General features: G+C 45.1%; 1 protein-coding gene across 1 annotated transcript; it reads right to left on the bottom strand.

Annotated features, from left to right (window-relative positions):
* Positions 1 to 16605: 16605 nt before the first annotated feature.
* LRRC55 (leucine rich repeat containing 55) lies at positions 16606 to 27917 on the bottom strand. Its single transcript, XM_008537761.2, has 3 exons — positions 27385 to 27917; positions 24937 to 26478; positions 16606 to 20978 (listed from the first exon to the last, which is right to left on the bottom strand). Exons 2-3 carry the CDS (start codon positions 25655 to 25657, stop codon positions 20743 to 20745), a joined length of 957 nt encoding a protein of 318 aa, XP_008535983.1. The 5' UTR covers positions 25658 to 26478; positions 27385 to 27917; the 3' UTR covers positions 16606 to 20742.
* Between the last annotated feature and the right edge of the window lie 39390 nt (positions 27918 to 67307).

Here is a 67307-nt window from a genome sequence, read left to right as displayed (position 1 = left end):
TAAGGATTCTGAGTCAGCAGGTCTAGGGCAGGTCTCAGGAATCTGTGTTTTTATTAAGTATCGAGTAATTCTTATCATCAAACAAGTTTGGGAAAAATTGATGTAGATTAGAGACAGGAAGAATTGTCAGTCACCAGGCACCTGTTATGTTAGACCTTGTGCTGGGGCTTTGGCCACAGGACCCCAAGGCCACAAGAGTCCTGTAAGGCGGGTTTTATCTTTACCTATGTCACAGGTAAGGAAAATAGAAATACAGGAAAGGTGAGGTCCTTGTCCAAAGTCACTTACTTACCCGTTAAGTGCTGGCACTGGACTTTGGACCCAGTCTGAGTGTTTGAGAAGGTGGGCTCCAGAGTCATTTTGGGGTTCAAACCATGCCACTAAGTGTGTGACCTTGGACAAGTCACTAAAACTCTCAACGGCGATTTCCTTCTTTGTAAACTGGGAATCTTAACAGTAACAGTACCTACCTTCTGGGGGGTATGGCAGTGATTAAGTGAGATAATGTAGGTAACGGGCTTTGTGTGGGGCTGCAGGCCTCAGATTAGCATCCAACAGACCTAGCTCTGGCGATAAGGAAGAGAGTACCACTCTAGGCTCGTCTGTTCTTTTCATGACATCTTTACTCTGAGAGAATCTTTTGTGTTTCTCTTACTGTTTCTTTGTCTGTTGCTGTCTGTCTGTCTCTGTTCTATTCTATGTGAGGGAGTGTTGGTTCTGTTCCTTCCTGCTGTGGCTCTAGCTGCTGGCTATGGGGAGTCAGTAAGCCTTCTTGCTGTTGACCAGGTGGACCCAGGCTGCCTCCTTGCCCCAAGTCCCCAGTGCTGCAGGACTGCAAATACAACTTCAGCAGAATAGTATAAACCCTAATAGAAACTATAGCAATAATTTGTAATAAAGCAGCAGCTGCCATTTACTGAGAGCCTGAACTCCAGGCACTGTGCTAAGTCCTTTATATGTTAATGTGTTCAATTCTTTCTGCAAACCTACGAGGCAGGTATTATTGCTCTCTATTTTCCACACCTAGAAACAGAGGCTTAGAGTCATTAAAACCCTCATCTGTGGTCACGTAACTAGTAACTAACAGAACTGAGATTTGAACCCAGGTTCAGGTCCCAAGGCTGTTACTCTAGGTTGTCACCCAAACAGAAAAAAGAAAGAAAAAATATTCACATAACGGAAAAAGAGTTTTGGATGTTTCACTTTCTAAGGTACTTCCATGCACATGGAATCATTGGATTCTCACAGTATACCCTGGGTGGTGGCAGTTGTTATCTCAATTCCTGGATCAGGAGAGTGAGGCCCCCGGAAGATGGGATATGCCAGGTTGCCCAGTTAGTAGCAGTAGACGTGGAAGAAGCCTTGGTCTTTTGACTGCTGCATTTCTGCTCTTTCCAATGTAGCATCACTCACGAGAAATTACGCTTGTTATTTTTCCCAGATTTTGGTCATCGTCATGCTTCTGCCTAGCCCACGAATGGTGAGGAGCCTTTCTCTTCCAGGGGTGGAAGTGTTTGGATTTGGTTAAGCCCTGAGAAAACACAAGATGGGAGTTATCTCATGATGCCATCTTAGTTCTAGTTTTTTCCCAGGATGAGGGAAGATCCTGTGGCCTCTAGATTCCCTGTGGGGAAATGCTGGCTCCTGGGAAGGCCTTTTCCTGATTGTTCCCTGCAGTTCTCCACTTACACAGAAAGAAAAGTAGCTCATGAGCTAGGTAGGCAGCAAGGGGATGGAGCAAGACAGTGGGTGTTGGAGTCAGATAGATCTGGGTCTGAGTCCCTGTTCTGTTTCCTTCTTGCTGTGTGTCCTTGGGCACATCATTTAACTTCTCTGAGCCCCAGCTCACTCTCTTGTAAAACAGAATAATAATAATGTCTATCTTACATGATTATTGCCAAGGTTGAATTAGACTATGGTCATCAATGCCCAGCATTGCCTGGTGTACAAAAGCATTCCAATGGGTCCCATCACCATCTATGATCATGGTTATCAGCCAATCAAGTAGAGAAGCAGAGAGAGGGAAGGGGAGCCCTCATGCTCCACTTGGAGTTGCCCCAGGGACCCTTTCTCTCAGTGTTGATTGGGGACAAAGGAAAAGGGGGGTTGGTCCTGGAGAAAGGACAGAGGCCTTTTAATGAGCTCAGGAAAGCCCATCTCCTGACAATAACAGCCTGAGACTCTGCAATAACATCCTGCCAGAAGAGGCAGCGACAGGATATGTGCTGGGGGTGGGAGCGTGTGGCAGCCGCACTGGCCGCCAGCCTGCCTGCGGCTCCCTTAGTCCTAAAGAGGCTCAGGAAGTAGCAGCGGGGATCAGAGGGAGATGAAGACTTCCCTCACCACATGCATCCTGGCCTGGTATGGGGGCTGGAACATCAGCTGTCTGGACTCTCCTGTTGGACAGATTGTTAGTGCTTTCTCTGTGAGCTGCTCGCACCCCATCACTGTCCCTACCTCAGCTAGAGCTGCCCTCTGGGTCCATGCTTAGTGGCCTCTCATGGTTCTACTGAGTCAAGGAGCAGGACCAGTGAAGGGGAGTGGTCCCCACCTGCCAGTCAAAACACCAATATTTGTTGAAGACCTTCTGTGTGCTGAGGACAGAGCTTGTCTGTGGAAATACAATGATGATGGAGAGAGACACCATCTCAGCCCCTGGGGAGTTTACAGTTGGGTGAGGTAGAAAGATGATGAGCAAATACAACAAATGAGCTGAATGGAATTCCAGGAGTCCAGGGTACTTTGTGGTTGGGTCACGGGTGAGTTTGCACCAGGAAAGGCTTCATGGTGAAGAAAGATGGGCATAGAGCTGAAGGATGAGCAGGAGTTGGCCATGTGAAGAGGTGGGAACAGCTCTGAATGTGAGAGGAGCTGAGGAGGGCTTGAGGGGGAGCTGCAGCTCAGCGTTTCAGGGGTCTGTGGCTGGAGAGAAGGCCAGGGCCAGGGCCTTTGAGGGCGGGTCACAAAGTCAGCCTTTGAAGGATGAACTTCATCTGCAGTGTAGTGAGAAACCACAGAAGCCTTTTAAGTAGGGAAGTGATGCGATCAGATTTGTGGTTTGAATCTTAACATGTCCCCTCCCGTCAGTGAGCAAACCTTCACAGGGACCCACTCTGCTCTCAAGCCTGGAGGAGATCAAGGAAGCTGCTTGTCAGAGCTAGAGTCCAGTGGAGTGGAGGCGAGGGATCTGCGTGGGACACAGGGTCCCAGAGCTCAGACCCTGGCTCTGTCAGTCATTCACACAGTGACCTGGGAAAGTCACTTGCCCTCTGGACCCCATTGCCCAGGGGTAATTAAAAAAAAAGATGGAACCAGGTGAATCCTAAAGGCCTTTTTCAGAAAATATATTCTATAATGCAAATCTAAGATATGTTTCGCTGTCCTCAAGAAGCTTATGGTCTGGGGGTGCATGACTGAATGAGACAGTACGCTTGATAAATACTGGCTGATTATTCTTAGAAAGTTTCTGATCAGAGACACGGGATGGGGAGAAGACTATAAGTCTATGTCCTGGAAAATGGCTTTTATGCATGCCGAGAAGGGGAGAAGGGAGGGCTTGCCACAAAGTGCTCACCGCCTGCTGGAACTGAGGTTGGATTCTCCATTAATCTCAGTCCTGAGTGTGCTTAGCCTCTCCAGCTGGTGGGCAGGGGACATACAGGCTGCATCTACTCTCCTCACTGGAGAGTCCAGGGGTCCTGCTCTCAGGACACTGCCGTCCTGAGTCTTTGGAGGCCCTGGTCCTTAGAATCATAAATAGGGCCCATCCCTGTGAAGGCAGGGCGGCAACGGGGAAAGATGTGAACTTGAAGTAGGAGAGTTGGGTTATATTCCCAGCTCATCTGACTTGGGGGATGTGTCAGTCTTCCTCTCAGGGACTTAGTTTCCTCAGCTAGACAATGACAGAGTTTTTCCAAGTGATAGCTATGTTCTGGGCACTGGGTGCTGGTGATAAAAGATGAAAAAGACTAAGTCACTCTCCTCAGGCAGACTTCAGTCTGGTGGGGAGACATATGTGGAACTTTCAGTGTAGTGGACTTAGCATGGGGCTAAAGGAATGCCAGAGTGAGGTGTGGAGGCACAGCTATAGGGCCCTTAGTCCAGCTGGGGAGGTGCAGGAAGGCTTCCTGGAGGAGGAGGCTACATTCACATTTGAATGATCAGTGCGAATCAGTTGCTGGAAGGATGTTGTGGGGAGGGAGTACTTTAGACATTTCCAGAGAACAGGGAATCTAACATCTGGCTTTTGCAGCATAAACTCTGGCTCCCCACCCTCCCTCCTCCCCTGAGTCTGACTGATGCTCTAGAGCGGTTCCTCTGTCTGCCTGCTGGGTGGAAGGGCAGCCAGCACCAGAGGGCTTGGGGGTGGACTTCTGAGCATATTCCACTGAAATGAACTCTGAGCACAGCCCACAGTTGACTGTAAGTCACAAGCTTGCCTTGGGGAGAGTTTTCCAGCAGTCAGCAGGATGTCTCCTGGGGAGCCTCAAAGACTTAAATCAGAGACGACACAGCCTTGCTCTCTGCTGGGGCTTGCTGGAAGAGATGCCATACACCCTTCAGGGGCTTCCCAAGGGCAGAACAGTTGGCTCCGTCTGCCCATTTTGGGATTATTTATTGAGTGTAGCTACAGGGTGAGCAGGAGTGACAGAAAACAAATAATCGGATCAATGAACATACTTGGAAACTGATAGGAATTCTGTGCAGGAAAGGGTGTGGTCTTATGGGGGAGGCTGAGCAGGGACTCTGAGCTGGCTTGGCAAGTTCCTGGAAGGACTCCTGAGAGGGGATGTTTGAGGGGAGATCTAGAGGAAGAGAAGAAGTTCGCTAGCTGAAGAATGGGGTGGATGGAGAGGGAGCAGAGCAGTATTCTAGATGAAGAATAGCATGAACCAAGGCTCTGAGACTAGGCAGCCTTGTCCAGGAAGGCAGTAAAAGTCCAGGCGGCTGGTGTGCAGAGGGAAAGGGAGGGAGAGTGACACGCTGCTGAAGGGTTGGCTGGGTTAGCCCTGTGGGTCCTGCAGGCTGCCCTGAGGCTTTTGTTCTTTACGCGAAAAGCAATGGGGATCCATACCAGCAGGGGGCTAATAGGATCAGATTTCTGTTTTGTAAAGAAACATCACTCTAGATGCCTGGAGGAGAATGGGTGGGAAGAGGCCGTGGATGTTGCTGGACCGGGCAGGAGGCTACCGTAGTGGTAGTGGTCCGGGTGGGAAATCAGGGCAGCGCGAATTAGCAGTGGCAGTGGAGGTGCTGAGAGCGTGTCACTTTTGGAGGTGTGATAGAGTGCGTGCAGATGGTGAGGGAGCGCTGTGGTCACAGAGCTGTGGAAGACTGAGGTCATCTAGTCCAAAGCCTCAGCTGACCACACAGGGAAACTGAGGCTCGGAGATGTGGAAGGACTTTCCCATGCCAGCAGAGAAGAGCTAGCGCTCGAGCCAAACCCTACGTTCATCCTGTTCTCCCTCAGGACAGTCCTAGAATCAGAAAGAGCCTGAGCAGGCAGAAACATTACAACTCAACTAGTCTAATTCTTACATTTTATAGACAAGAAAACTGAGGACCTCAGGGGTGAAGACTTTAGGGACCAAAGGCCACCCAGGGAGTTAATTAATCGATCACTTGAATGATCTAGGCATCTGTAAACATGGCTCTGTTGACCCCCAGATAGTGGGACATGTGTTTGTTCAGAAGGGAGACGACTTGGCAGAAGTCCCTCCAAATGCTTTCCCAAGCTCCCTTGCGCCTGTTGGCTCCTCGCTCAGCTGGCTGCTGGGGTTAGGAATCCAGATGTCTGGGGCCACCGAAGCCAGCCGGATTTTCCCACGTCATGAGTTTCCAGTGTTTGGACTCAACAGATCAGCAACCACGCTGGAGTAGGGTGGGTGACAGGGAAGGAAAACCAAGCTGTTCTTTTGGCGAGTTTCTCAGCATCTGGGTTTAGGGACAGGGCTGATCTCCTTGGGTGCCCTGAATGTCCCCCCTCCAGTCAGGCAGAGCCCTGCAGCTAAAGCCAGAACTTGCCAGTCGCCACCTTGTGCCTAAATACAGGGATCTTGCTATTTAGAATTGAATGTTGTGACAGGGTCCGACAGATGTTATCAAATACTGTACTGCTTCCAGATGTAAGAGATCATTCGGGAGATGCATTAGTGTGGACACCAAAATGTTGGAATTTTTGTTTTTCTGAGAAAACCAGACTGAATATTTGAAATGGGGATTGCATTAGGAAATCCCAGAACGCATTTTTTGGCAGCTGTCAGAGTAGTTCTTTGTTAGTGTGACCTGGCTTTGGCCCTGAGGAATCCTTGGGTCCTAGAGGGACTCAGGGTCTCAGTTCTCTGCAGCTGCCCCCTTGAGCCCTCAGGAACCTTCAGGTGAGTGGGACAATGGCACGAGCTTTTGTGGAGGCTCAGGTGACTGGGAAGACTGTGGCATGTGGAAAGGTAGGAGTAGGGGCACAATGTTGTCCTGGCTTCACTGCCACCTGTGTGACATTGGCACTCACTTCTCTGAACCTCACTTTCCTGTTTTGCAGAGTGGGGATGAGGATACCTATTTCACAGTGTCATTGTGAGTATGAAATAACTGATGAAAAGCACTTCACGTATTGTCTAGCATCAAAAAAGCTCTCAGTAAATTTAAATTGTTACTTCTCACTTCAGGATCCTGAAATTAACCAAGATTGAGTCAGATTGATTCAGAAGAATAGAACCTTCCTCTTTGGCTATGGCTACTCCTAGATGTCTCCTGGGTTCACTGCCATGGCAACGGGTCGGTGGAGTGGTGAGGAAGCCGATCGGGGCAGCTAAGCAGCCACTAAGCTGCCTAGCCTGCTGGCGCCACATCCAGCGAGGGCGGCAGCCTGATTAATGGCTGCCCGATCCACTGACCTCATCTCAGGCCACCCTCGGGGAAGCTTCTTGCCCAGGGAGGGGTAGAGGCTTGCTCACTAGGATGTGCCAGGCCCTAGTCAGTGGGCGCAGTTACAGGTGCCATAGAGTCTTAGAACTGCTGAAGCAGAATATTAGAGCTGAAAGGGACCCCAGAGATGAATGATTCCAGGCTCCTTTCTTTATGACTGAATACAGAACACACGGGTAATGAATGCCGACCATGGCCCAACACAGTGTGAAGTTCTTTCCCCATCTGTTAATTTCCACAACAACCTTGTGCAGTAGGTATAATTATCTCCATCAGGAAGGTGGAAACCGGGCCCAGAGATGTGAAATCTTTTATTCACAGCTGGGATTTGCATCCGAGACTTTTCTGATTTCAGGTTCTGTGTTCTTGCTATGACCTCATGTTACTTATTGTCTGTCTGGCTCTTGGCAACTTGTCTGGCTTATCCCTCTGTTGTATTTCTAGGGCCTAGGACAACGCTTCACACACATCAGGGGTTCAATAAAAAATTGTTCAACAAGTGACTCTCCATGGATAATCTGGGTACAATTTTTGCAGGTTTGATCCTAAAAATGGGCCAGGTAGGTGTGTGTGCATGTGGGGCTTCTCTCAGACCCTAGGATGGGAAAGAGAGACCTGAGACCCTAAGAATGACAATCTTCCCATGGCATCCCAACCCCTCCACCATAGGCTGCTCTCCCACAAGCTCCCTTTGTTTTAGCCACACTGGATGCCACGCTGACCGTGCACGTTCCTTCCCCTCTGTGCCTTCTCTCTTACTCCCCGCTACCTGGAATACCCTCATTTCCATCTTGTCTTGAGGAGCCCATACCCATTTTCAAGTTTCAGATGGCCCCGTCTCCATGAAATTTTCCTTGATGCCTTTAAGGAATTTGATCTCTCTCTTTTCTAAATTTCTGTACTTCTTGTGGGTCTCTTTTTGGATGCCCTTGATTGTATTCTACACTGTCATCTGTCTCCCTGTGACTGCACCATCCCTCCCGTATTAGACCAGGAGCTCCTAGCGGGCCCTGCCCCTGTTTGGCCCTGACATCATCTGGGGCATCTGGCACATGGCACACACACCAGTTGTGATGACTGTGGAATTGAATGGAGTTAACGTGGTATATAGCTCCCCATCCTGGGTCCCCTGTCACCCCAGTATTCTGGTATTGGGCTGGATTAGTCAAGGAGTAGGACTAGAATTATGCAGGGCTGAGGCAGTGGGCCTCTGTCTGCCTCCTTTCCCCGAAGTGTCGGCTGAAAGTAGCCCTCTCTGGGGACGTCTCTGACCTCTGCTGACCGTCACCAGGGCTCTTTTCTTATTCTGTTGGATCAGGCTGAGAAAAACAGGAAGAATCATTAAGAGACAGAGCCTCCTGAGCCAGTAAAATTATTGCTGATTCTTTTTACAGACACCAAAAGCTTTGTTCTTGCATTGTGACAAAACAGTGGTCTTTTCCTGCTGGCCACGGGGAGAAGCCTCTACTAACCTCCTGGACCCATCCCAGGCACCACGCCCAGCCCCCTTCGCCTCTCTTCCTTTTTCCTCCATAGTTAGAATGTCTAGTGTTTTCCACACTTAAAAAATGTGGAGTTGGAGGACCCCTCACTTGTGTCTAGAATCTCCCTGAGAGATTGTCTGACTCCTTGCTACTCAAAGTGTGGTCCGTGGACCAGCAATGCTGGGAGCTTGTTAGAAATGCAATTCCCAGGCCCTTCCAAGCCTAGTGATACAGAATCTGCACCTTAGCAAGATCCCCAGGGAATTGCTATGCACCTTGAAGTTTGAGAAGTACTGCTCTAACCTATTTTATTTATTTTTATTTTATTTTTTTAATGAGAGGTGGCATCTGAACCCTGGAGAGGGAAATTGACTCATGAGTTAGCGGCAAGATTAATTTGGTTTAACAAACCTTTGTTGAAAAGCTGCTGTATGCCCAGTCCTGTATGAAGCACTGTGGATAAAATTTGAAATAGGGATCCCAATCTCTTTGGCCTTCAGTAATTCTTTTAAGTACCTAACTTTGCCTTGCCCACACCAAGCCCTCGGCAAGTGTTTGTTGAGTGAATAAGTCTCTTGAATCCCAGCCCAGAGCTCCTTCTACTTCACTAAAGCTGCCTTCTATAATTACCGGCCTCCTCGAGTAACTCGTAGCACTTTGAGACAGAAATAAGTAAGTTCCTTAAGGAGAAATTCAGAGTGGGCTGTATCCTTGGTTTTACCAACTCTGGACAACATAATCCCAAGACTCTAATAATGAGAAAAACTTCATGCATTCCAGAAATCCATATATCACAAGTGACAGCAGGGAAAGGTCTGTACCGAAAGAAGGAACAATTTTCAATTGACCGAAGATTTTTGATGAAGCAATACAGGATATATGACAGGTTTAAGTATCAGTGCCCAGCTCCACTTCCCCAAAGCTCTGGCGATAGGTCTCATCTCTGTGGCTGATCATTCTGTTCTGTCTAGCCTGGATGTCTTCTGGGTGTTCCATGTTGCTCTTGCCCCCTGAAATCCGATCTCTATCAGAATGTCTGGTTCTTCCTTTAGGGGCTTTATTATTGATTTAACATTTGCTTAATGTAATTGTTAGAAGAAACCTTTATTTCTAAGGAAGACTTTGCTTCTCCCTTATCTGTTCATCAAAATAGTGACTGTGCGGGGCAGCTGCTCTCCTCTCCATAAATCACAGGCTCAGGGTCTGCATCTGTGCTTCTTTTGGATGCTGCATTATTTCTGGAAGCCCAATATTCTTTGACTATCATGGAGTGGGATGGCGTTTTAAATTCTTTGCATGGAAGGAGTCACATACTGTTTTGCGTAAGACTTGTAAATGACTTTTCTGTTGGGGAAAAACATGCCGCCATGATGTTTCTCTGTAACAACGATACCATGCAGTAGTCGCTTGGGATGTCAATATGCTTCAGGACCAGTATGAGATGGGTTGTAATATCCTCCTCTTTATTAATTTTTGTGGTCCTTGCCAAACTCTTTTAGTAGTCACATCTTTAGCATGTTATGCACTGGCATTTCCTAAAGCCAAGGAAAGTGATACAAATTTCCAGCGGTATTATTCTTGGAAAAGTTAGAAACTAGAACTGGATATTTCACATGTTCCTTGCCTTGGCCAATTTAATTGTATCTAGAAAAATTATTCTTAATAATAAAAAAAATAGCAGTAGCTCATTTTTTAGTTGATTTTTCACTATGTGCCAGGCAATATTCTAAGCTCATTCATAGGGATTATATCATTGAGTCACTACTATGACACTGTGAGATGGGTAGTATTCCATTATACAGAGAAGGGAATGAGTCAGGGAAATATTGAGTGACTTATCTAGCTAGAAAGTGGCCACAGCTGGACTTGACCTTGGGCAGTATATACCCATTACACAGTTTGCTTCTGGGATGGAATGGTTACTCTGGGTTTCAGCCTTATGTTGCTGACATTTTTGTCCCCAATAAGTCATTTTCCTCATAGGCTGGTGCTTCAGTTGTGTATTGTTGCAACCAATAGCCCCAAACATAGAGGCTTAAAACAATAACTTAATTGCATCAAAAGAGAAACTGAGGCATATTAAAAATTTTAAGAGTTATTTGAGCAAAAATCAAAACTGGAAGTGGTTAGGAGCACTCCACCCACAGGAGCTGGGGGCAAGACTTTTATAGAGAAGGCGTAGAAACAAAGCAACAAAATTATTTGATTAGCTGTAGCTTAAGCAGTTGCCTTATTTGGGAAAACCTAGTTGGCTGCTTGTGATTGGTTCTTAGGTTCTGATTTCTTAACTTTGATGCATTGACAGGCTTTGGTTTGGGTTTGTTGATATAGGCTACTAAGGCATCAAAGCCACCTCAGTCTAATGACATTCTTATTTAATCAGTTTTAACAGTCATCACCACTGTAGCTTAGCTGGATACTTGTTTTGCTAGTCCTGCTTGGGCTCTCCCATGGGTCTGTGGTCAGAGGGTGGCGGGGGCTGGGATGTTCAAGAAGGATCCACTAACGCGTCTGGTGCCTGGAAGGGATGGCTGGAAAGCTGGGCTCAGCTGGCACATCGAAATGGCTGAGCTTCTTTTCTCTCCACATGGTCTCTCCGCGTGGACTCTCTCCATCTCCACAGATCAGACTTAGTCTATGGGAGCTCAGGGCTTCCAAGAGCACAAAAGCAGAAGCTGCCAGGCCCTCTTAAGCATTAGGTCTGGAACTGGCACAGCATCATTTCTGCTACCTTCCTTTGGTTAAATCGAGCCACAGGGCCAGCCCAGATTCAGTGTGGGAGTGCACTACTCAAGGGTGTGAGTATTGGAGGCATGGTTCACTTGGCTCCAAGTTTGGAGACCAGCTGTCACAGATAACCAACACCATCTATCTGGTATATGGTTTACCACACTAGGGCTGGAGGACAGACGTGGATTAAAACCCAGGCTTTGTCACATTTCAGCTGTGTGATGTTAGATAAGTTGCTTAAACATCTCTCAGCTTCTAGTCCTTTCCATGTAAAAGAGGGAAGCTAGTAATAGTCATTATCACTAATTGAACATGTCTGTGCCAGGCACCTACTCTAAGCACTTTACATACATGAACTCATTTAATCCTCTTAGGGATCCTATGAAGTGGCTACTCTTGTCCCTTCAAATTCACAGAGAAATTCAGACACAAAGAAATGACATTATCTGCCCAAGGTCACCCTGCTGGCAAGTGGCAGCACTGGGATTTGAACTGACACACTGTGGCTCCCTAGTCCGTGCTCCTAATTATGCTTTACATTCTCAATAGTAGCCCTCTCCCAGTGAGATTTCAATGAGATTTGGCAGGTGAAGCACTTGGTGCAGTGTGTGGTACAATGTAAATGCGCAAGAGTTGGCAGTGGTTTTGTCTTAGCCTCGTTATGCTAACAGTCTCAGCATCATCCTGAGAGGTCCAGCTTGTCACCATAGTCTTTTAGTACAAGCTGAGTACAAGACAAGTACAAGCTGTTTGTTCCCATTTTTTTTTATATGATTCTATGTCATATTCCCATTTCAAACATATTTGGGCCTATCTTGAATGTAATTTCTTTCCTGGATTTGCTTCTTTGTGTACAGCCGAGGGAGTCTTACACTTTCCTTCTCGGAAATCCCTTTAGGGTGATGCTTTGCCTCTGTCACATCACTGTCGATACAAATCTAGCTGTACTCTGAAGATGCTGCTGATTGTTTAGGCTTGAACTCCAGTTCGTGAGGCTCCAGTGCTCAGTTTAAGATCCACTGGGATGCTTAGTTTAAATACTAAGGCTGCATGCTGAGATTTTTCTACCCCATCTCCGGGTTCTTGGGTTTGGGCTGTTTCCTGACATTATGAGTCTGTTTGTATATCTGCTTCCTCTCTCCTGCTTCCAACTTACTCATCAGGGTTTTCTGACTTACTGATTGTTGGCTGTCGCTATTTTTTTTTTGTCATAGAGTTAAGACGCTTTCTGCTACTCGGGTCTTGCTGAGCATAGCTGAAGTAAAAGAAAAAAAAAAACAGACTTATCCTTGATTCCTCTTTTGTTCTCTCTCCTCATATCCAAGGCATCAGCAAGTCCGATTGTCTCTGCCTCTAAAATATATCCTTAATTTGTCTCCTTATCCACCACCAACACTGGTACACTGGTACCCCTTTAGAATATCTTTCAACTGAACTCATGCAGAAGGCCTCTCCCTGGTGTCCCAGCTAATATTCTCTCCCACCTTTGAAACATTTTCCATACAGCGTCCAGAATGGTCTTTGAGAATATGATCAGATCATGTCATTCCTTGCTTAAAACCCTCCAGTGGTTTCCCGTGGCATTTACGTTAATATGAAGTCTGATCAGGGCCCACAAGGACCTGTTTGTTCTGGGTCTACTTTTTCAATCTCATCCCCCAACCCACTTAGTGCTGTATTTTTTTTTTTTTTTGTAGTACTTACCACAATCTGAAATTATTTATTTTTCTTGTTTATCATCTGATCTGCTCCCCCCCTCCCCCTTCCATACAGAGAGTAGGCACCAACGGGCGGGAACTTTATCTTGCTCATTGCTGTCTACCCAGCACTTGAAACATGCTTGGCAAAAGGAGGTGTGCGATCAATGTATTTGAACGAATGAAGACATAAACTGCTTCTTTATATGGGAATCTAACTCTTGACCAGCTAAGATTCCCATACCAACCATTTCCATAGCTTTGGCTTTTAATTTACATGCACAGGGATCTCCTTTGAATACGGGCTCAGCTACAGGAGTAGAATCCTCAGTTTTGTAAAAATCAGCCACATTATTGTGTATTTCTAGAACTCCATGCTATGTATTTCTGAATGATTCCATGAGCTAAGTATAATGCCAGGGGGAACATATTTGATAATATTCTTTTTCTCATAACCCTCTCGTAGTGGCTTTTTTATCTCTCTATGATCTCTGTCCTCCATGGTGAGTGGGTTGGGGTTAGTGATCAGTAATACAATATAGCCAACATTTTCTCCTCTGATAGCCTCTTAGGCACAATCCATGGGCAAGTGACTCTTTCCCATCAATCCCTCTTACCCCTCCAATGGCAAACCTATCCCTGTAGTAGTGATTTCTGGTACGTGTCCTGAAATCCGAATGCCATAGGCTAACTCTTTAGCATGGTAGTACCTTTTCTCAGTTTCCTTATCTCTCAGCACAATGACGGTTTTCAATGAGGAGGTTCATTCACTTCACGAAATTCATGTTGCATCACTGTTTTTGTACTTCAAACATTTTTGATCTCAGCCCAAATTGATCCAAATCACGTTTCTAATGTTTTAAATCAGTTGGAAACTAGAGATGAAAAGGAAGAAGGAAGAAGTGAAAAATCTGGAGCACTAAAAAATTGGAAAAGCTGACTGTTTCTAGACCTACATGATAGGAGATAAAACAGAAAAAGGCTTTCAGCAACAAGGCCTGCTAAAATTTTTCAGTTAAAGTAATTTAGCCAAGTGGAAACAAGTAAGAACAAGAATGTGGTCTTCCCATCTATTGTTTCAGATAATTACAACGTTGCCATAAAGAGAGAAGGCATGGGGGAAGAGAAAGCAAGGGATCAAGGTAGGCTTGAAAACACTTTTTAGGAAAGAACTTTGTGTGTATACTGAAACATGAAACTTAGCAGAAGCAAACAGAGCCAAAGTCTACTAAATTTTTAAGGGAAGTAAATTGCTAAGAAACCATGAGCTTGAATTCAAACAGCTTTTGACTATTGAAACCTGACACAAATTTCAGGCCAGCATACTTGCGTTGCAGGAGGCTGGTTGAAGAAGGTGGGCAACCCCTAGTAGAAGAGTGCATACTCCCCAATACCCACTTTAGATATGGCCATGGCAGATAATGGAAAAGGGAGACCCCCAGAAAGAAAAGTCGGAAGCTACAGAAAGTGACTGATAAAGAAGTTCTTCCCAGAAAGCAGAATCCAATAAAGGTCTAATAAAGGAACATGATCTGAGGCCTTCATAATGATCTCCCATCAGGATTTCAGAATTGCTATGGACCACGACTACTGTGTGTGTTTTTCCCCCCTTTCCAAACAAAGGTTTTAATTTGCTGTCACTCTGTCCCTGTGCCACCATTGTGTATTAGCTGTGTCTAGAGTGGGTGAGTGGTAACTTTCCTCTTTAGTTCATAGGTCATTGGACTGCAAGTAGACCTAATGGAGAGTACTGCATCATTGGTGATCTTGAGTTTTGACCTGGATGTGGTGACAGGGTAAGGTGAGTGTAGGAGGAAGATTGAAACAGGTATTTGGTGACTAGTAGAGCGGATGTGTTAGAGACTAGTGGGGTTTACCAGATCCTGTTTCCTTTACCTTTTAGATGCATAGCTAGTTTACTCCCTTGAAGTTAAATGGAACCATGGGACTGAGTTCTGACCAATGAAATGTGGCTGGAATTGATGTACAATACTTCCAACTTTCCCCCTTGAAAATCTCCTTTGAGATCCTCTACACTGCAGAGGGTTCAGTAGAGAGCTCTGTGGCCTCAGGGGTGGCAGATGGAAGAATCCTGGGTCCCTGAATAAGCTGTGGAGCAGAACCTTTGACATGCATTGGAATGTAAAGGTGAGCAGGAAATAAGCTTTTACTATGTTAAATAATCCAGTAAACAAACCTTTCTTCTGTTGAGATTTAGGGGTCATCTATTATCATAATTAGCCTACCGTGACAAAGGCAGTAATTAAAGCTATATGCAATGAAACATAATAGGGTATGTGTTGGTTTTACCTATTACTCTCCAATTTCCTTTCACCAAGTAATTGTAGAGCCCATCTGTGGCTAAAGGCCTACTTCTGATTGAGACTGGATTTTCTTTAATGTCTTATGTGGTTCTTGTCCTCTGAAGTCAATTAGTCCTCAGGTGTTATTGAGTGCCTAAACCCAGATCTACTACTTACTAGCTATGTGACCGTGGGCACATATTAACTTGTCTGAGCCTCAGTTCCCTCACTTGTAAATGGTATAATAAGAGTATCTATCTTGGGTTTTTGTGAGAATTAATCCATGTGTAGTGATCATCACAACATCTGACACATGGTACATGCTCAATAAATGTTTCATCATCATCATTGTCATCATCATAAATTGCTAGTATTTGCTTGGCACTAGGGATAGCACTGAATGCGATATACAAGGTCTGGACTTTTGTCAGATATCTGATTATTTCATGACCTTTATTTTTGATTTTTCACTTGTTCAAAATAATGTCTATTAAGTATTTAATTTTAAGAGAAAAGTTTTGCATCCTTCCAATCTACTTCAGGAAACACTGGTTATGGTTGGGCATGTTCTTTGTCTGAGTGTTCTGAGTCTGTATCTGTGTTCCCTTTAGTGGCTTTACTCTGTGAATGCAGTATTTTTCTGTACTCTGTGGCAATTGGAGTGGGAGGAATAGTGGGAGGTTAAATCCCTATTGGTGGAAGTAACCACTTCCTGCTTAGAACAGCTTCCTGCTCAGATGACTTCCTGCTTAGAGCCACTTCCTTTTTAGTTACTTGGGTGAAAATGGCTGCCATTGTACATATGGAAATACACTTTGCTCCTCCTTTTTCTATCTCTGTTTCCAAGGTACACTGCCCAACCATGTCATTTCCAAAGGTGTGGAGGCAACACTTGCAAGACTCAGGAGGTTTCGAATCCCTTCTCTCTTTTCTTAACCTGTGAGAACAGAGATTGAACCTATACCAGTGATGGCCTCATTCATCCCCTAGACCATGCATTTAGATGTCCAGTTTACCTGTATTCCTGAGCTAGTGTCCTTTTGTCCATGTGGCTGGTGTCGGCCATCTCCTTGGCACACCACACTGCTTAGTAGTGCTAACTAGGCAAGCACACCCACTTGCCTTGGCATGTTTTATAGATGACCTAAGCTGTAAACACCAATATGTATAAGACATATGCTCTCTTTGTGTAATTTCAGGCACCAAAATATGCCTACACATAGGGGTGTGTGCATACAGACACACACATATTCTTTTTTGCCTGGTAGAAATATGCTTCTGTGATGTTCCTTCTACTCCCACACATGCCCCTCCATGGCTGGCACATCTCCTAATTATTCCCATCTACTCCCTCCTCATAGACCTTTTGTGTGTATATTTTGGCACACATTTTCTTGATTCTGCCTAGTTCCTTTCTCTCTCTTTTTCCCCTGCCTCCCCCCACTCCTCTTTACACTCTTTAGAAAATTTGTTAAACTATACACTCTTTATTATTAGTGTACATTTATGAAAAGTTCTTCACAGTTACAAAAGTGCATGGTTAAAAAATCATCTCCATACAAAGGTTTGTGTCTTCCCTTTCCCAGCCCCTCCCTAGCCCTCCCACCCATAGACATCAGCAATCCACAGGACAGCGCTTAGCAAAGCTGAGATCTCTGTGGATCCAGAGCTCTCGACCCAGTGCTGCGGTGAACATGATGGTGATTTACAAAGGACCTCACAACTTGCTTCCTTCACTTCCCTTTGCCTCCTGCTGGGGTCGGGAGGATAGACAAATTTCTCCAGCTTTGGGAAGATGTTCTTCTGAGGACTGGACAAATGTGTCTCTTTACACTCTTCTAGAACTGGAAAGGATGTCAGAGTGATTTCAACAAAGACATCTATGGGGAAATTGGAGGCTGTAGGTCTTTCCTGATGGTAGAAGAGAAATATTTGTCTTGGTCTATTCAAATTCCATATACCAAACTCCTTGAAAGGAGCCAGCAAAATCTAAAGCAACTCTGGGGGCCTATTGTTCAGGGTTCCCTGGGAATCTCTGTAGCAATAGAGAAACAGATGAGGGTTTGTCATAGGGTGACCAGAGACAACTGGTCCAGAGTGATGTGGTGCAGATGTGGGGTCTTTTCTAAAGAACAATTTTCTTGACCCCATTCAGTGATCATCACAGCCCTGTTGGTTAGCTAAACTTCAATATCCTCAGGCCCAGCATGAAGGAAGCTTCTGTGATGAGGACAAATCTCTGAGGGGTGGAGAACAGAGGGAAGCATTCAGGCTGTCATTAGGCTGAAGCAGACACATAGTTCTCTCTTTTTATATTTTCTGAGCAGCTATAACCTACCCCAACTCTAATGAGATTCCATCTTAGTGTATCGAATGATGCAATAGACAGCTGAGTAGACTATGTCAGAAAATTGAACTCCAGTTTCAAAGAGATTGGTCCCATATCAGTAGGTACCCAATACACGTGGACCTCATGAACAGACACACAGACTCAGAGATACCCCAATAGTTACATGTTGACTAGTCTGGAAAAAACTTAGTGAAGCCTTGTAGGAACACCATCATGGGTTCTTGGTCAGCAGGGTTGTGGGAACAGTTCCAGCCAGGACTGTTAGATGACCTCTAGAAGTGTGCCTCTAGAATTTTGCTTCTGATAGTCTGCACAAGATGGTGGTAGTGGGAGGCTGGCAAGAAGTGGAATTCCTTGGCAGTGGGGAAGTCGAAGGCTTTCCTCATTGTGCTTTAGTGAACTGCGGACCTTCCAGCAGCTGGAGAAGCATATGTTTTTTAAAAGCCATGTATCCTACTTAGAAAGGTTTGCCATTAATGGGGGCTAAATAGTCTCATTAGAAAGGATATTTGATCTCAAGGGGCATTTGATGCCTTGTTTGGTTCTACTTCTATGGACAAAAAAAGTACATATCTTAAATGTATTAACTATGTTTTAGCAAACAAGAGTCTCTAGCAGATTATCATAGATGTATATGGTGTCCTTCTATGGGAGGCTTAGCTATTTGCGTCAGGACTATTATTTCTATAAGTTCATCTCCAAATAGTTTAGGCTGTCAGACTGGCTGGTGGAGAGCAGCTCCAGTCTGCCCATTCCTGGACATAGCAGAAGAGAGCAGACAGATCTGCTCCAGATACCACAGGAGCAGGGCTCTGGCCCAGATGTTGTAAGCCAGATTCAGGGGACACGATGTTCCACTCCCAGGTCTTGCAAAGTTTCTGGGCACTCTTTTGGTTGACTAGCTCAGGGAAGCATAAATAAGGGAAGACTTCTTGGAAGATGATATGTTATACTCCTTTATTCCTTTTGGACTGCCAGGAGGATGAGATGACACAAGCTTGCTGCAGCTGGGGGCAAGGTAGAAAGCCCCTGTTTTAATTCTCATCTAGGCCAGCCTTGCCAACGTGGTGGACTGTGCCTTAAAGTCTTCCCCTATGCTGCAGAGGTTCTCACCCCATAGCTTTCCTGCACCCTTTGTATCTCTTACAACACAACACAGCAGGCTTGAGTAGGAGGGGTTGACACAGCTTCCTCTCCAGTTTCCCAAAGCGCTTATTTTTTGCGTGACTGCCACCATGGCCGTCAGTTCTAATGTGTTGTTTACACACTGCAAGCAGGTGTCTCCTATTCAGATGTTATCTGTGCTCTTATCTGTCATATTTTGGAGGCTGTGATTTGCCCTACCGTGAGCATATCTAAATCTGCACAGCAGCTGACTTTCACTGCCCTTTATTTATTTATGTTCATGGCTGCTGAATCCTGGGGCCCCCCTACTCGGCCCTCCAAGGCAGTCTCTTCCCCGAGTACCTGGGAACACACTGGGAAGAGAACTGAGTTGGAGTTGACACTTAGGCAAGTCACACTCACTCTTGAGGCTCTATTTTCCAATCTGTAAAATAGTAGTAATGGCGTTTGGTTTGCCTCTCACACATGGTTGTGAAAAGTCAAGGAGAATGATGCCAAAGCATTTCACGAACTGTCCAGTGCTGACCAGAAATAAGGAAGATAATGTTGAAACTGATGATGAAGACGAAGATGATGACAACAATGGAGATAATTGTGCTTGGCACATGAAGTTACTTTGTTTTCGACTGACGATTAGATACAGTTTCCCTGAATGGAGCTGCCTATTGCCTTCCTTCTAGAGTTTATCCAGATAACCTTGGGTGAGCTCTCTACAATTAATTCATCTGTAAAATGGGCATGATAAAAACCACCAGGCAGTGTTGCTGTGAGAATTGAAGCAAATGAGTCAGTAGATATAAAAGTACCCAGGAGAGTGCCTGGCCCTTATTAGGAGCTTCATCAGCACTACTTGAATTTGAACTTATGTAACTTTAGCGGGAACTGTGCTGTTCCCAAACTTGAATGGGGTAGTAGAAAGAGTACAGACTTTATTTTGCTTGTTAAGTAGCGTGTGACTTTAGCCTCTCTGAGCCTTAATTTCCTCATCTGTAAAACAACAATGCTCACCTCAAAAGACTGTTGTGTGCATTAAAGGGCATTGTCTATGGAGAGAGCTTATCACAGTGCCTGACACTGATAAGTGCTTGGTAATTAATGGCTCTCTCACCCTTATGCTTAAATGGGTGAGTTCCTTAGAAGAAAGAAAGAGCAGATCCTCCTACAGTCACAACTGTGGTGGCCTTCCCCCCGTTCAGTCCTGGGTACCATCATGCTATAGGGCTGTAGCTCACAGTGCACTTTCCTGGTGAGATCCCTTGGCGTGAGCACCATGGCAATAGCAGTCCCAGGGTGCCAGGACTCTTGCTGCCCCATTGCTGGGCCTCCTGTTTCCCTCTTCTGAAGTCAAAGCTTGAGTAAGAGGCAGGAGAAAGGGATAGGAGACAGGGCACCGAAGGCATCCATCCTCAGCTTGCTACTTGTCTGGGACCTTGCCAGCAGGCTACAGTTGGTGATGTAGTATGGGGGGCAGTCAATATGAGGTGGTCTCACTTGGTAGCTGCTGGTAGGAGGCCAAGGGGGCTAACTGGCATGTGTGCATTCTCACTCTCCATAGGCAGTGGTGGGCAACACTAAGAGCTGACAGATTGAGTGTCAGCAGGAAAGTTTTGGTCTTGTGCCACTCTATACACTTAAGTTACAAAGGATTGTTCACTGTTCTCAACACACCATGCATATTATGGCCTCTGTCCTTTGCTTATGTCTGCCCTTCTTTGTATACTTGACAAAGAAGACATTTTTTGACGACCCAGTTCAAAAATCACCTCTACTCTTGCAATTCTCTTGGACTGTTCTAGGCACAGTTGATGACCCCTCCTCTGGTCTTCCATAACTATGTGCTCAGAGTGATGACAAATCACCTTAAGGGGAATAGTTTTCAAATCTCTCTCCTCTGTTAGAAGTAAGTGCCTTGAGGGCAGTGACTAGGTTGGATTCATCTAACATTCCAAATTCCTAGCACAGTGCCTGGCCCACAGTAGGAGCTTACACAAAGGTAGTTTCCTGACCTTGCTTGAGCCATGTTGAAGGCGACCAGGGCACCATGGAGCCAGAGTGGGCAGCCAGGGAGGGTGTCCGGTGGGTCAGCAGCAGTGGTGGTCAGCAGTGTGGAGGGACACCAGGCACCCATGTCAAATCTCTTCCTCTTCACTGGCCTTGCTCCAACGGTGGCAACAGTTGGCTGTGATACCCAGTAGGAAGTTGGTGGCCACGGATGCGATGGAGACCACGAAGCCCACAAACGCGATGAAGAGGTAATCGTCCAGGGTCAGGGTCAGGTGGCAGGCCTTGAAGCTCTCCTCAGTGAGGGAGAAGAGTGGGGCACCCTCGACTTCAGGGGGGCCCCGACACTCAGCCAGCTGAGAATCTGCAATACAGAACCCAGGAATGGTGAGGTACCTGGTGGAGAAAGAATGAAATGGAGAGCCGCCACCCCTCCCAGGAGAAGTTGAATTTTTTATTGAATTTCTTCCATGTGCCCAAAACTATACTTACCTTCTTTAGTACCCTCAACAACCCTCAAGGCAAGTATTTTTATAGATGTGGAGATCACTGCTTGGAGAGTTTAATAACTTGCCTAAAGTCCAATAGCTACTACTAGTGGTAGATCTGGGGGTTTTGTAGGACATCATCATCTCTTACAATAGACTCCCAACTGGTTTCTGGGCTTCTGCCCTTAACCCATCTCAACACAATTGGCTGAGTGGTACTTTCAAACCTCAAGCCCTATTATGTCACTTTCTGCTTGAAACCCTCCTCTGGCTTCCTATCTTCCAGAGAATCAAAGCCAAGGTCCTCAACATGGGCTACAAGAACTCTTCCCCAACTCTCCCATTCTACTCCTTATTTACTCTGTTCCATCCATGCACATCTCTTGGTCATTCCTCCATCACCCTGAGCATGTCCCCTTTCAGGGTTGGAGGGGGTGCCTTTGCATTTGTACCCTTCTGAAGATTCTTCTCCCCTGGATCTCTGCATAGCTCAGTCCTTCACTTCTTTTGGGACTTGGCTCAAATATCACCTTATTAGTGAGGCCTTCCTTTATGATTCTATATAAAACAGCAACCCCCAACTTCACCTTTCTCTAGGCAGGCTCTATCTTGCCTATTCTACCTAATTTTTCTCCATTGTCTCTATCACTGTCTCAGAGTTTGTTCATTATCTGTCTCTTCCCCCTTGAATATAAGCACCTCCCATGGCATCCTCAGCATCGGAACAGTGTCCTGTCCATGTAAGTGCTCAATTAATCTTTGTTAAATGATCTATGAATAAATGACTCTGTCAAACTCAAAAGCATTGGGTCTTCCTACCACCACATGTGGCTTTTCCAGATACACAGAGTGTAGAGTTAGGACTATGGGTCTAGAGCTACTGGCCTGAATTCAAATCCTCTCTACATCCCTCCCTATTTGAGTGATTGTGGGTAAGTTATTCAATCCCTCTTTGTCTTGGTTTCTTCATCTGTAAAATGAGGATAATACTACTCTCTATCACGTAGGGTTGTAGTGAGGATTCAATGAGTTAACATATGAAAATGATATATTCTTGGTCTATAATAAGTACTATGTAAGTCTGCATGTTTATCATTATCTTAGGTTGGTCTCTCTGGACAGGTCAGTGGGGTCCTATTCTGCACACAGACTTCTGTAGGAGGGGGCTTTTCCTTCAGTGGGATTACTGTTCTCTCCATCATTGATGGCCCACCCCATCCTTCCAGGGACACTTGTACAAATGCATTATGGTTGTCAACGGTTTTGTCTTACTCTGCCTTGGAAGTTAGAGTGGATGCAGGTAGCAGTTCTGTGTGCAGTGCCAGGCACTGGCTTTTGAGCAGTCAGCCATTCCATTGTTCAGTGTATAAATATTAGTCAAGCTCTCACCTTGGGCAAATCCTTTTTACCTTTCTGGCTCTCATGAAGAAAGGGGATATATGAGAAGGGGTGATCTTACCTAAACTGTCCAAGAAAGTCAATGTGAAGGAGTTTTCTAAATTATGTGGTGCTTAAATGCTATTTATTCATTCTGTAGTTATTGAGAGCAAAGAATAAAATGAAGACTTGGATTGACCCTTTGCAGAAATGGATGAGCATTATTCTCCTTAGAAATGGGGAGTCAGTTTCAGAAGGAGGATGCCACCTGCCCCAAACCCCAGGTTGAGGGGTCCCTATAGGCTGTATGCACAGTACTCCAGACTCTTCCCAGGAAAAGATCGTGTCTGGACTTGATCATCAAGGGGCTCTTCTCTTGGAACTGAAAGATGCTGAAATCCAAAGTCTATTGTGTGCCTGACTGGGGTGGTGGTGAGACAATATGAAGCTGGTGAATGTGGGCAAATGGTATGGACCAACCAGAGGAGGCTCTGAGCGCGATTGGCAGGACCCCACAGGAGTGCAGGATGGGAGCTCAGTGGCTGACAAAACTCTCTGGTAAGTCAAGGAACCAGTCTTGAAGTTGAGTTATATCCCAAGGGCACCCTTAGATCCCTCTTTGTTGGGATTTGTCCAAAAACCACAGATAGTGAGAATCCCATGAAGAAAAAGGGAGGAAAAAGCAGAAAAAGACAGAGAAGAGGATCGCCCAGTTCAACCTCCACTGGCCAGTTCTTTGTCCCCAAGAGAAAATATCCTGGAGAGCGCAATGTGGTGCAAAGTATATTCTATGGAGGGACAGGGAACCTGAGTTTCTAGCTGTGGCCTGTTTGCTTTCTCTCTGTGAGCTTGTAGACAGTCACTTTCCCTCTCTGGAGCTCAGTTCCCTCAGTTGTCCTGAGTGAGGCTGCACTGATGGGATCTTGGACCCATCTCCCAAGCGCTGGGAGTCTGTGGTTCTTCTAAAGATCTTCTTCAGGCATCACAGAAAAGGAGGAACCCCTAGGTATGGTGGAAGCTTAGCGCTCCAGAATGCCCTTTGTCCTTAGAGCACAGGAGAGAGGGGAGGAGGTACAGCTTGCAAGGGTTGAGTGAGTGGGGAGATCACTCCTGGCAGCCTCCCCCTCACACCCCCTACCATTACCCCGTCTCAGTCCCCAGCTATTTTGGTCCCAGAGAACTTCCTCCCACAGCTCTGTGGAAACACTGGAATCGTGACCCACAGCCCCCCCAGACTATTTTGGTCCTGGGCTCCCCACTCTGTCCTTTTCTCCCTCCTACCTCATTCAGCATTGCTTCTTCTGAACACACTCTGAGCCCAGGCTCTGGGAAAGCCCCTGGGCTAGTGCCCCACTTATTCCTGTCACTCTACTGCTGGAGGATTATGCCAAGACTCAGTGCTGCCACACTGGAGTGCTGGTGACTAGGGGGGACAGCTGAACATTGACTGCCTCCGGGTCAGGCTTGGGCACCACTGGGTGAGGCCAGGGCCCAGCAAGCCTGTGTGATTCAGGCTCCTTCAGTTCCCAGTCTACCTCCAGGTGGGATTGGCTAGTCAAATGCCACCTCCCATTTTCTCTTCTCAGCTCCCTATCCCATGCCCAAACCTTGCAGAACTCTGCTGAGGCCCTTTGGCCAGCCCAGAACTCAGGCCTTGACTCTTCCTCTTAGCCTAGAAACTGACTCTTCGGGATATAGTCAGAGGGCAGCCAGACTGCCAGGGTACGAATCCTGGCTTCAACACGTAGCGCCTGTGTGGCTTTGGGCAAGTTACTAAACCTTTCTGTGGCTAGGTTTCCTCCTCTTTAGAGTGGGGACCTCTTGTGAGGAAAAAATGAGTTAAAATATGCCATATGTTTAGAATAGGGCCTGGCAGATAGTAAGTATGAAAATAGTGTTAGCCATTTCTATTTCTTCAAGAATTTTGCCAGCACTTAAAACACTTAAAAAGCAGTCTGGAGGAGTAGAAGTCAAATAAACTTGGGTCTTATCCATGACTCTGACACTTTCTAAATGAGCCACTCTGGGCAAGTCGTTCCATTGTTCTAAGTCTTAGTTTCTTCACCTGTAAAATGAGGATAATAAAAGCTGGGGTCCAGTGAGGTAATGCATGTCAAGTTCATAGGTCATGGTGGAAGCTCAATAAACACAGACTGTTATTGGCTATTCTTACTTGTTTAGTATCTGTCTGCCTCATTAGGTCATAAGTGCCACAGAGGCAAGGGCGGTGTCTGTTTCATTAACAAAGGGGTCTCCGGCACCTGGCGTGCATAACAAGGACTCGACACTCACTTGTGGAGTGAAAGAACTGACGTACGGAGAGGTGAGCACAGATCAAGGCAAACAGTAGGCACTCAAGATCTCTAAGTCCATCCCTCTTTTTTGGAGCCTTTGCTTTCAGTGAGACAAGACCCCTTCCACCCCCCATGGCTACCTGTTCCTGCATTCCTTCCTTACCTGCTGTGCAGCGCTGGATCCGGTTCCGTAGCCACTTCAGCAGGGGTTCCATCGTGCAGCCGCACACCCAAGGGTTGCCGCCGATCTGCAGGGTCACCAGGCCAGGCAGGCCCTCGAGAGCCTCGAGGCTGAGGAAGGCCAGGCCCCCGTAGCTGAGGTCCAGGTCTCGGAGCTGCACCAGGCCCTGGAAGGCCTGAGGGTGCACTCTGCGCAGCCACGGGTTGTGGCTCAAGTCGATGTGCACGAGCCCATGGGCTTCCCTGAACATGTCAGCCGGCACATGGCTGAGGTTGTTGTAGCTCAGATCCAGGTGTGCCAGGCGCTTGGCATGGAGGAAGAGGCCCGGGGGCAGCTCCATCAAGGAGTTGTTGCGTAAATCCAGCACTCGGAGCTCCATGTAACACGTGAGGTAGCCGGGCGGCACAGCTGCAATGCGGTTGTGGGCCAGGCTGAGGTTGTGAGTGTCCCTTGGGAGGTCTGGGGGCACGGAGAATAGCCGCTGGCTGCTGCAATCCACCACCTGGTTATGGCATGTGCAGAGGACAGGGCAGCTGGTGCCAGCATCCGAGTGCATCACCCCAGCTGCCAAGAAGAGGGAGACCAGCAGCACGGTTGGGCAGGACGTCCCAGGCCAGGGCAGCTTGGACCAGGTGTCACCCATCTTAGGCAGCTGGCAACAGCAGTGCTGAAGGGAGCCCATCGGGGCTGGGGCTGTGTCCATGGAATCAAGAGTCAGTGGCACTGGAAGCAGCTACTACAGGGAGAAGAGCCCTGGAAGGTGGGGCTTCTGAGCACGTGGTATCATGGCTCAAGTCTTTCCCAGAGCCTCTAAGCGTCAGAGGGCTCCCTAGGTGAGATCCACAGGAAGTCCCCTTTGGAGCCTAGAGGGCAATAAAGCCAGTCGAGGTCCCCCAGGGTCTGCAAAGATGATCAAAACTTGAAAAAGGAAGGAGACAAGGATGGGGCTTGATCAACTGCCAGCAAGTTGAGGAAGGGTCCCTGCAGATGTTTTGTGTCCCTCTCACCCATGACTGCTGGGTGCTTCCTTTCTGTACTAGGTCTGAGAGGTGGGAGAGGGGAGTAAGGACATGAAAGATGCCCTGTAAATGTCCTGGCTCATCTGAAACACCTCGAGCCCTGCCCCAAGTCTGAGACTGATTAGGAGGCCAGGGTTGCATATGGGTCTCCAGCATTCAAGGTCTCAGAGGCCATTTCTCCTGGTGGCCCAATGGGCTCGAGTCCAAGGGGGACCTGGGGTGAGCGTTTTGGGCAAGGAGCCCTGGGGGAGGTGGGTCTCCATGAAACTCCTGAAAGCCTTAGTCCTCAGCCTCAGTGTTTACTGAAATCCCTGGAGAGGCTCTTCTTTCCCCAGGGAGGGGAGGACTCCAAGTGACACCCACTGTTGACCACCGAGTCTGGAAAGAGCCATCTGTCCTGGAGGTGCAGGATGGGGGTCAGCTAGGAAAGCATTGGCCACTTCTCCAAGCCAGGGCCTCTCTCTCAGCTGGGCTCTGTGTTCAGCACGAGGAGGCAGAATTTCCTCTGTCAACAAGGAAAGCACTCAGGCAGAGAAATCCAGTGCCCTCTCCTCCCCGCTGTCCCCTCTCCCAGGTTCCTTGCCCCCCTGTTTCTTAGCCACCAATCACAAAGTTCTCTGCTTACTGTCTCCCAGGTGTGGGCCGTGGTGGGCTCAGATCCCATCCTCACATTGTTGTCACCCACTAACCTTCTGGGTCCCCACCTGAGCCATCTTCCTCCTAGGTTTCTATCCTGGGCTGGAAACATTTTCTTCTTCTCCTAGCCCCACCCCCATCAGCACCAAACACCCCACCATTGAATAACTCTTGAGGAAAAAATGCATACACACTCCGGCTGTTTGCACACTCTTTTCAGACACACTTAGCACTCCCATCTCTCTCTCTCATGCATGTGCACATTCTGTCTCTCACACACACACATGCACATTGTTCTTCAGTGATTTCCCCACATTTTGCCCTGCCCTGTGTTCACACCTCCCCAGTTTTCTTTCCAGTTTCCTTCTGTACATGCACTCCTGCAGAGCCCCCTTTCCAGTCTGCCCCCATCTTCTTTCACCCCCAGTGCGCATCCCTAATCCCAGCATCCTTTTCCACAAATGCTCCACTCTCCTCTCTGCCCCCCCCAGCTTGAGCCCACACCCACACTTGGTCAGGCAGAGAGACAGTGCGATGACACACCCGGTGTCTTAACCCACCGTCTACCCGCACCCTCCGTGGCCCCTCGCTTCTCCCGGACTCACCTGCTGTCCTCATTTGTCCTCCCCACACCTCCTTGGTCCAGCACCTCCTCTCTTCCCATTGATTCCAGCGTCAATCCCTCCCACTGGGAAATCACCCCAGCTCCCCTTTATCTAGACTCATTTTTTTCTGAGTCCCAAGGTCTCCCACAGGCCCTTATGAGCCCACTTACTCTGTTCCAAGGACACAGTCATCAATCTGCAGCAGACATGGGTCTCCCTCCCTCATCCTGGAATCCCTGCTTGCTGCTTCAGGAGAACAGATTGCCTCCCGGCTCTTCCCCTCCCCCGGCCTCTCCTCCTCCATGGCTCCTGAATCCCCGGGCAGCATCCTTGGTGCTTTCCCGTCCTGTGAGTCCCCGTGCTGATCCCCTTCTCTTGCTCAAAAGGTGGATCAGAGAGAGGATGCTTAGAAGAAAGTTGACAGAATCCGAATGCTTCTCCCTGAAACTCAGCTGGTGCTGAGGCTGCTGGAGTGTGTGGCTTCCGCCAGGTCTTCCCCTCCCTCCTCCTCCCTGCCTCTCTCCCCCTCCTCTCTCTCTTTTTCGCTCCCTTTTTTCCTCGAGGGCCAGGTACTGACGTTTCACTGTCTCTTAGCAACTGCCTCCACATCTCTGAGCAACAGGAGCACTGGCTATGGACCCCACCAAGATGAGAGAGAAGAGAACGAAGCAGTCGCAGAATCCAGAGCCACCCACAGGATCCTACTGATAGAGCCTCAGGAACAAGGGGCCAGTGGGTAGACAGAGCAGGACAGGGGTGGGGATGAGGAGCAGGCAGGAGGAGAGGGCAAAAGGGCCCAGGTTGGAGTAGGGGAAAACGCATGGATCTGGAATTCGAGATGGAGGGGGAACTTAAGGGCCTCGGACCCGGAAGGGAAAATAGAGAAATGGCTTGGCATGGAAAAAGGAACTTAGTGGGGAGGTAGGGGAGAAAATGAGGGAGGCAATGAAGACATGAAAAAGAGTGGAGGGAAGGAAAAGAGAAGTGCATGTGACAAGTTTGCTCACTTGATGGGATATATCTATTCACTCCATATACAGCATCTATTTCCCTGGGTCTGAATGTATTTTGCTCACCAGACTGGGTCAGGGCTTGTCAGGAACAATTAAAGAAGGTGATACCTTTTCTGTGTTCCTTAATTATTTCTAAGTCCTGACCCCACAAGCTCTGAGAGCTTTTGGGGTGCAAACAACCAAGTGCCAGGTCCAGGTCACTCAGGTCTCTCTCTGGGGGAGTGGGAGCTGCCAGAAAAACCTTGTGGTCTTGTCCTTCTCCAGACCCCAGGAACTCTGTCTGCCATCCTGTTCCCAACTCTCCAAGCTTCCTGCTCCCTCCTACCCCAGACTGACTTCAGATAAGGGTGAAGTCCTTGCAATACCACCTCTTTCCTTGATAATCCCTTGAGCACGTCTCTAGCTGCCCTGCATTTGGAAAACCAGTTTTACCAGTTGGTTTGGTCAAAGAGCTGGCTCATTTCTTCATTTTAATAATTATTTGTTCAGAGCTCACTTTGTGCTGGGCATATAGCTTCTGGAAAGATGGATGTAGACCTTGCCCTCATAGGGGGAATGTCAGTCCTGTGTGTTCACTCTTCTGGGGAGACCAAAGTGGAGGAACACAAGCCAAGTGTTAGGTTATGCGGATTCCAGGCATTTACAAAGTTCTCAAAATCACTGTTTTCTGGAACACAATACTTTTTCTTATGTGGTCTGCTTCTAAGCACTGTCCTCTCTCCTATTAGGCTTATTTTGGATCTTGCATGTTCTACAGTGTCTAGTGCAGAGTAACGTGGTAGCCACTTCATTAATATTTATATATTGAATTAGATGAGGTAAATATGATTTGCATCGCCCCCTCCCTTAAAGAAGGGAATTCTTGTTTACTTCATTTATGAGCTTAGGAATAACATCTTGATCTTAATGTACAAAACACAGCAACACATTGAAACAAGTAATCCATTATAAACAAGGACTCAGTATAGCAAAGCTAGCATAATACCTTATTAACATTAACTGAAAAATGGTACAAAACATAGTTATCCCAATAAAGGCTGAGAAAGGTAATCAGCACATTTCAGTATTTAATGTTGACTAAAGGCACATTAAAAAATAAAGAAAAAAGAATGGAAGTTTTCTCCCTTTATATAACATCAAGTTTATGTTTATAATTAGAACCAATAATATGACTAAAGGAAAATATTTGTGACAGTTTCCTTAAAAAATAGGATCTGGGCAAGAATGCCTCATCATCATTTGAAACTAGAGTTTTCTGGCCTGTAAAATTGGGATAAGAAAAATGGCACCAAACTCATAGGGCTGTTTTAGGTTATATGAGTTGTTATTAATAAATCTATTAGAACAGTACACAGTGAGCACTGCAGATGTGTTTGTTAAAAGAACAAATAAAATAAAAAATAGCAGAATATAAAATTGCTGAAATAGTTATGCAAGGAGGAAAACAAATTTCACAAAAATGGGAAATGAAGAAAGGAAAATATTGCATCTGCAAATGATTTAAATGTATTCTTGTGCAAGATGGGTCTCAAAACCTTTAGAAAAGCCTGACTTGAGAACATTATCACTGCATGTAATGTCTTCTGTAAAAGTGAGGTTAAATGAGGGAAGACATCTTTGAAATGACTTTTTACCTGTAATCATTCTCGAAGTTAAGTATTAAACCATGGTTTCCCAAACTGGTGTCTCATGGTACACCGTGTACCATGAGAAAAATGTTCTCAGATAAGTTTGAGACACATTGTGTTAGACAAAATGAAACAAATCTGTTTATTGCAAGATTTCTCAGAGGCTTTCATTGCAAATGTTCATGGTGACTCTCCAAGGGGAAGGGTTGGGGAAAGATGTATAATATCCAGCATGACTCTTATGCTGGGTGGCTGCTGCTCCCTTTAGCAAAGTGACTTTCTCCGCACAGCAGCTTTGCTATGATGATTGAATTTTGAACTCCAGTGAAATGATAAATTATTACATATCATGGCCTTTCGGAGTCTCTTGGAAGTTATTGAAACTGTGACTGTTCAATTAGGAAGGTCAAGGATTTATTCTACTGGGAAAATACACAGAAACTAATCTAAGAATTGTAGATACAAGTGAGTTGAAAACCATTTTCCTTATTATGATTTCTTGACATACATGGTAAATTAGTTGTAATAATGACAGAAAACATTTAAATATGTGAGAATTAATTTAATCTACCACGAAAGAAATTTATTCAGGGAAAATTATGAAACCTTAGTAGAATGAAGATACAGGAAGAAATGGAAAGCTAATCTCTTTAGTTGCTAGAAACATTTAAAAATAGGAAAGATGACTCTGCTTTCTACATTACGATAATTTAATGAAGCGTGTAGCAGAATCTTGTAAACTGAAGGAAAAATGGGCAAGAATGCACAGCTGAGGTTAATAAAGAAGATGACAGTAATGGGAAATGTTTAAAAGTAATGATGGTGGACTTACCTAACTAAAAGATTAAAAAAATATATAGTAAACTGAAAATCATTTAATGGCATGACTCAATATTTGCACTTTGGAAAACGACCATGGGATAGACTATACTTTGAGAAAGTGAGTCTCACCAGCAGAGTACACAACACGAGAAGTGGGAAACAAAACCACAATGTTGACGGTGATCTCAGAGTAAGAAATGTTATTGAGACATTAGCGCCATACTTGATTTTAATATATTAAAGAAATTCCAAATAGTCCAAAGAATTAAAGAGAGAAAGAAGCAATAACAAAATGTAAATAAGGAAGAGATCAGAATAGCACATTTATCCTAGCCATGGAGAGAAGATATTTTTCTGTGTATTGAGGAAATGGAGAATGTTATTAGTGCCAAGATGGCTTTTGTCAAATACTCCACACTGAAAGACAAAAGGTTTCAATGAGCCAAAAAAATGATAAAATGAAATCAGAGAGAAAGGAAAGAAATCAGTGGAAAAATAGATTTTAGACATAAGTGATTTGAAATCCATGCAAAATACACTAAGAAATGCTACAAATAGCATTCTTATGAATTGATATAATACATAAATTTCTCTGATGCAAGTTTGGAAAAATAAAGCATTGTATATGTTAATTATACCTCAATCAAAAACCCCAGAGAAAACCCAAAACATTGTGGTAGGCAAGATTATCAGATGACCCCTGTAATGGGTAGAATAATGGTCCTCAAAGATGCTTTCATTCGAATCCCTAACACCTGTGATTATGTTACCTTATAAGGCGAAACAGCCTTTGTAGATGTGGTTAAGGATCTTGAGATGAGAGTAGCCTGGATTACCCAGGTGGGTCCAATGTAATCATGAGGCTCCTTAAAACAGAAAGAGAAAGAAGAGTCAGAGGAGATGTGATGATGGATGTTAACCTGCTGGCTTTGCAGACGAGGAAGGTGCCATGACTCAAGGAATGCAGGCAGGCTCTGGCAGCTAGAAAAAGCACGGAAACATTCTCTCCTAGAGCCTCCAGACGGAATGCAGCTCTGGTGACCCACTTTAGGCTTGTGACCTCCAAAACTCTAAAACGCTAAGTGCATGTTGTTTTAAGCCACTAAGTTTGTGGTAATTTGTTACAGCAGCAATAGGTAACTAATCCAACGCTCAAGGTTCCCATTCCCTGGTGTGTACACCTCATGTAGTCCCCTCCCCTTGAGTTTTGGCAGAATCTGTGACTATGATAGGGTAATCAGTTGACTTTGTGTTAATCAAAAGGTAGCTTATCCAGGTTTGCTTTACTTAATCAGGTGAACCCTTAAAAAGGCCTGGCCCCTTCCTGAAAGTGTATTGATGGATATTCTCCATTGTTAACTCTGAGAACTGGGGCGGGGGGGGGCGAAGGGAGTGGGGGGCGGTTACTAGGAAAGGACCTCTAGTTTCTGAGGTTGACCCCTGGCCAACAGCCAGCAAGAAAATGGGCACCTCAGTCCTACAACTGCAAGGACCTGAATTCTGCCAAGGAGTTTAGAAGATGACCCGGAGCTCCAGATGACAACACAGCTGCCAACAACTTGATTTCAGCCTCATGAAATACTTTGAGTAGCGAGCCTAGCTATGCTGTGCCAGGACTTCTGACCTACAGAGCTATGAGCTGATACATGAGTGTTGTTTTAAGCCACTAGGTTTGTGGTAATTTGTTAGACAGCAACAGAAAACTAACACAAAGGTCATGTGGAAAAATGAACAGTTTCACCAGCAATTAAATGAGTAGTTTTTTTCAAAGATTGGCACCTGAGCTAACATCTGTTGCCAATCTTTTTTTTTCCTTCTTCTCCCCAAAGCCCCCCAGGACATAGTTGTATATTCTAGTTGTAGGTCCTTCTGATCTTGCTTTGTGGGATGCCACCTCAGCATGGCTTGATGAGTGGTGCTGTGTCCACATCCAGCAACCGAACTGGCGAAACCCCGGGCCGCCAAAGCGGAGTGCCTGGACTTAACCATTCGGCTATGAGGCGGCCCCTAAATGTGTAATTTTAGAAACCATTTTGCAATAATATATTAAATGAGTAATAATAAATACATCTGGAAAATTCCACATGAAGGGTATGAGGGAGCCAGATATAAGTACACTGCCTGCAGACACTGGGAACTCACTCAGGCACACTTAGGAAATTGCTCGCCCCTTTGATCTGGCAATTAGTAAGAAATTAGTTCAGACAAAAATATTCATAGTGGGAATATTTACAATAACGAAAAAGAGAGAAATAATATAAATGCCCAGCAACAGAGAGTGCTAAGCAAATGCTATATTAATATAGAAGAAACACCAAGGAGAACGTCCTTAACTGTGGTGCCCTGATGGGTAAGACTGCTGCCTGGAAAGTGTGTAGAATCATGTTAACTGAATAAATCAGAGCAACAATTAACTCATAGTGACCCCAGCTCATTAGCTGTGTGTCCTTGGGCTAGTTCCTTATCCTCATTTTGCTCAGTTTCCTCATCTATAAAATGGATGTGATTTTATTTATTTGTTTTTTGGTGAGGAAGATTGGCCCTGAGATAACATCTGTTGCCAATCTTCCTCTTTTTCCTTGAGGAACATTGTCCTTGAGCTAACATCCATGCCAATCTTCCTCTGTTTTGTATGTAGGATGCAGCCACTGCATGGCTTGATGAGCAGTGTGCAGGTGTGCACCTGGGATCCAAACCTGTGAACCCCGGGCTGCTGAAGTGTAGCATGCAAACTTAACCACTACACTACCACTACGCCACCAGGGCTGGCCCCTGGGCCCGATTTTAGTAGGTACCTCACAGGGCAACCATGAGGTTTGAAAGAGGTAATATATGGAGAACCTGGCACCGTTCCTGGTCCTTTATAAAGGCTCAGTGAATTAACCCTTACCATTACCGTTAGCGTCATTGTATAAAAGTGGATTGAACGCTTTCTGTTCTTGACTCTTTAAAATCTCTTGATTCAATGTGGGAGGCAATATTACACCGTGGGAGGCTCTGTAACATAGTCCCTACAGCAAGGTCTGTGGAATGATAACAATACCTGACTCAGAGTTATTGTACAAATGAAATGACCCATGTAAAGGGTGTCGTAGTACCTGGCACACAGTCAGCTCTTGACAAAACCTAACTGTTCTTCTTCTTATTATTTTGGGAGGAAGTTGTTAGAGGTGATAATGGGACCACGCCTCAAATCATAGCAATAACCCCAGCCCATCCTTTTTACTTGTGACCAGCTCACATTTTCTTTCTGCTCCTTGGTTCCTGGATCCCTGGCCCTGTTCTTGAGCTCTTTTGATGTTTGCTTCCTGCCCCTGCTTTGGTGATCCTCCACACCATCCCTTTGGAGTTAGCTGTTGACATCCTGCATTGTTCCTGAGCACTTCAGAGGGGTGTGCGTGTGTGCAGGTGGCCCAGGTGTGTACCCAACATCCTGCATGGTTCCTGACAACTTCAGAGGGGTATGCGTGTGTGCATGCATGCATGGATGTGTGTGGTGTGGGGCGACGGGAGGAGAGGGGACAAAGAGGGTGGATGTGGATACTTTGGAGGCATAAATAGTAAAATCTCACCATTCTATGCCTCAAGATAAGGTGTATTTCATATATAATGTGATTGGCAGTTGGCTCCTGTTCTCTGCCCCCCACCCCCGTCACTGACTTTGAGGGGAGGAAAACAGGGGAGGAGGCCAGGTACAGATGGGAAATGAGGGGTGGGTGGAGGGTAGCTCCTCTGTCACCCAGTAGTCTGTTGGCCAAATCTTTGCTGGAGTCATTGCCGCTGTCCTGCAAGTCCCAGGCAGCTACAAGGCTCAGAATTGTTCCTGCTGCTATAAAACCTGAGTCTCTAAGTGCTTACAAGACGTGTTTCTCCAAAAAGTTACTTTTGTTAAAATGAGAAAAGAAACTAAAATTTGTTAGGAATTGCAACTCTCTGCCCTCTTAAACTCTTATCTCTCAGGAGTTAATGCAATTATATGTTTGCCTGTCTGTCTCTGTTGCTGGACTCTGAGCAACTTGTGGGCAGGTCAAGTGCTTTGTTTATATTTTTTCTCCAGTGTCTAGTTCATAATAACCATGGAAACCTCACAAGTCTTTGCAGCATGAATGAACTAATTCACTCTTAAATGTCAGGTCAGCTGCACCTGTTGTGGGCCCCATTTGCTGGAAGTATGTTGAAGCTCTCTGGCTCAGGCAGGCTTGTGCTGTGTAAATGTCTGTCTAAGGATACTGCTCTTTACACTAGTGGTAACAGATTCTGGAGGCTGATAGAAGAGAAGTGGACGTAAAGGGGTGAAGTAACAGATTGCAGTTTACACTCTGTTTCCAGCAGAGTGAGGAGGAGGAAGCAGCAGATGCTATCGCTTTGAGGTCCTGTTGAGGGAGGTCAGATTTGCTTGGTGGGAGACAGACTGGGGACCAGAGGAAAGGGTCTGACTGCTCCCTTAGTTGACCACAGTTGACCAGCATGGGGGCAGAAAGGATCCAATATACGCTGAGCAGCTATAATGTCCCATTTTACAGAGAGGATGACTGAAATCCACGCACTTATTTAACACATGTTTATTAAGCACCTACTGTATTCCAGACCCTGTCCTAGGAACTGGAGTATAGCCAGGTTCCATATACAGACAGTGTGCACCTGTATGGAATATGGGGCCAATATTCATTTTGACTGGTTGATGTCCATGATGGCTGGTGATGATGTATTTTGACTGTCTCCCTGTTGAGCAGTGAACAAAACAGGCCCTGCTCTTTTAGTGCTCACTTTCTGGTTGGAGGAGACAGACGATGAACACACACTCAGACAAATATACGGCAGGTGATGATAAGTGATGTGGAGAAAAACAAGTCAGGGGACAGTGGGAGAGGTTAGTAATTTGCCTGAGATTTCATTGCTAATATGAGGAAGAACCTGGGCTTGATGGATCTGGAGTTTGACAGCTTGACCTCTATCCTCATAGGCTGTGATGAAGAGACTGTGGGAGCAGCTGGCCATGACTCTATAGCCCTACCCAAGGGGATTCAGAAAGAGAGACCTTCTCATAAGTTGGCCATCAAATATTTATTGAGTTCCTACTCTGCACCAGGAACCATACTGAGCACTGGAAATACAGCCTTCAAGAAAACAGGCAAGATTCCTGCTTGGGGACAGATGGATACAGGGAAAAAAAGATCTTAAATAATTATGAAGACATAAAGTGCTTCGAAAGGAGAATACAGGGTGGTCCAAGAGTGAAAAGTAGGGTTCTATGCTAACATGGGTGGTGGAGGGACCCCCCTGAGAAAGCCACACATTTGCTGGGCACATTTGTTCAGTCCTAGCTCTTTTCCCTTGTCAGGTGGTGTTCTTCATAAGCTCATTGACTGCTTTATTTTTCTTTTGAATTGCAGATATCAATTTTATTAGATAATCTTTTTCTGCTGCTACAAGCTATTTATTGTTAACATTTTGTGGCTTAGTTTTACTCCTTAGATGCTTTTATAGTCTTGCATCTCTCAGGTGAGATAAGAGTTTCATTCTATGAAATACGGATTTTAATAAACCGAGAGGCAACCATAAGGAAAACTTTATTTCTCCCGAGTCCTCTGAATATGAATCAAGAGCGCAGTAAGATGTATGTAGTGGGCCTATAAAAACAATGCTGACATGATGGCCGATAAAAATATCCAGTTGTTTCCAACTTTTTTTTATTGGCACTATTCTGGTCATTACCTATGGAAAAGGCTCTACTTAGAAACTTCCTTTGACTCTTTCTTGGTATCCTAGCTGTGTAGGGAAATTAAAAAAAAAAAAAAAAGGTTAAGAAAGCTCATTGCCTTTGAAGAGCATCACCCCTTCCTGTCTGGTTTCCTCCATATTCCTTTTTTGTGGGTTCCTAGTGGGGCTGAGTCCTCCCAAGATCTCTTCCACTTGTGATTCTGATGCTGTCCAGATACACTTAGCAGGCCCTGGACTCCACAGCCAGACCACAGAGCAGCTCCTATTACCAGCAACTGGCTCTGAATCATCCCTCTGACCCCTTCACTCAGGGCAGTCTCCTTCTCCCAGGCATCCTTAGCATTCCGGGAAGAGGATGGTAGGGGGGAGCCCAGATCCTGCCCTGGAATTTCCTGCAAAAGGAGAGCAGCAGTGTCTAAGGAAGAAGAGATGACAGGCAGGGATTGGGAAAAGCTGCAGGCTTTCTTCCCAGGCCCTGGGAAGTAAGACCTGTTTATAGGATGACTCACAATCAGTCTTGCCAAGCGAAGTTTTGACTGGAAATACCTTGGAACTGCAATGAAGTCATGCCCACCTTTGTGATCTATGCCCTTTCACTCTGCCTTGCCTGTCCACATGGATAAAGGTGCACTGTCTCTCTCGTGTTTCAGGCGTAGAAAAACTGCCACATCTGGAATGATTTATTCCTGCCTGTGTCAATGGGGCCACCATGGCTGATTTCTTCTTTTCCTCACCATTACTACCCTCACCCAGGGGTGCTGGGTTAGAGCCAGAAGACCCTGGTCAGAGCTGTGGCTGTTATTTTCTGCTTCTGCCCCTGTGGACAACAATGCGTAGCTGACGTTTGTTGTCCACCTACTTTGTGCCAGGTCCTAAGTCATGTGCTTTACACAGGTTGACTAATCCAGTTCTTACAGCATCCTTGTGAGGGAAATGTTTCTTTTCCTTTTTTTTTTTTTTTTAAATCACGGATTTTACGGATTAAAAAAAATTGAGGCCCAGATAAATTAGGTAAAGTGTTGAAAGTAACATAGTTAATAGGTGGAAGATCTTATGACTGTCACTCATCAGACGCTAAGTTTATGTTTAGTGCTTTATATACGCCATCTTTTAAAATCCCAGAAATAATCTGAAATGTAAGCATGATAGCCCCATCCTTTACACACAGGGAAATTAAGGAGCAGAGAAATTAAGTAATTTACCTGAAGTCCCACGGCTCATAAACGGCAGAGGAAGAACTTTAACCCAGTCATCCTCCTTCCAAAGCCCAAGCTGACACTGTCTTTCTGAACCTCAGTCTTCTCTCTGTTAAGTGGGGATAAGAATACTCTTGGTTATCACACAGGGTTCAGAACAGAACATTCTCGTAGAATCTATGAAGTGGATGGACATTCATCATTTTGGTGAATGGATGTGAGGGGGAACCACTTTCCCAGGCATACCTTCCCTCTCCTGGGTCTGCTTCAGGCCTGGTGACCAGAGGAGATGAGAGGCATGGGCATACAGAGACTGGGAGAGGTTGGGCAACAACAGCGTCTCTGAGATCTGGCACAGGGATGGTCTTTACAAACTGTGTTGGGTTTTCTTAAATATTCCAGTAGGGTTGGCCTTAGAGAAACAGAACAGTGAACAAAGCAGCCACTGGGGGCTCCTGCTTGGTTAAGGGGAAGGGGTTGTTGAGTCCACCTGTGGCCAAGCGGGAGAAATAAGTCTATGGCTTCCCCATGTGGCAGCTGGTAGAGAGGGCAAAGCGCAAGTTCCAGGGCCAGCAGCAATGGGCTGAAATCCCTGGACTGCTCCTTATCAGCTGTGTGAGTGTGGATTATCTCCCAACCCCTCTGAGCCTCTGTCTCTCTCTGTGGAAGTGGAAGAAGGTGCTTCCTCACTCAGTGAATTGCTAAGAGAATTTCATATGCGATTGAGCGCTTTATACGTGTGATGTTAATTGTCCTTCCTTTGGGTAACAAATGAGACATTCTAGATCTCCCTCACTTGACAAATTTCTAGGTCTGGCTCCAGGATCTTATGAATGTGCCCCGGGATGTTAAAGCCTCAGATATGGCAGGAGCAGAAGATGAAATAAATCCAGATGGGTTTGTTCCATTCCCATGAAAGCAAACAATTAGCTGTTCACTCACCTAATTGCTACCTTTTCCAGCACTCCTGTGTGCCTGGTCCTGGGTTTTGCACTGCAGGGGGAGGAGAAAACCCATTGGTCTTGCCTGATAGGAGTTTAGGGTTTTAGATGAAGAAATAAGACTAACACCAACCCAGAATAATTAGACATGGAATTTAATTCAGCACTAAGTTGGATGGAGAATAGAGGCATACATGTTCTGAAAAGAGAAATTGATGGAGATATGAGAGTAATCAGTGAAGGCCTCCTGGCAGAAGCAGGGCTTGGGATGGGCTGAGAGGAGCCAGGAAGGTGGTAGTGGCTGCAATGACATCCCCCCTTCACCCTCCGTTATGCAGATGTTGCCATCATCCCACTGCTGACAAGCACTGAGTGCTAACTCTATCCCAGCTACACAGCCAAATCCTTTATGTCATTAAAACCTCCCAGCCCTTTGAGGTTGATACCACCATATCCCCATTCTACAGATGAGAAAATAGACAGGTGAAGAAAATTGCAGGGGCCAGGTACCTAGTCAATGGTGGAGCCGGATTCCAACTCTAGTATGTCTAACCACAAAGCTGTACAGGAAGGGCATGACAGAGCTGTGTGAAAGACTCTTGGTTGTCCACCCAGGCTGAGAAAGTGGGGCCAATGGAACGAAGGTTGAGACCTGTTAGGAGCAGAAAAGAAGAATTTTTTTCTTATCCATTCTTTTGTTTCTCTCTGTCTCCAGGAGAAACCTTTGGGGCTAAGGTGTTTCTGCCTGGGAGGTGCCATTGGCCCAGAGAGCTGAATAGGGGCTGGCTCAGCTTTGGAATTCAGGAGAGAGAGGGGGGCCCAAGACTGCATTGTTGTGTGGTCCTCACAACACTGTGAGGTCCTCCCTGAGCATGAGGGCAGGGAAGGGGGCTGTAGTAGTGCCTGCAGTTATAGCACGGCCCTACTGGAGGGATGGGCAGCATGGAGGTCAGGTTCAACTGGCCCCATGAAGTGGATGCTAACCCCAAGAATGAGAATTGGACAACCTCCCAATCTTAGGCAGCCCAGGTGAAAGAGTCCTGAATTGAGAAATCAGGCAATGCCCAGCTCTCCCTCAAATTTGCTGTGGGACGTTGGGGCAAATCATATCCCCTTCCCTGGGGCTCAGTGTCTTCATGTAATAACATGGGACATTTGGGCCAGATGAGTTCTGAGTAGAGTGGGTGACTTTAGAGTTCTAATAAGGACAATGACTAAGCACTTACCATGATTTGAGATGGTATTTAATCATATTCTTTTCTGTAAGGGGTTGATTCTTTTTGGCCAGACTGCTTGCTTCTAAAGTCTCAGGTCTCAGACCCTACATCAATAAGGAGCTGGAGAGAGATTGGGGGTCTTCCTACTACCCTGGGGAAATGGGGACCGGCAGGGCCAGGGTGATGGAGCAGCCACTGCTTGCATCCCAGAATAGCTGCAGCCCTCCTGGCATCTGCCATCCTGGCTGCAAACTCCCATCCCATTGGCTGCTCCCTATCCCTACCGTCTGGCAGGCGTTGCTTTCCAGGTTTTCGTGGCACCCACTAAGCAGCCCTCCTTGTGTGCTACAGCACATTGGCTTCTTCCTCCAAGCGTCTAGGATCATAATAGCAACTCTTCTCTGGTTCCCTCAATCCTGCCTCACTTCACCTCCCTGATGGTTGAGGACAGAGGGGTAGTTTAGGACAGTGGAAAGAGGCCTAGCGTTGGTGTCAGGGGTCTTGAGTTCTTGTCACCAATTCACCATATGCCTGAGCATAAGCCTCATTATCGCCCTTGGCGTCAGTATCTTCACCTGTAAAATGAGGGCAATCAGGATGTTGCTTCACTGCTGTTTACCAGGCTGGCCATCCTAGTGGTTCACAGCTAGGGTCCTGTTATGGACTGTGTGTCTGTGTCTCCCCCCAGTTCATATGTTGAAGTCCCAACCCCCAACATGATGGTATTGGAGGTTGGGCTTAGGAGGTAATTAGGTCATGAGGATGGAGTCTACATGAATGAGATTAGTGCCCTGATAAGAAGAGGCCAGAGAGCTGGCTAGCTCTCCTTTTGCCACGTGAGGATACAATAAGAAATTGGCAGTCTGCAACCTGGGAGAGGGCTTTCATGAGAACCCAGCCATGCTGGCACCCTGATCTTGGATTTCCAGTCTCCAGAACTGTGAGAAATAAGTTACTCTTGTTTATAAGTCACCCGGTCTATGGTACCTTGTTACAGCAGCTCTGCACCAACTACGGCAGGTCCCTTCTGCCTGGCCAGTGCCTGCATCATGCTGGTTATTCAAAATTTTGAATATCACCCCAGGGCTAAGAATTCCTGGGCAACTACCCAGAACTGATGTGAGGATTCAATGGAATAAGTAAAGGATGGGAGCAAATGCTTTGGGAACTGTGAAACCACAATCACCTGTTGATATACCTGTCTGCCTAGTATCCATTCATCACCTCTGTCACAGGGAAAATTGATCTTTGATTTTCCACTCACCTCTCTTAACCATAAGGTTTAGATGGAGCTCACTCCAGTCTTAGCTTCAAGTCCGCATGTGACCTAAGCTTGGGCAGGTGAGTGTTTCTTCCTCTGATCACAGTGAGAAGTTGGGGGATGAACCAAACCAAAAAGAACCCATCAGAGCTAATCCTGAAGCCAGATCCAGACCTGACCAACACGAACACACATCCTTTCACTGGGGTAATGGCTTAGGGACAGGTATGTGACCCAATCAGGTATTTCTCTGAGATTGTTCTCACTGGATGAGTGGGAAAGATCTCTTCTCCTTTCAGTTATGAGCTTGAAGGATGTGACTCATGACTGCTCCTCCATAGAGAGAAAGAAAAGAATAGAGCCAAGTAGAACGAACAAATAAGAAAGATGAAGAGGGGAGAGGAGAGAGTCTTGGTGACATTGAGTCTTGGCTCTCTCTGGCCCATAATGCCCTGGTTCTTACAATTCTTCCTTATAGCGGAGTAAAGGAGTGGGGGTGGCAAAACACTTTTAGGGTTTTACTTTGGGGATCAGGGAAGACTTTTCTAAGGTTAAATACAATCTTGTATTTGAATAAAGTAAGAAGTGAGCCCTGTAAATACACAAGGGGAGAATTCCAGGCAGAGGGGATAGAAAGTGCAAAGGCCCTGAGGCAGGAGGGTGTTGGTGGTACACTCAAAGAACAGCAAGTAGGCCAAGTGTGGCTGGAGCTGAGTGAGAAGGTAATAGCTTATCCTAGACCTTCTTTCTGGGGTGTCAGTGGTGGAATTACCCTCTGCCTAGATGAGAATGGGTGCTGGGCACTGAGCCACAACTTCAGGGTCTTTCATGTGTGTAACTGCCAGGAGCTAGAAAGGCCAGAGACCTGTGCTGAGGCCTTTTCTGGCTCTGTAATTCTGTCTGTCAATACCCAAGGAATATGACCTTCCTCCTAGCTTCCTCTAATAACCCACCTAGAATCTATCACAGACTACTGTTTCTACCGGGATCCAGAGATGACAACACTTACTTGTGGCCAGAGCAGACAGAAAATCTTCAATGGAAAGAATTTGTTTCACTACAATTGCTGAGGTATGACATTCCCTGAACATATGCCAGTTTGTTCCCAGTGTGTTTGTTCCCCTCTTCGTTCATTTAACAAGAATTTACTGAGTATCTGATATCTGCCAAGGTATACAGAAAGACACTGAATATACAAAGATGAATCAGTCAGGGTTTCTGCTTTCAAGGATCTGTCTGGGTGGGTGTGGAGGAGGCAGACATGTAAACAGATAATTAGAGAGAAACATGGCAGGTGCTGAAACCGAGGTAGGAACACAGTGATGCCGCAGGATCCCTGAGGAGGGAGAGATGGTTTTACCTAGAAGAGTCAGGGTAGCCTGTACAGAGGAGGTGACCTCTCAACTGGACATTGAGGACTGAGAGAAGTTTGTCCAGTGGGGAGCAGCTGGGAGGGACAGCATAGGTTAAGAGTATGCAGTCATGGGAAGGATGGGGTGAGGAAATGGAGAACACTCAGAGCAGGGGGTGTTAGGGCTTGGAAATGGGTGGATAAGGTAGAGGGGGGTGATTGAGGTCAAGCCAATCTGCATTAGGTGTTTAGACTTTGTTCTGTTGATTTGGAGAATCACTGAAGATTTTTAAGTAAAGGAGTAAGGTAAACAGATTGGATTGTTTAATATGATATGATATAATATAATAATAATAATGGAAGATGGTCTGAAGAGAAAACAGTTAGTTGTTTGGGTTGAGACAGGGTCGCAAACTCAAATGTCAACAGGGGCCAGGTGGATGACATAGGAGAATAATGTCAGGAGGTTGTGTGGCGCCTGCCCTGTCTCAAGAGGTCAGGTGCTACTCAGTCAATTGTTGTCCCACTGGGGACTCGGGGCCATGGCCACCAGACCTCCTGAGTTTTCAAGAGCAGCTGGAAATCCAGATCCTTATGTAAAACCTCACCATTTTTAAATGTTGGCAACTAATTTAAATTCTACAAAATGCTGTGTGGGCCAATTTTAACACATCTGTCAGCCTGATCTGTCTGCGGGCCACTGGTTTGCAACTTCTGGGTTGAGAAAAGAGTTTTCCTTTTTTGTAAAGAGAGATCAAAATAGTTTTGGATCTAAAGATTCATGCCTGGAATGACCTGTCTCCTCTTGTTCTAGCAAATTCTTAATCATTGCTTAAGATTCAGTTCAGTTCTCCTCTATGAAGCTTTCCCCATCACCCCCCTCCCCCTGTCACACACCCTTGATCACCCCCCCAAACCCAACCAACTTGCTTTCATCCATTCTTGGTTTCTCTAGGAATCTATCTTTTCCCCACTTTTGGTCCATGTACTTTTTGTTTGAGAGTTGGTCATGTGACTCAGAAATGGCTCATCAAGGCTTCTCATTCCCTGGACACGGTGGCCAGTGCAGGGATGGTCACATAACCCCATTAGGGGTTAGTAAGAATCAGGTTCAGGACTTTCCTTGAATTGTTGAGAGGCATTCTCTCTTTCCTGCTGGATTTGAACCTGGGAGGTTACAGGTTTAGAGCATCTGTCAGGCACCATGAAGAGTCTAAGAAGAAAGCCAGGATGAAGAGATGAGCTGAGAGATGGAGAGAGATCTGGGTACAGATGGTATCATTTGAGTCCCTGGATCAAACTGTACCTAAAGCAAGTCAACCCTGGACTTTTTTGTTATTATTGTCAGTAAATTTTTTCTTCCTTAAACCAGTTTGAGTTAGGATTTCTTTTGTCAGTTTCAACCAAAAGGGGTCCTTCAACCTCAATGAAAGACATGAAGAATGATCTCTCCCATCAACAGTGCCTTACAGTTTGCAAAGCATTTCTGCATCCTTTGCCTTTTTTGATTCTTCTAACTTCCCCGGGAAGAAGGTAAAGCAGGAACTATTATTCCCATATCACAGAGAAGGCAATTGAGGCTTAGCAATGTTCGGATCCACAGTCAGAAGGCTAGGAATGCCAGGATGAAAATCCCATTCTTTTCAGTCTGGCTCCAGAGCATCTCTGAACCGATAATGTCATACTAAATTATACTCCAATAATGCTGAACTAAATTACACTAAAGTACCCCTGCAAATAGCCTCTCAGAGTCATAATTCATGCTGGGTAATTACAAAATAACTTTCTTCTCATTATTTTCCTAGTTACATACCTCCAAGGGAAGGCTGGTGATAAACGGCAGGGTTGTGACAATGTAGGTAATTATATGGATGTCTGGCTGAAGCATATCTTTAATCACAGTGCTGCTATCTGTCTGCTTTTAACTTCTGCTTGATAATCAACACATTGCAGACCCTCCACTTCGTGTCCTCCACACAAGCCAAATTATTTTGTAAAGAAATTGTTGAGAGGCCTTTCTCTTGCGGTTCCATCTTTCTGGAATGATCTCTCCCCAGTCTGCACACCTAGTTCCTGCTCACCCTCAGGAGTTAGCTTCAACACTATTGGCTCAGAGTGGTCTTACTTTGTAGAAAGACGTTTTTTCCTTTGTCAACCCTCAATTTTGCCCAAATTAGGCCACGTTATATTCTTTGTAACATTTTTCACAATTTCTTTTCTTTTTCCTTTTTAAAGGTATGCTTTTTGGTGAGGAGGAGTGGCCCTGAGCTAGCATCTCTTGCCAATCTGCTTCTTTTTTTTTTTCTCCCCAAAGCCCCAGCACATAGTTGTATATCTTAGCTGTAAATCATTCTAGTTCTTCCATGTAGGATACTACCGCAGCATGACTCGATGAGAGGTGTGCAGGCCTGTGCCCAGGATCTGAACTGGCGAACTCTGGGCTGCCAAAGTGGAGTGCACAAACTTAACCACTATGCCACTGGGCTGGCCCCACAATTTCTAATTGTTAAAAATTTCTTTTAATTTTTCTTTCTTTGAAAGAGAATGTCCAACAGGATGGGGGTTTCATTTCTCTATTCCTTGCACCTAGGTCAGTGCCTGGCATGTAGCAGGTATTCACTAGACATTTGTTGATGGAATGAACCAGTGAATGAGTGTCTTATTCAGGAGCACCCAAGAGAAAGTGGCCTGTGAGCCATGAGAGACTCAGGGCAGGGAGGGCTCTGGGCTAGAGATTCTAGCTTGGTAGTTAGCAGCAGTGAAGTTGGGGTGGGGGGAGATGAGTTTCAATAAGAATGAACCCTCTAGAGAATACAATATTAGAGCGGAGAAGCAGGGTCTCAAGGACCAAGTCCTAGGCCATGGTAAAGGAATGGAAATCGAGGGAAGGGGACAGAGATAGTTGGCAACCAGAAGAACACTGGGCAGAAACCATGTCCTAGAAGCAAGCGCAGAAAGGGGCTCAAGAAGAAGAGGGGGTAACAACAGTGCTCCATCACTCCACTTGGTGCCACAGCATATGATTCACACCTAATTTCCTTTTCCAATTATTTTTACCCTGATTGTAGCAGTTGGCAGGTTTCCAAGTGGCAGTGCGATTTAGTTTGCTGTCTGCAATTCCCACCTCTCCAGGTTAGCAGGCATGAGTCTTTTGACCTTGTTGGAGAAGGTGACACCTCTCAATTTAGCTCTGTTTGCAAATGTCAGCTGAGATGCTGTGTGCTCTCTCCACTGGGTCTTTAAGGACATTCACAGGAGCCCAGCCACACAAGCATCCATGATGCTTTACTTCCCACATTGTCTGCTACCTCAGGAAGCAAGCGCGTCTGCCAGACCACCACTTTGCAGCCCACCTATTTGGGGATCTTTACAAGCCTTTGATACTGTTGTGATAAAGGAAATAGGAAGTGATCTGAGGGAGGAGTCTTAAATCTGAGGAACTAATAACATGGAGAGAAAACAAGCCGAATCTTTATCATTTTCCCATGGGGTGGTCTCCAGAATTCTGGGAGCTGAGTCATCACACTCTAGAGAGTGACATATACCTGGGCCTCTTGTTCCCCTTTGAAGCCACAGGCTTTCTGCAGCCAGCCTCATGTTCACGATAGTTAAAGATTTTAATAGTTGCTAGTTTGGAGTGCTTACAGTGGGCTCAGCACTGTGTTAAGTTTTTTTATATATGTTCATCTTGTTTAATCATCCCTGGAGGCCTTTCAGGTTGTTATTATTGGCTCCACTTTGTGGATGAGAAAGTCAAAGCTCAGAGAAATGGTATGAGTTGCTGAAGGTCACACAGAACATATATAATGGAATTGAAAATCAACCTCAGGTCATGGCTTTCCCCATGACTCGACGCTGTTCTTAGGAACATTCTACTCCATTCACATTCTGTTGGTGGAAGCACTGGGCCATGCTGGTCACCTGATGGAGACTGTCAGTGTCTGTCCCTGTTATTGGCTAACTGAGGCCTGGCCCTGTGCCTGAATATTGGATCGAGCTGTCAACTGGAAAGCAGTGCCAGTTTATAGTCACTGTGGCTCAATGGATAGACTTTCTCCATTACTTTCTCTTCAACTTCCCTCCTGACCAATTCAGGGTCCTTGCTTCTGGTGGGGGCAAGGGGCCCCCACTTAACAATTTAGCTCTGTAAAGGGAAAAAGAATCTTTCTTCCTGATCATTAAAACAAAATCCCAAACAGAAAAAAACCCTATTTTAAGCAGGATTTAGCAGGATTCTTCGCCTTCTCCCAGGGAGAGCCAGTGCTTTCTGATTTATTGGTAATTAAGCGGGGGTGGGGGATATCCTCTGTGACTCAGAGGAGGAGCTGCCTCCACCCACGGCAGGTGGCCTGCCCTCTGTAGCCACATCCCAACTGCAGCCAGGAAACATGAAGGACAATCAATGGAGCAGCAGGCAAGCAGCAGCGCATAGCGGGGAAAGAAAGCCTTCCTCCTGGGCTCTGCTCAGAAAGCAGATGCAAGGAGACTTTTTACAATAATAATAACAACAGCAAACCAGGCTCTGGAAAGGCATTGTGTGGGAGTGGGCAGATCGCCTCCCACCACGTGTGCTCTGTGGGACTGATCTGACATAGTGAGGCAGGGCCATGATGGCGAGGATGGGAGGAAGAGGTTTCAGTCATTCCTGTGGCCAACATCCCCTACCCCAGCTTTCTCCTCTGCTAGCATGAGGAGAAGCAGTGGTTCTGAGCAGGAACCCAATTTGCAGACAGCACCCAGGGAGCCTGGTTTCTGTCTCTCTCACTGTCCAGCATCCCTTGGCTGTGCTTGCTTCTTTGTCAGGGAGCACTAAGGTGACGCAAGTCATGCTGCCTCATCTGCTTTCCACCCCTTGTGTTTGTCCTGCCCAGTTCCTTTAAGCTGCTAGGACTGCTCTGTGTCACTTAAAAGCAGGTCCCAGACACCATTGCATCCTCCTTCCAGGTGACGCTTTGCACTGAATTCTTAGCTTCTCCTGGTTTTGATGCCACCCCATGAACAACAGCTCTCCCACCATGTGTGTTTGGGGCCTCTCAAGGGGGACTCACTCAGCTCTCTACTGTGGATTCCTCAGCTTGGTTTTCTAGGCCTTCCTGAGGGTCCTCCAATAACCAACTGTATTTCTCTTCATATGGAATACTTAAACCCAATTCAAGTTCATTCAGTGTTTCTATAGCACCCTATCCTTTCTCTTTTTCAGTCCTTATCAAATTTGTAAATACTGACTCAACTCAATATTTCTGTCTTTCCTAGTACTTTGCAACCACAACAGTGACCATGAAAACTAATACTTATTGAGTGTTTACTATGTGCCAGGCTCTGTGATATGTGCCCTGCATACATTACCTTATTTATCCTCACAATAAATCAGTGAACTAGGTGCTATTATTACTCTGAATTTTTTTTTTTTTTTTTGCTGGGAAAGAGTCTCCGTGAGCTAACATCTGTTGCCAATCTTTCTCTCTCTCTCTCTCTCTTTTTCCTTTCCAAAGTCCCAGTACATAGTTGTATGTTCTAGTTGTAAGTCCTTCTAGTTCTTCTATGTGAGCCACTGCCACAGCATGGCTACTGACAGATGAGTGGTGTGGTTCCACGCCTGTAACTGATCCTGAGCTGCCAAAGCAGTGCACCAAACTTTAACTGCTAGGCCATCAGGGCTGGCTCACTACTCTGATTTTACAGATGAGACATTGGAAGCTCAGACAGGGTGAGTAACTTGCCTAAGGTCATGGGAAGCAGTGAGGCCAGGCATAAGGCAGGAACTCAAAAACTGTTAGCTGAATGAATTGGATGAATGGTCCTTGGGCCATTGGATGGGCTGGGAAGGTGTACTGGCCAGAGCAGGGACTACTGGAGACAGAGTCAGGCAAGCATAAGGAAGAACTTTCCGGCAGCAAGAGCTCTTGGGAAGGCCCCTTGGTTGTTCAGATGAGGCTAAAGAAACCCTCAGCAGGAAAGTTGGAGAGGTGAGTTAAGCCCTGGGTGAGAGATAGACAAGATAACCTTTAAGATCCTTTTCAACTGTGAGCAGCTGAGGTTATTGTATAATTCTTAAAAAAAAACCCAAAAAAACATTTGCAAACATGAAGCATTTCCAGCTCCAGCTCTATGCTGTTATGAACAGCACCTGAGTGGATGTTCATGCTGGGGCAATAAATGCCAACATCAGTAAGACCTCAAATCCTCTGGGGATCAATATCAGCATTCTGTTATCCAAGAATGATACTAACAATAGCTGACATTTATGGAGAAATTACTACACATCAGGCAAGGTTATAAGTCCTTTACAGGCATAAACTTGATTCTCACAACAAGCCCAGGAGGTTATGAGTAGTGTGTTAATCAGGCAAGGCTGCAATAACAAATTAATCCTGAGTCCTCAGTGGCTTAACACAACACGAGTCTATTTCTCACTGTCTTAAAGGCTGAAGGAAGTTAGGCCATTTTTTACCTCTCCTTTCTGAAACATCCTCTTCACGGCCTCCAAAGATGCTGTGGCAAGGAGAGAGTCAGGCAGTGGAATGAGGTGACAGTTTCTTACTTGCAGCCTGAGGACCAAAAATGACATAGTACTGCATGTGCCTATTGTGATAGTTTAACGATGAAACAGATGCAAGGCATTTTGAACCATGCACAAAGTAAATGCTCGATAAATGTGGATGATGACAGCAATGATGCTCTGTAAGACCAGAGAGGTGATGGGAGCCCCACACTGAGCACAGAAGTAGGAGGGGGCAGGAAGGTGGAATCTCATACAACCTAAGCTCTCCTTGGCTGGAGTCACCCATGTCCCTGTAACGAGGCTTAGGCTAGTCCACGTTTCAGAGGTTGTCCTGACCAGGGCAGGTAGATCAGCAGCCTCAGCCCACCCTCTGCCATGGGTCTTGTACCTGGTAATACTGTACTAGCTCATGCCATCCATGCTCCTATCATAGATGGCTCTGTCTCTGTGGCTAAGTGTCTGTTACTGCATGCTCGTCCAATATCAATCAATCAATCACTCTATCATCAATTTATTAATTATCTATCTAGCTATCATTTACTACCTGTCTATATATCTATCAATTATCCACCTATCTGCCTATCTATAGATCAATTATCTATCAATTATCTACATATATATCAATTATCTCTCTGTCTATCTATCTATCTATCTATGTATCTACCATCTATCATCTATCTATGCTGGGGTTGGAGTCTTTCCTGAATCACTGACAGCTTGCCTCCTGCCTGGCCCTTGTTGGTGCCCAGAACCACGATGCCAAGAGCTGTGTAACCAGGAGAAGTGTCTGCTGCCTCAAAAGCTTTCCTTGAATATCAGAGGATGCCCAAACTGCCTCCCTGTTCGTGTACTGCATGTTGTCTGACTGTCCTCAAGACAACTAGGCTGTCAGTTTCCCATCCCTTTATCCTCTCAAGTTGTGTCTTCGTTCCCTTCCGCACCTGTCTAGTTGCTTCCTGTCCAAGTCTGTCTGAACCGAGGATCTGAGAGATGGGAAAGGCACTAACAGTCACCCAGAGGCAATTTTGCAGAGGGGTTGCAAGCTTCGTTCTGGAGTCAGACTGACACTGCTGTTTTCTTGCTAAGTGGCATTGTAAAGTTACTTATGTGTCAGTTTCCTTGTCTGTAAAATGGGGATAATAATGCTACTTAACTCAGAGGGTTGTTGAGAAGAGTAAGTGAGATAGTCCATTGTGAACAGAATGTGAACAGAACAGTGGCCAGCACATGGTAATAATACATGTTAGCTATAAGTCTAAAAGTACTTATTACTATTCTAATCCAAATCTGTCTCTAAAGCTTCTGCTTTCCCTCTTATCACACATTAAAAAAGCATCCCTTGATGGAAAGCCAATCCGAGCAGATTAACTTTGATTTTTCTCTTTATTCTGCTAAATTCACAGGGGATATTGGAGAAAGGTATTTTTAGGAGACATTACTGAGAAGCATAGCAGGTGGCCAGATGGTAATGACAGGAAACACAGTCCCTTCTGTCTGCAAGAACAACTGAGTGGCATTCAGGCGTGTAATAAGATAAACTACGTTTCTAGAGATACCCTACTAGGTCCAGGTGGAAGAGGGCACACGATGGAAACTTGCCAGAGTGTAAAGTCTGGGAAAATAGCAAAAACAGTCCTGTTCCCTAGGTAGTGCTTTCCCTGCCTTGACTCTGACACCTGGGAATTTATCTCTGCCCTCTCTTTCAAGGCTCTCCTCTAGAGGATGACAATGAGGTCATATGATGTTCTCCTGTGACTTGTGCTAACAATGTCAATTCCTTGTTTACTAAATCCCAGGTGTTACTGGAAAATCAAATTATGCCACTGGTGATAATATCTCTGCGGGAAAGGAAATTCCCTCAGCTCCAGAGCTCCTCTCTGGGGTTTCATTCTTCTTTTCTTGTTTTATTTGATTTCACTTTTATTTCTTGATAGGGAGAGGTGGGTCTAGTGGGCATTTTTCCATTTGTTGGGCATTCAGTATTCACTGCTTTTCCCAAGATCATTTCCCAAATCTTTGAAGTATAACCTTCCATCATTATATGTGTGAGTTCTAATGGGAAGTTGATTCCCAGTGTTCACCTTCTTTTCCTAGGTAAGCCAAGGAGGACCAGTTACTACTTTCTCTACTCTTAGGAAAAGCCCAGTGTGGGCATATGTGTGACCCCAGCCAAACAGATACTCCTTCCCTGGGACTTTAACTATTTAGTCTTTGACAGGGGTCATGGAGACGTTTGGAGAACCTGTCATTGAAGACTGAACTGGATAACTTATAAGCAAGTCTAAGCTGGGGTTCCTGCAGCCTAGCCTCTTCCCTGGAGCCACTTTCTACTTTGATGCATTTACACTGGAGGTTGTAAATTTAATACCTTCATGGTCCAGAGAAGTATCTTAAATATGTGTGGTGGTAGGGAGGGGAGTGAAAGACAAAAGAGAAGGATTAGGCCTGTGAGTACAGGCTGCTCCTAAACAAAACATTGTACATCCTGGATTTTTGAGTGTAACTCAGCATCTAAGATTCCTAGTGTTCTTGTACTTGTTTAAAATATCCCATAAATATCAACAGTTTATCGCCCAGACTATATCTCCTAGAATGATTCTTATTCCCCAAAGATGCCTCCAAATCTTTTGTCAGACAATAGGTCCTGATTTATGGATCAGAAAATAAAGCCTCCCCAGCAGAGGCAGCAGAGGCCTTTGAGGGTGGGGCCCTAAGCTGTGCTTGCCCCTGTCCTCACTTGCCAGTTCTGTGAAGGGCACCAAGTTGTGCTTACCAAATGGCATGGGAATGGGCACAAGGGGCACTTTTAACTGAGGCCAGGAAAGACATTGACTGACATGCTAAGAGCCAAATAACGCTGTCAAGAAGGAAATTCAAGTCTCATCCATGTAATAATGCGAACACCAGCAGTCCGGGCACCTGGCGCTTTCTATCTTGTTGCTTTGCCATCCTCAAAATGCATGTTTCGTCTTGCGGCTAAGATGACTGATTCAGCTCTTTCCAGTAAGCAGGAGTGGATAGATGGCAAAGCACCTTCCCTTTAAGGGCCTGACCGTGGATTCTGCTCACATTGCATTGGCCTCAATCCCAGCAGTTGGCCACAGCTAGCTGCAAGGAAGATTGGGAAACATGGCTTTTAGCTGGGTGGCAGTGTGCCCAGATAAGACATCTGTTTATAGAAGGAAGAGAGAGTGGATCCTGGGGAGATAACCAGCAGTTTCTGCTCCAACACTCATGGGCATGCCCACAATCACCTAATAACCTTTCCCAGCCTCTCATCAGGGCAAACGTCTAGGGCTGCCCTTTACGCTTTTCATGCAGAGGGAGATAAGAATCTTTGGTGGTAGATCTTCAGGCACTAGGCAAGCAGGCAGAGGAGATATTTTCGGGGAAGGGCTCCGAGTGCTCTTCCTGTCTTCCCATGTGGGCAGTCACTCCTCTTCCTGTTGAACTTCTTCTGTCTCTGCTGCTTATTCTCCCCTTCAGCTCAGACACTGTAATCCCCCTTTTAGCAAAGGCTGCCCTGAGCAGAGGTCGCTGTCTTCAAGAGTGAACCCCTAGAGAAGCCAACCATTGCTCTCAGGTGCAATCCCATCTACCCATCCTGGTATACCTCTGGCATCTAATTTTCCTGTTTGTACTCCCTGTCCTTGTTTCTCCAGGCCTCACCTAAGTGGACCAGGGGTGGACATCTGAGAGGCCTGCCAAGGGGAATGAGTCCACAGGCTGTGTTGAGCACCTAGCATCTTGTCTGTGGAGAATTGGAACTGAGTGACACTGGAACTAAATCTGTTAGTTGATGATGGGACTTGAAACAAGACGTCATGTAAAATTGGGTCAGAGTTCCTGCCATGACCAATCAAAACTGCATGTAAGCCAAAGGTTTGGGGGCACAGAGGAGTCCTAAGTAACCCTCCAAACTGGTCTGTTTCAATCTAAAAGAGCAGATGTGCAGAGAAAAGTGGGAGAGAGAGAGGGAGAGGCAATGTGGGTCATAAGAGGTTTCCCTCGTTCTTGTTCCCATCTCATGTGCTTTAACTCTCCTTTTCTGCCTGTCCTTGTGTGTTTGTGGGATCTGTAGAGTGTAGTAGTTGGGAGTATACATTACGGACTCAGAGAGCTCTGAGTTCAAATCACAGCTCTGCGCCTGATACTGTGACTATGGGCGAGTAACTAAGCCAAATCAAGCCTCAGTTTCCTCATCTACAAATGGAGACTATTTGAGTATCTACTTGTTAGGGTAGCTTGAGGATAATGCAAGTGACAAGTGCATAAGTTAGGTCGGAAAGCTTCCTCCCTCTTTCCCTCCCTCCCTCTCTTCCTTGCTTTCATTCTTCCTTTCTTCCTTCAGTCCTTCCTTCCTTCCTTCCTTTTTCACACCTAAAGATTCAGGTGAAAGGGTAAAGCATCTGAGATGCCTGGCTGATTACTTTCCTACAACTCCCTTTGACTCCATCTTGTTTTAAGGTATGAGCTCTTTCTACAAATTAATTTATGGATTGATTTGCCTAACTTGATTAGGCTCCTTCCAGAGCCCCTAACCTACTGTCCTTCCTTTCATGGATGGGGAAACTGAGGCCCCAGAGGTCAAGCCACCTGCCCAAGGAGATGCCATGAATAGGGGCAGTGTGGGTGTCCTGCTGCCACTAACTCAGAGTCCAGTGCCCCTCATCCAGTGCACGCTATTCCCTTGTGGGACAATGGATTAGATCTCCCCCTTCCCTTACTTTTCCTCTGTTAGAGAAGAGCTGGGCTCAGTGAGCTTGAAGAGCCTTCCAGAAGCCTGCACTAATGAATTCCTTCCTTCTCACTTGAGGAGTTGGGACCTTCTGACCTCAATATGCAAAGAGATGCTAAACATGCAAATCAGCAGCACTTGGGTTCATAAAAATAGCTCAGCAGTTCTGCTCCTTCCTCCCCCTTTCATCCCCAGCATCTGAGCTCCTGCTCCTCATCTCAGCTTCCTTTCTCTTATCTTTTCTTCCCTCCATTCCAGGCCAGCCTTAACTACCTCCCTCTTCCCCTTCCCTCATGTGTTCTCCTTCACTTTCCCTCCCATCTGCCCAGCTTCCCTTTCTACATTTCCTTCCCACCTTCTTGCCTTCCCTGCCTTCCTGACCAGGGTGTGGATGACGGACAGGGCAAGGCCCTCACCGCCCATTGGTGGACTGGAACTACAAGGGGCTGACATTATTTTGAGGAATTCAAAATTCTTCCCAATCCTTGGGCGCCTGTGTAGAAGGTGTAGGGATGGCCTCAGGAGTGCTGTGAGCTCTGGATCCACACTGCCAGGATTCAAGTCCCAGCTCTGTCTGTTGGTGGTGTGACCTTGGGCAAGTAACCCAGCCTCTCTGGGTCTCAGTTCCTTCATCCATAGAAAGTCAACAATAACAGAATCTACCTTACAGGGTTGCTAGGAGGAGTACATGAATTCACACAACTACCTAGCTTAGAGAAATCAGTCAACGATTATCAGCCATAATTATTTTCTCAAAGCCCTGAAAACTACAGTGTGGTCCCAAGGCCAGGCCTGGGCATAAGTGACCCTGCTTATGGAACCATCTGGAAAAGGTTCCATGACCGAGTGGCCTAGTGGGTAAGTACCAGCTCTTTGGGGTCAGACAGACCTACCTTTGAGTTCTGGTTCTGTCTTTTCATAGCTATGAGACCCAGGTCTCATCAAAGAAAGTTTCTAGGTCTCAGAGCTTTCACTATATGTGCCCTATATGTATATCTGTGTTTTATAAAAAGGATGAGTTTTTTTGTTCCCCAAGAACCAATTTTTTCCCCCTTGGGGGTGATATTGCCCCCACTGAGAATGTGTGGCCTGGACCAGTGGTTCTTAAATGGGCAAAGTTTTGCCCCCTTGCAGACATTTGACAATGTCTGGAGACATTTTTCGTTGTTGCAATGGGGAGGTGGGGCTGATGTTGACGGCATCTAGTAAGTAGAGGCCAGAAATGTAGCTAAATATCCTATCATGCACAGGGCAGCCCCCCACATCATAGAATTATCTAGCCCAAAAGGTCAATAGTGATGAGGTTGAGAAATCTTGCTATAGGGCATTCCTTCCTTACCTAAGAATGCTCAGAAAAGTATTTGTGTCCCAGTGATCAGACCAGATGGGAGATGCACCAAATGTTTTTTTTTGTGTGTGTGTGTGTGTGTATCAGTATGGGCCAAGGCAACTTTTTAAAGGCACTGAGCAGGGGCAGACGTGAAGGAGATTACATGTCGTGTATGACCATGATCGAGGATGCTTAAATATCCTTGCTCTTTCCATTTCTCATTTGCCTTCATTCTTTAACAGAACACTGTAATTTGCAGGGTGATGTGTTAGGTAAAGCGGCAGTGGGGTGGGACTATAGAATCTTTTCTTGATGGAGATCGTGGTCTAATTAGGGGCAAGATTAATTCTTGTATGATAATTATAACCACTAACTTTCACTTCTCACTAATCACATGTTAGGTATTATAATTGCTTTACATGGATTAAGTAATGATATGTTCATAGCAATCTTATGAGACAGGCACTATTACCACCCTCACTCCTATTTTACAGACAAGGAAACTGAGGCTTAGAGTAACTAAGTAACTTGTTCAAAGTCACACAATTAGGAAGTAGGTAGCCAGGATTTGAATTCAGAACTTTAGATTCCAGAGCCCATAAACTTGACGTCGAATTATACTGCCTTTTAACTCTAATACAAAGTAGGCTCTTCTAAGTGTCACAAGGGGTATTGCTAAAGTGCTGCTGGAGTCCAGAGGTGGAGAGATGACTCCCAGAATGATCTTCCTTAAGAGTCATTGGGCCACATGGGAGCCAGTGTTGTCAATACATGCTGCCCCAGTATCATAGTCCAAATCCAACAATTGCCAAAGAGGGCCTGATGGACACTTGCAAAAGGGCATTTGATGTGACTGGTAGTCACAGGCCTCTGTGGCAGTGCTTCTAAATCAGGGTTTCTCAATCTTGGCCTTATGGATATTTTCGATCAGATGAGTTTTGCTGTCTTGTGCATTGTAGGAGGTTTAGCAGCAACCCTGCCTTCTAACCGCCCTTCCCCTCAAGTTGAGACAACCAAAAATGTCTCCTGACATTGCCAAATGTTCCCTGAGAGGTAAAATGACCCTGGTTAAGAACTACTGTCCTAGATGTAGGTTGGGGCAGGGAGTGGGGAACATGGGCTGGGGAGGCAGAAAACCTGGATTCTCATACCAGCAAGTTAGCGCTGTGTGATTTTGTGCAAGGCATTTCCCCTCTCTGGGCCTCAGTTTCCTCATCCAAAAGCAATGTGGCTGGTTGCAGTAGGTGGTCCCTAAGGACCCTTTCTCTCTAGTACCCAAGACTGGCCCCAGAAGTGTGATCAGCAAGTCCAGCTGCCTGTTGCTGCTTCATTATGCAGTGCAGTGACACGTACGCTTTCTGCTAGCCTGTTGTCCCTGCAGGGAAAGCTGGCAGTAGCTGGTTCTCTGCTGAGCTCAGGGCTGGGCCTGCCACTGCCTCCCAGAGCAGGTGTGTGAAGGGCTCTCAGTGTTGTTTTCCACAGCAACACCGGGGTGACATCCCTAATTATAGGCAGGAAGAGTAGGGCTCACGAGGTGGATATGGCTCAGGAGGTGGGGATGAGGTGTTCTTGGGTGTGAGAAAATGATTAACACCAGAAAGCTGGCCAAGTGGGACTGCTGAAGTCATTTCCTGAGGTCCTAATGGAAGAAGTTGGATCCTCCCATTTCTTTAGAGGAAGCTCAGTTCTCACCTTCACCTTTTGTCCTGAGAACCAAGCAGATGTGCCAGGGGAGATGTCTAAAGGCCATCACAGGCTTCATTTGGCTTTGGAATTTAGATTCATGGCAGACAATGTGGGGTGGGGGTGCAGAGAGGTTCCTCCTGTATTATTGAGAGCTACTTCACTCTGTGGAAGGGTGGAGGGATCCCCTGAAGGCCAACTGGGGGCAGACTTTGTAACCTTGGGCAAGTCAGTCGACCTCTCTGGGTCTCAGTTCCATCATCTGTAGAATGTCAACAGTAATGTAGGGTTGCTAGATCTTACACAGGTGTCCAGGAATTAATACAGGGACCTCTGTATGCCTTCAGAAGCACAGAGCCTCCAAACCACATCCAGTGTTTGTTATGCACTATCCTTAGCCTCCAGGGATTCTTGGAGGGAGATATTCTTCAGCCTTGTTTTTCAGATGAAGCTCAGGGAGGTTGAAGTCATTTGCCCAACATCTCTCAGGAAGTACGTGGTGGAAAAACAGTTCAAGCTCCGGAGGCAGGATTCTAGTCTAAACTGATTCTAAAGCCTGCATCCTGGTTTGTGTGTGAAGTCAGAGTTTGTGCTCCCAGGAACGCCCTCTCTCCCAACTCTGACGGCCTGCCACTCACTCCCTCAGCCTGTCCGTCAGAGCCTGGAATGCAAGTCTCTGAGCTTCTGCTGTTTACTGTGGGCCTCTATCAGGAAGACAAAAATAACAGTGTGTGTGGGCAAGGGGATGAGCAGATAAGGGGACAGTGATGGAGAGAGGGACATCTGATAAGGGGCTGGAGAGCTGAAAGGAGGCAGATGTGGGTGGTCTGGGGGCAGGGAAAAGATAAGCGGATGGGGGAGATAAAAGGGAGAAGCCCAGTTGGGAGCAGGCTGATGGAGGAGAGGAGGCAGATAAGGGGCAGGGTGAGGTGGCCCATGGGGAATGGGGGTGTGGGCATTAAAGAGAGAAGGAGAAGGAGATAAGAGGAGAGAGTGCATGGAGGGAGACTTAGAGTGAGATGTGTGGGAATGGGGCTCTGGTCCCAGTTGGCCAGGCCTGTCTGTGGTATCTGGCATGATCTTACTCTCTTCATTCTAAAAGTGAGCCCATGGCTTTCCCCGGGCCCTGATTCTCTCAGCTGGTCTGTGGGGAACCAATATCACGGTGGAGGAGGTGGGGGCTCAAACGAGGCATGTCTGGATCTTCACTAATAAAGGTAGTAGACAAACTCCCTCCCGCTCCCTCTGTTCAAAGGAGAGTTCACTCCCTCCTTCCCTCCCACTTTCTGTCCTTCTTTCCCTCCTTTCTTTCTCACTTCATCCATTCAGCAAACACACTGCTAAATTCTGTTCCAAGTTCTGAGGATACAGTAGAGGTTGCTGTACATTCTGGCAGATGGAGACTGAAAATTAATAAATAAATAAGGTGCTTTGAGATCGCCATGACTGCCATGAAGAAAATCAAATCGTGCACAATGACAGGGAGTGGGTAGGTGGTAGTGACATTGGGTTGGCTTGCCAGAGCACAAGTTTGGAAGGAGGTGACATTGGAGCTGGGACCTACTGATGAGAAGGAAGGAGCCATGAGAATATGTGAGGGAGAGCACTCCAGGCAGAGGGAACAGCAAATACAAAGGCCCTGAGGTGAGAGTGGGCTTGGCTTGAGCAGGAATGAAATAATGAGGTTGGAGAGGTGGAGAGGTCAGAGTATGCAGAAACTTGGAGTTCAGATTTTATACCAACCGTTAAGAGAGAGCCTGCTGGAACATCATCGTGATCTTGGGTAAATCGATTTTAGTCACTGTGATTTGTGAGCTGGGAGACTGAGACTCAGTGATCTCTAAGGTCCGCTTGGTCCGGAAGTTCCATAGACATTTGAGCAGTGTCAATGAGGGTCACCTGTGAGACCCCAGACCTCCTTTTTACCCCTGGTTTTGCCATGTAGGGCAGCACCCACGTGCATGAGCTCAAATCCTGACCTCACCATTTGAGTGTGTGTAACTTTGAGCAAGGGGCTTAACTTCCCTGAACTCTTAACTTCCTCATTTGTAAAATGGGAATAATAATAGAACTCACCTCATGGGGTTGTTTATGGGGGAGGAAATGAGATAATTATGTGAAGGATTTAACTCAGCTCCTGATGCACAATAAGCTGTTATGACTGGTGCCAAATACTCTCAAATCTTTACTTTGAGATTAGACTCATCTCTTGAGCATGGGCCAAAATGTCCCCCTACTGAGTGATTGTTTCTACCTAGAAACTGACGTTGCATTGACACATCCAACCAAACATGATCAATATCAAACTCATCATGCCCCTTGCTCCTCCTTGTCTCCCCCATCCTGTTTCTCTTCTCGGGTCCCTTATCTTGGTTCTTGGCACCAGGATTCTCCCAGACACTCCTGCTCAATCCCAGAGTTATCTTGGACTTCTTTTCCCACAATCTAATCAATCACCAAATCCTATCTTTAAGCCTCCATGGTGCCTCATCCTTCCCCTCATTTTCATTCCTAATGCTTTTCTTCAGGTTTTCCTTACCCCTCCTCTAGACTATAGGATAATCTCTGAACTGGCTTCCTGCTTTGTTTCTTCCTCCCTGTTCCCCTCTCTGCCATCCATTACCACCACTTGTCAAACACTGTTGCCAGAGTGACCTTAATGCATATCTCCACTTTTCTACTTAAAAGTCCTCTATATCTCCCCATGCACTCTGGACCACAAGATAAAACCCATGCCCCCAGCCTGCCTTTGAAGTCTGTCATAATTTTATTCTAACCTACTTTTCCAGGGTCTTCCATCACCCTCCCCTAAAACACATTAAACCTTAGTAACACCTGTTTGCTCAGCTTTCCTTGAATGTGGTTCACTTCTGGAGAAACTCAGTTTAAGTTTTTCCTCTCTGCCTAGAATCTTTCCACACTCCCGTGATGCTTGTTCAAGTTCGTCCATACTTACGGTTTGAACTCAGAGCCTCCGTATTCCATGGAGTCTTCCCAGATGTCTATGCCCTGCCCACCTGTTGGATCCTATCTCTTTCTTTTCCATACTTTCATATTACCTTTTGTAAAAGGTACTTGCAGTTTTTCTTGGATTCTTATGTATCCATACTTCTCCCCTTCTAGACTTGTGAATTCCTGGAAGATGGGAATCTTGTTTTGGTCATCTTTGTATTGTTGACTAGACTTAGTAAATAGTTTAAGAAGACTGAGAAGTCTCTCCAGTCTAACATAGATAAAACAGTACCCCTGATTCCACCTCCCACCTCTCTCTCATTGCCCTGAGCAATTCTATTCCTCCCCTAGTCTTCCTCTTCTTGGTAGACAGCATCATCATCCACCCTGTTCCTCAAACTCTAAACCTAAGAGTCTCATCCTTGATTAGTCTCTTTCTCTTCCCCAATCCTAAATCTAATCCATCACCAAATTATCTCTGCCTCCAAGCACTGCCGCCCCTCTTTCTTGGACTGCTGCAATGACTCCCAGGTGATCTCCTTTCATCTGTTCTTGCTGCCCTGTGCTTTCTTCTCCTCTTTGAAGTGAGAGTGTTCTTTAAAAATGTACATGACATTATATCATTGACTGACTTGAAACCCTCCAATCTGTCTCCTATCACATAGAATAACATAGATGTCTTACTCTGGTTTACAGAGCCTTGCACACTTAGCTCTCTAATCACATATACTACTCTCCCTGGTACCCACACTACATCTCCAGCCACAGTGACCCTTCCTGCAATATGCCAAGCTTGTTCCTGTCCCACACTTTTGCACTGCTATCTCCACCCACATTCCTTTCGTTTAGATTCACCTCTACTGGCACTACTATTCTTCCTCATCTTCATGTGGCTTCTTGTAACCTTCATCTTCATCTCTTCTTGTAATTTAGATTTCATCTTAAATATCACGTTTTTTGAAAAGATTGGCACCTGAGCTAACAACTGTTGCCAATCTTTTTTTTTTTTTAAATTCTTCTCCCCAAAGCCCCCCAGTACATAGTTGTAGATTCTAGGTGTGAGTGTCTCTGGTTGTGCTATGTGAGACGCCGCCTCAGCATTGCCTGATGAACAGTGCCATGTCTGCGCCCAGGTTCTGAACTAGTGAAACCCTGGGCCACCGAAGCAGAGCGCTTGAACTTAACCACTCGGCAATGGGGCCGGCCCCCTAAATATCACTTCTTCAATCTAAATTGCCCACCCCATCACTGTATAGTATCCCTCTACTTTAAATCTCTGCATTTTACTTACCACTATCTGATTAAACTTTTTTATTCTGATTGTTTCCATTTCACTAGAAATAAACTCCATGAGATTAGAGACTTTGTCTGTCTTAGTTACTACTATATTCCTAGTGCCTAGGATGGTACTTTGTATGTAATAATAATTTATTGAACAAACAAGAATAACAATAATTATTACTATTACTATAATTAATTCTGCATCTATTATCTACCAGGTTGTTATACATTTGGAAAAATGGGGATAATAATATTGATCTTATAGTGTTTTGTGAGGAGTAGAGATAATTCATGTAGAGTGTTTGGGATACTATAGCTCTTATTATCATTTTTTTGCCTAATGTCTGACTCAGCAGGGCTCAAATGCCAGTTTCACTGTCTTTAACACCCGGGCTCTTATTAATATGTGGGAGAATTGGTAATACAGTACTCTGGTCTATTTTTTCTGATATTAGTATAGCCACAAAAGCTTTTGTTAGTTAGCATTTGCATTGTGTATCTTTTTCATCCTGTTAAACAATATGTGTCTTTGTATTTCAAGCACAGTTCTTGCAGTCAGCATATAGTTGGATCTTGCTATTTCACTGGTCTGTCAATCTCTGCTTCCTAACTGGCAGAGTTCTTTGTTGATTTTTTTCAGCTATGGTTTTTAACTTATTTTCTCAGTAGTTTCTCTGTGGATGACAACATTCATCTTAATTCACAACCATGATAACATAATAAATTAATTAAAGATTAATATTAACTGAATTTTGGTAAAATATCAAAACTTTTTTCCAGTATAACATCAAATACTTGCCCTCCTTTGCGCTATTATTGTCACATATGTCATCTATAAATGTTATAACCCAACAATTCAGTGTTAAAATTATTGCTTTATATAATCTTATGTCTTTTAAAGTTAAGAGAAGGAGAAAAATATGTGTAAACTTTTATATTTGCCCACATATTTACAAATTTTTTTCTCTTAACTTTTAATATTATTTTTATTATTTTATTATTTTTTATTTTGTTTTTGGTGGATTCTAGCTAGCATCTGCGGTAATTTCCTTTCAGCCTGAAGGTCGACCTTTAATATTTCTTATAAGACAGATCTGCTAGCACTGAGTTTTCTCAATCTTTATCTATCCAGGAATGTCTTGATTTCACATTCAATATTGAAAGACTACTTGATTATAGAATTCTTGGTTGATGGTTTTTTTTTTCTTTCAGTATCTTGAATATGTCTTTCCACAACCTTTTGGCTTCCATTGTTTCTGATGGAAAACTCATCATTAATCATATTGCTGTTCCTCTGTATGTGATGAGTTTAATAACGTCTCTTGCTGCTTTCAAGATTTTCTGTCTTTGGCTTCCAACTATTTGACTAAAATGTGTCTAGATATGAATCCCTTTGTGTTTATCCTCTTGGCATTCATTGGGGACTTTTGCTCATTTATTTGCTCAAATATTTTTTCCACTCCTTCCTTTCTCTCCTTTTCTTCTGAGATTCCTATTATATCTATATGTAGAGGGTCAGCTCTGCTGTGGTGCTCTGATATCCTACCACATGTCCACACAGGCCACGTAGGCAATGTTTAGCTGTAGTCTGACCCAAGTCTTGGTGGAACCCCCTGCTATTCCTAGTGGAATGAAGGAGGGTAAACAGCCCTGCAGGGAGCTGCCACGAGGAAGTTTATCATGCATCTCCCTAATTGCAGGAGAAATCCTCAAAGCTGTTTCTTACCCATCTCTGCGTTTCATTTGAGCACAAGACTTTCTACTTTGACCCCCTTAGGGTAGAGCTGCAGGCTTCTCTGTATGTTCATAAAATTGCTGGCTGTGGTTTAGAGAAAGCTCCTCAGTAGCAGATCTACCCACTGCCTGACCAGCCTGTCATTAGCCCCTCTGGTTTGGTGATGTCCTGTGGAACTAGGGACATAGGGAGATGACACTAAGCTGGCTTTGTTTCTGTATAAATAATAAACTGTCTGAATACATTTGGGCTTTTTGGCGCTTTACTGGCATAATCTATGAGACTGTGGTAAACTACAGTAGGAATTCCTGCAGCCTTGTTAGCCACTGTGTTGCTGCATTGGGCCTGCCTGACAGCGTGCTGAGATGCTTGATGATGTCTGGATTGGGCTGAATAGTGTTCTCCAAATGTTCACGTCTACCTGGAACCTCAAACTGTGACCGTATGTGGAAATAGGGTCTTTGCAGATGTAATCAAATTAAGACAGGTCATATTGGATTAGGGTGGACCCTAATCCAATGACTGGTGTTCTTATAAGAACAGGGGCATTTGAACAGAGAGACATGCACAGAGAGAAGGTGCTATGAGGACACACAGGGAGAATATTATGTGATTGAAGTGACGTGACTGCAAAAGGAAGGATAAGATTGCTGGCAACCACTAGAAGCTGGGAAGGGTTCTTCCCTAGAGTCTTCAGAGACAGCATGGCCTTGTGACACCTTGATCTTGGGCTTCTAACCTCCAGAACTGTGAGATAATAAATTTATCTTGTTTTAAGCCACCCAGTTTGTGGCACTTTGTTATAGCAGCCCTAGGACAATAATACAATGTCACAAAGGTCTTTGAGGCTCTGTTTATTAATCTTCAAATATGTTTTGCCCCCGTCCTTCAGATTAGATAATTTCTCTTCATCTCTCTTCGAGTTCATTGATTCTTTCTTCTTGCATCTCAGATCTGCTGTGGAGCCTCTCTAGCAAAATTTTCATTTCAGTTGTTGCACTGTTCAATTCCAGAATTTTATTTGGTTCTTTTAAATAATTCCCATGTATTTCTTTTGTTTGTTTGTTTTTGGTGAGGAAGATTGGCCCTGAGATAACATCTGTTGCCAATCTTCCTCTTTATTTTGCTTGAGGAAGATTAGCCCTGAGCAACATCTGTACCAGTCTTGCTCTATTTTGTATATGGGATGCCTCCACAGCATGGCTGATGAGTGGAGTAGGTCCGCACCTGGGATCTGAACCCATGAACCTGGGCCGCCAGAGTGGAGCACACAGAACTTTAACCACTTTGCCATGGGGCTGGCCCCTAAATTATTTCCATCTATTTCTTAATATACTTTATTTGTTGAGTCATTATCATATTTTTCTTAATTCTTTACACATTGTTTCCTTTAATTCTTTAAATATACTTATTTGTTTTAAAGAAAGTGGACCTATGGGTCCACTCAGAGACAACTGTTGACTGAAGTTTTTCCTGAGTATGGGTCACGTTTCCCCATTTTTTTTGCATGTCTCAATTTCTTGTTTAAAATTGAATAATTTAGGTAATATATTGTAGCAACTCTGGATTCTGATCTCTCTTGAAGGTTGTTGTTGCTGCTTGTTTGTTTGTTAACTTACCTGGTCTAAATCAGTAGATTCTGTCTCCCCTGTGACGTGTTGCTATTGATATCTCTGTTCACTTTTTTAAAATCTTGTTTTTCATTTTAAGCCTGGCTTCCTAGGTGTTGCTTCTGCTTCTTCACGGTTTAGTGGTCAGCCAATTTTTGATACAGGCTGTGCTCAACTGATTTTCTGTTGCTGCCATAGCAAATTACCACAAACTTAGTGGCTAAAACAACACAAATTTGTTATCCTACAAATAGTAGGTCAGAAGTTGTCTTTAGGTCTCAATGGGCTAAAATCACGGTGTTGGCAAGACTTCATTCCTTTCCAGAGGTTCTAGGGAAGAAGGATCCATTTCCTTGTCTTTTCCTTGGCTCATGGCCTGCTTCCTCCAACCTCAGAGCCAGCATGGAGGGTCATGTCCTTCTCATATTGCGTTTCTCTGACCCAGCTGGAAAAAATTCTCTGCTCTTAAGGATTCTTGTAATTAGATTGAACCTGCTCAGATAATCCAAAATAATCTTTCTCTATCTCAAGGCCCTTAACCTTAGTCACATCATCAAAGTCCCTTCTGCCATGTGAGGTAACATTCACAGGTTCTGGGATTAGATCATGGACATCTTTGTGCGATCAGGGAGCGTTATTCAGCCTACTGAACCTCTCAAGCCAGTAAGGCTTCCACACAGTTCTATTGTGCCTGTGTAGGTTGGGGAGCTGATCAAAGTTCAAGCCATTTTCAAGTATACCCTGGCCTAGCTGACTACGCCATCCCGTATCTTCTCTGCTGTGTGCTCAGTCTCTTGGTCAGCCAGTGATATATGGAGGGTTTATCAAGCCCCTTTAGGGCTGTCTTAATTCCTGGATCACTTTGTTAAATTTCTAGTTCATCCTCTGGTCTGTTGCTTGTTTCAACCAGGACTGGAGTCTCAGGTTGGTAGAACCACTGGGCTTCCCCATTCACTTGCCACCAAGATTGCTAGTTTTACTGAGAATGCTGGTGGGCATGGGTTTTTTGCCTTCCTCTCCAAACCAGGTGAGGCCCCTCTGGCAGCAAAACTGCTGGTTCTCACAGCCACACCCACTCTTTGCTAACTACCTCACGGACCAAGCTGGGTTTGAGGGGAGGATGAAAGCCGTCTCAAGCAGGAAAACCATGGACTCCCACAGTTCTTACTCAAAGTGTAGTAGTTTTTCATGAATTTGTTGTATGACTTTGGTTGATTTCCAGTGCCTTGAAATAGCTGTTTTGAGAATTTTGTTTTTAGTGTTATAGTTGCTTTTAGGGAGGGGATTTGCTGATCTCATTCTGTGGTACCAGAAGTCCCACATTCCATCTGACTGGAACATTTAGTCTATTTACATTTAGAATAATTAATGATATGATTGGTTTTAAGTCTCCTTTCTTGTCTATTTTCCCTCTTTCCTTCTTTCCTGCCTTCTTTAGGTTAATCAATTATTATTTAGCAGTCCATTTTAATTTCTCTGTTGACTTTTTAACTATAATTCTTTGTATTTTTTTTAGCATTGCCTTAGGCAATACAAGTAACCTTAATTTATCAAGTCTACGTTGAATTAATATTTTGCCAGTTAATGTAATATGCAAGAACTTTACAACAGTAAACTATCACTTACCCCAACCCATCTTCTGTGCTATTATTCACATATATTAAATACACATAAGTAATTTACCGCACAGTAAAGCGTTACTATTTTTTCCTTATAGACCTAAGTTTCCATCTGGTGTCATTTTTCTTCAGCCCGAAGAACCTCCTTTAGCATTTCTTATAGTGCAAGTCTGCTGTCAATGAATTTTCTCACATTATGTTCACCTAAAAATAACTTTATTTCACTCTAATTTTTGAAGGATATTTTCACTGCATATGCAATTTGGGCTGACATTTTTTTTCCTTTCTGTATTTTAAAGTTATCAGTCACTTGTCTTCTTGTCTCTACTGTTTATTATGAGCAGTCAATTGACATTTGTATTGTTATTCCTTATTTTTTCTTTGGTTGCTTTTAAGATTTTCTTTTTATTTTTGGTTCTCAGCAGTTTGGCTATGATATGTGTAGATATGGTTCTATTTGTATTGATCCTCTTTGGAGACTGCTGAATTACTTGTATCTAGAAGTTGATTTTTTTAAAAATCAAATTTGGGAAAATATTGGTCATTATGTCTTCAGACTTTTTTTTTGGTCCACTTTCTCTTCTCCCCTTCTGGAACTTCATTTATATGTAAATCAGTCTTCCTAATATCATCCCACAGGTCATCGGGATTCTGTACACTTTTTAATTTTTAAAATATTTATTTAATTAAATTTATTTAAACTAAAAAAAACACAGAAACAGTTCATTCATTTCTTCCACTCTCCACTCTCTGCTTCTGGCAACCACCCATCTGTTCTCTGTATCAATGAGCTTAGAATTTTTTTTTAGATTCCACAAAAAAGAGAGATCATATGATATTTGTTTTAATCTGACTTATTTCTTTTAGCATAATGTCCTCAAGATCCATCCATGTTGTCTCAAATGTCAAGAATTCATTCTTTTTTATGGTTGAATAATATTCTGTTGTATATATATCACAATTTCTTTATCCATTTGTCTATTGATATACACTTAGGTTGTTTCCATATCTTGGCTCTTGTAAATAATGCTGCAATGACCATGGGGGTGCATATATCTTTTTGAATTAGAGTTTCCATTTTCTTTACATAAACACCTAGAAGTGGAATTGCTGGATTATATGGTAGTTCTATTTTTAATTTGTTTTGTATGTGAGGAGGATTGGCCCGAGCTAACATTTGTTGCCAATCTTCCTCTTTTTGCTTGAGGAAGATTGTTGCTAACAACTGCGCCAATCTTCCACCATTTTATGTGGGATGCGGGTATAGTGTGGCTTGATGAGCAGTGCTAGGTCTGTGCCTGGGATCTGAATCCACGAACTTGGGCTACCAAAATGGAGTGCGCTGAACTTAACTACTGTGCCTTGTGGCAAGCCCTTGTTAAGAGTTTAAAAAATTTTTTTTATCATAAATGAATTTTGAATTTTGTCAAATACTTTTTCTGCATCTATTGAGATGATCATATAATTTTTGTCTTTCATTTTGTTAATGTATT

The sequence above is a fragment of the Equus przewalskii genome, chromosome 11 (assembly GCF_037783145.1).
Source record: "Equus przewalskii isolate Varuska chromosome 11, EquPr2, whole genome shotgun sequence".
Taxonomy (NCBI): domain Eukaryota; kingdom Metazoa; phylum Chordata; class Mammalia; order Perissodactyla; family Equidae; genus Equus; species Equus przewalskii.
This window is presented reverse-complemented; position numbering and strand designations above follow the sequence as displayed.

What these genes read in the sequence shown, in the direction of transcription:
- LRRC55 (XM_008537761.2), bottom strand. Translation starts at nt 25,657, where the DNA reads ATGGACACAGCCCCAGCCCCGATGGGCTCCCTTCAGCACTGCTGTTGC. An exon ending in GATCCAGCGCTGCACAGCAG is followed by an intron (nt 20,979 to 24,936) that starts GTAAGGAAGGAA and finishes TCTGTATTGCAG; the next exon opens with ATTCTCAGCTGGCTGAGTGT.